The 60,948-nt window shown below is 48.7% G+C and overlaps 2 protein-coding genes across 5 annotated transcripts; both read left to right on the top strand.

Annotated features, from left to right (window-relative positions):
- Positions 1-1,236: 1,236 nt before the first annotated feature.
- On the top strand, positions 1,237-15,433 carry KLF15 (KLF transcription factor 15). 2 transcript variants are annotated; one of them, XM_025447750.3, is made up of 3 exons: positions 1,237-1,382; positions 5,658-6,758; positions 14,226-15,433. In XM_025447750.3, the coding sequence occupies exons 2-3, from the start codon at positions 5,683-5,685 to the stop codon at positions 14,392-14,394; spliced, it is 1,245 nt and encodes a 414-aa protein (XP_025303535.1). In that variant the 5' UTR covers positions 1,237-1,382; positions 5,658-5,682; the 3' UTR covers positions 14,395-15,433. The 2 variants fall into 2 exon arrangements, with proteins under 2 accessions (XP_025303535.1, XP_025303541.1); XM_025447756.3 differs by lacking the exon at positions 1,237-1,382 and adding an exon at positions 4,313-4,600.
- Positions 15,434-27,077: 11,644 nt separating this feature from the next.
- On the top strand, positions 27,078-28,404 carry LOC112660226 (TATA box-binding protein-associated factor RNA polymerase I subunit D-like). 3 transcript variants are annotated; one of them, XR_007404224.1, is made up of 3 exons: positions 27,078-28,034; positions 28,120-28,200; positions 28,255-28,404. XR_007404224.1 is itself a non-coding variant. In XM_025447729.3 (2 exons), exon 1 carries the CDS (start codon positions 27,174-27,176, stop codon positions 27,990-27,992), a length of 819 nt encoding a protein of 272 aa, XP_025303514.1. In that variant the 5' UTR covers positions 27,078-27,173; the 3' UTR covers positions 27,993-28,034; positions 28,201-28,404. The 3 variants fall into 3 exon arrangements, 2 of the variants coding, with proteins under 2 accessions (XP_025303514.1, XP_025303498.1); XM_025447729.3 differs by lacking the exon at positions 28,120-28,200 and having other exon boundaries at positions 28,201-28,404; XM_025447713.3 differs by having other exon boundaries at positions 28,120-28,404.
- Positions 28,405-60,948: the final 32,544 nt, after the last annotated feature.

The following is a 60,948-nucleotide window of genomic DNA, read 5'->3' as shown; positions in this document are numbered from 1 at the left end:
TCCCAGGACCCCGGGATTGCGCCCTGAGCCCAAGATAGGTGCTCTGGTGGCTCTGAGCCACTCAGGTGCCCCTGTTGTTTTTAGTTTCTAAGACGCCACACAGAAGTGAAGTCACACAGTATTAATTGTTCTGTGCTCCTCAGTTTCTCATCCTCTATGTGCTGAAGCTGCTGCAGACACATTTCATCCTCAACACCAGCCTCGGTTTGGCTCCCGGTGGCGGCAGGCACTGCATCCCTGGGCCCGACGGGGTGCACAGGGAGGACCCCACGACCCAGGGGAGCCCCGGCAGGGACTCAGGAGCCCAGACCCACAGCACCCTGGGCAGCCCAGCCCAGCCCAGCCCAGCGCAGCCCAGCGCAGGTCTGGCCGTGAGTTCCAACCCTGGCGGTGTCCTGGGGGGAGCGGGGAAAAGGCTCTGCACCGCAGGCCGGGAAGGGAAAGGCCGCGGACTCCCTAGAAGGAGCTCTGCCCGCGTGTCCCTCGCTTGCCTGGAAGCTGCCCTCCCTGGGGCGGGCGGGCAGGCGGGCAGGCTCTGCGTCGCCGCCTCCTCCGGGCTGGCCCGGGGAGGCCCGTGGCCCCTCGCGGTCGGCCTCCTCCCGCGACCGGGCGCAGCGGGGTACTTGTTGGGCCGTCGGAGCCTCTCGCCCCGCCTCGGCGGGGGTCCGGGCGGGCTGCGGGCCTGGAGGAGCGTGGGGCGCCGCGGTGTGTTTCAGGGGTGGCCCGGACCCGGGCGCGGGTGGCGCGGGTGGCGCGGGTGGCGCGGGTGGCGCGGGGCAGCGGCCGGGGCGCCGGGATGGCTCGGCCGCAGCACGGCTGTGCCGCGCCGAGACGCTCCAACCACACGTCCCCGAGGCAGGTCTCCGGCTCGCCCCGGGTCTCGGGCGGGACAGCGGCGGGGACCCCGCTCGGGGTAGGCGGCGGGTGGAGGGCCGCCCCGCGCCCGCCCGGACCCCGCCTCGGGACACTGTCCGCGGGGCCCGAGGCCCGTCTCCGGTTCTCGCCTGGGGACCGAGCTCCCAAAGCGCCTGGGCCGACCGGGCGGGCGCCAGCTAGGGCGGGAGGGGCTCGGGGGCGGGGGCTCGGGGGCGGGGGCTCGGGGGCGGGGGCTCGGGGGCGGGGGCTCCGGGGCGGGGCGGGGACGCGCGGCGCGGGCCAATGGGGCGCGCGCCCGGGGCCGAGCCTCCTGCGAGCCTTCCCGGCGCCCGCGGCGTCACGTGAGCCGCGGGGAGCGAGGCCGAGCGAGCGGCAGGCGGTCGGGCTCCGCCGCAGGGACCCGCGGGCAGCGGGCGAGCGCACCGAGCCGGACCCGCGCCCGGCCCGCCGCCCCGGAGCCCCAGGACCGCGGGGGCCTGGCCGCTGCCCGGCGTGCGCCAGTCCAGGTGGGAGAGGCTCGGGGAGGCCGGACGGCCGCGTGGACGCCGCTCGGGGCGCCGGGGGTGGTCGGGACCCGGGGGCCGGGGGGCCGGGGGCGCGGACTGGCCTCTGGCCGTGCGGCGGGAGCCCGCGCCCCGTCCAGCTCCGCGCCAGCGCCCGGGGAAGGGTCGGAGGAGCCGAGCGAGCCCGCGGGGCGGGGGCCGGACGAGCCCCGGGGACGGTGGCTGCGGGCCGCGGGCACTGCCCCCGCGCGTGCGGGCCGCGCTCCCATATGGCGGGCCCCTGGCCGGGCCTGGCGGGAGGAGCGGGCGGCCGGCGGGGCTGGGGGCCGGGGCGCGGCCGGGCCGGGCCGGGGGTGGCGGGGCCGTGGTGCGGGGGTCACGCCGGCCACCGAGCCGTGGCCTGGGGGGGGCGCGGGCCCGGGCACGGTGCCCCGCGGGCAGCGCTCCGGGGCCGCCTCCTTTCCCACGCAGCTTCCCGCACACGCGGGCGCCCACGGCGGCTCCACGCGCGAGTGTGCCAGGGACACCCCGGCACAGCCACGCCGCCGCGCACCACGCCCCGCACCCGCGCGGGCGCACGACAGGAACTCCCAGCGCTGCGCGCACACCCGCGCCGGCCACTCTCGTACTCCTACCGCCTGCGTGGAGTCCCCTGGTTCTGTCCGCGGAACATGAGCACCAGGGAGACCAAGGGGTGGCGGGGTCGGGGGCAGAGGACGGGCCACTCCCCCCCGCGGCGTCGCTCTGCCGGGGCCCCTGTTTCCTCCCCACTGTGGTATCCCCAAAGGACCCCCCCTCCCGTGACTTAGAGGGGATGTTCTCTCACCCCGTCCCTGGGCAGCTGACAAAAAAAAAAAAAAAAAAAAAAAAGCTTTAGTCCCTCAAATCACCTTTCTCCCAAGGACCAGGTGGCTCCTGGGAGCCCCTGCCGTCCTACAGGTGGGAGGACGCCTGGGCTCTGCGACTTTGGGGCCTGCGGATGGCGCAGGGAGCCGAGACTCTTATTTTGAAGGGCGGCCCCCACCCGCCACCCCCGTGATTTGCACGCTGACCCAATGGCAAGCCCTTGGCCGGCGCTGGGCTTGTTATCAATTACATGTTGTTCCTGCAGCCGCTGTGTCCCCGGGAGGATAAACAGCAGGCCTGGCCCGGCCGGGGGAGGGGGCGGAGTCCGGCTGTAGGCCCGGGCCGGTGCCCGGAACGGCGTGTCCCCTCCCCCTGCACGCAGCCAGCGCTTGCGGCCGCGCCATGTGCTGCTGTGTGTTAGCGCCCCAGCCGGCTCCCTGCAGCCCTGGCCGCCCGTTCTTCTGTCGCTGGCGCCTGCGGTGGCCCCAGAGCCCTTTCTCTGCTCTCAGTGCCTGAGTGTGCGGCCGCAGCGGCTCAGCCCCGCAGGAAAACTCTTGTGCCTGACCCTGGCCCTGCCACTGCTGGAGGAATCTCCACACCCCTCCCTCTTGCCTGTCAGCCCCGAGCATCTCTCACTCACTCAACCAGCAAATTGTGCGGGCTCTTGTTTTAGATTGTGGGATAGTGGTGGATGGGTTAGTCAGAACAGCTTATATTTTGGTGGGGAGGTAGACAGAAAATACGGTACACAAACACATAACCAAGATAGTTTGGGGGGGGGGCAGCTGCTGGATGATTTCACAGAGGGTGGTCTGGGGAGGCCCCCCAGGCAGTGACTTCAGAGCTGGGGTCCAATTAAGGCACCCCCACCTGGTGCTCGGGGAGGCGGGGGAGAAGAGGGACCCACAGGGACCCACAGCAAGGGCACAGCCAGCGTGGATTAGAGCAGGTGGAGGTGAGGCCTGGGAGAGATGGGCAAGGCCCAGGTGCTGGGCTGCTGGGAGAAGACGGGGTCACATTTCCTGGGGAAGTTATTGGAGCTCTTCTCCTACCCGACCATACTGTGCTTAATTTCTTTTCCCTGGTGCTTCTTTTCATACCATTTCATCTGTGAATGTCTCAGTCATCAACTCTGATACCATCATCACACTCTAAAATATTCACAGTAACTCCTTGCTGTCATGTAATAAATAGTCAGTTGATGGTCACATTTCAGGGGAGAGTTTTAAGTGGGCAGGAGCATGACCTGATCCGCCCCTCACCTCCGGTTATGGCCTATTCTAGGTCTAGGAAGGCTGGAGCCCTCCTGATTCCTTAGGACCACAGCAGAGGGGCAGAAGGATCGTGTGTTCACCTATTTGAAGGTTAATCCTAGTGGCTGGTACTGACCGGGGCCTGTGTGTGCCAGCCCCTGTAACAAGTGTTCAACCTGTGTCCACTCACTGAACTGTTTCAGCAGCCTGGGAACTAGGTCCCACTGGCAGCATCCCCACCCAGCAGACCCACACACAGACCCAGAGAGGTTGTGCCACCCGCCTGAGCTTGCCCAGCCAAGTTGCAGAGGCAGGAGCAAAGCTTCCTGCTCAGAGGGTGAGGGAAAGGGGTGGTAGTGGGGCTTAGGGCCCAGAGAGCGCTTGTTGCCCTTCACATCATCTGGCACTTGCATTCCTTCTCAGCACCTGATTTGGTGAATAACATGTATTTTAAAACTGCCAGTTTTGAATCCTCAGATGAGTATTTAAAATCGAAGAGTTGAATATCCTCTTGGCAAAGCGGCCCTGGGGTGCAGACTTGCCGAAGGCATGTACCTTGCTTTAGTTTCCTGGAGCTCTGTGAAGCTTCCTGGATTAGTGGGGAACTGAGGTCACTGGGGCCTGGAACAGGTGGGGAAACCGAAATTTGGGGAGCACACAGCTGACGATGATCCTGGCTGGCCTTGAGAAGTCTGTTGCTGGCCAGGCTTGTTGACTTGCTGACCGGTGAGTAGTACCGTGTGCCAGGTCCAGGAGTAGGCCTTGAGACAGAGCACAGGGCTGGGTGCAGAGTGGTGACAGGCAGCAGAGAATCTCTGGTTTCAGATGTAGCCCTTCCCTCTTCCTTGAACCTCACTGGTCACTGGGCGGGGACAAAGGTCCATGGAGGTGGCCCCATTACAGCGGTTATGCTGTTGACTCTCCTTGGACACCGGACCTAGCATGGCCTTCAGAGGACGCAGATGTCCCCTCTCTTCTCTGTTGGTATTCTCTGAGCCCCTCCTGGGCACCAGCTGCCACGCCGGAAGCTGGGAACACAGTGGAGACCCAGCAGCCCAGCCTGCCCTCATGCAGTTCATGGTCTAGGGGGGAGACGGGAGTTATCTGGGCCTTCCTGAGGTGGTGAGTGCTCCGTGGGGTACAGGCCAAGGGCATCCTATCTCATCTCCTGCGAAGTCAAATGGGGTAGTGGCTGTGGGAGTGCCCTGGGACCGGGACCACTTTTGTATCATGAGTTATCACCATGGGGCAGGGTCTTGTCCACCCAGTGGTAGAGCCTCAGTAAAATGTCCTGGTGCAGTTGAGGGCATTTTGTTCTGTGCCTGCCATTCCCATTTCACCGAGGAGGCAGCTGAGGCTGGAGGGGTGTGAGAACGAGAGGGTGGATGAGCTGCCCTCCTTCAGGTGGGGGAGCAGAGCCTGTGAAGATGGAGACCCACAGATGGGTCTTTAATCTTTTTTTTTTTTTTTTTTTTGCCACAAATTAGACTTGCCTAATCAAAATATAGACTGCCAAGTTAAGGTTCAGTATCAGATAAAATAATTTCTTAATATGAGCATGGCCTGTTTAACGTTTGGGATATACTTATGTTAAAAGTTGCTTGTTTTTTCAAACCTGAAATTAACATTTAATTGGGTGGCCTGTGGTTTTATTTGCTCAACCTGGCAACCCTATGCAAGCCTCAACAACACAGGGGTCAGAGGGCAAGTGGCCACTCTTCTACCCCCCTTCCAGTGACTCAACAAGAATGGAGCTGAGGTCAGGTGTCCTCGGAAATGCAGCCACTCCAATGCATTGGCTGGACGGGGCTCCCCAACCTTGACGGTTTGAGGGTCCGGAGAGCCTCCTTGCGTCCTTTGTCACTCACATGTACTCACAGTCGTTCACAGACAGGTACATGTGTGTTCTTTCCCAAATTGTTCTGGAAAACCTGTTTGAAACCAAAAGTAACCCGGATTGTGCAATGGGCTTGGAGAGCACTCTTTTGCAAACAGGTGGTGCAATTTTGGAAAACACTCTTGCAGACAAAGTTCTCCCACGGGATGGGATGGAGACAGGATCCAGGCATTTGGTAATGAGAGACTATGGGCAGGCAGCAGAGTGGGGGGGCACAGGCCCTCGAGGTGGCAGGTGAGCATGCCGTCCTCCTGACCAGGCCTCCTTTGTTCCTCTCTCTAGCCGCCAACGGCACGGCCAGGCCAGCATGGTGGACCACTTGCTTCCAGTGGACGAGACCTTCTCGTCACCGAAATGCCCAGTTGGTTACCTGGGTGACAGGTTAGCCAGTGGACGGGCATACCACATGCTGCCCTCACCCCTCTCGGAGGATGACAGCGACGCCTCCAGCCTCTGCTCCTGCGCCAGCCCGGACTCACAAGCCGTCTGCTCCTGCTACAGCAGTGGCCCGGGTGCTGAGGGCCAGGACAGCATCTTGGACTTCCTGCTGTCCCAGGCCACCCTGGGCAGTGGTGGTGGCAGTGGCATCGGGGCTGGCAGTGGTCCCATGGCCTGGGGGGCCTGGCGCAGGACACCAGCACCTGTCAAGGGGGAGCATTTCTGCTTCCCCGAATTTCCTGTGGGTGACCCTGATGATGTCCCAAGGCCCTTCCAGCCCACCCTGGAGGAGATTGAAGAGTTTCTGGAGGAGAACATGGAGCTGGGGGCCAAGGAGGCCCCAGAGAGCAACAGTAAGAACGCGGAGGCCTGCAGCCAGCTCTCAGGCGGGCCACACAGGAGCCACCTCCACCCCGGGTCCGGTGGCAGAGAGCGCTGCACTCCCCTCCTGGGCGGTGCTGGTGCAGATGGCAGCCAGAGCCCGGCTGGGGGGCCCGCGTCAGATGGCCCCATCCCCGTGCTGCTACAGATCCAGCCTGTGCAGGTGAAGCAGGAATCAGGCATGGAGCCGGCCTCCCCTGGGCAGGCCCCAGAAGGTGTCAGGGTTGCCCAGCTTCTGGTCAACATCCAGGGTCAGACCTTTGCACTTGTGCCCCAGGTGGTGCCATCCTCCAACGTGAACCTGCCTTCCAAGTTCGTGCGGATCGCCCCTGTGCCCATCGCTGCCAAGCCCATTGGGTCGGGACCCCTGGGGCCCGGCTCCACTGGCCTCCTCATGGGCCAGAAGTTCCCCAAGAACCCCGCAGCAGAACTCATCAAAATGCACAAATGTACTTTCCCCGGCTGCAGCAAGATGTACACCAAGAGCAGCCACCTCAAGGCGCACTTGCGCCGGCACACAGGCGAGAAGCCCTTTGCCTGCACCTGGCCGGGCTGCGGCTGGAGGTCAGTATGATAGGTGACAGGCTGGGCAGCGAGCACACTGGCTCGCCTCTGATCCCCTGGGTGTGCGGTCAAGGCCCAGTTCACCATTAGATAGAGCTGATTAGGAAGGAGGTGGGGGGGGGGGGCAGGCAGGGAGCGGGGCCAGAGCGGGCACGGCTGCTCATAGGGCTCCTGGTCCCTGCTGAGCACCAAAGCCTGAAACCAACTGGTCTCCGGTTTCATAATGGCCAGGTAAGGCTCGCTGGGGCTCCGGCTGAGGGTGAGGAGCCAGGCCTGGGCAGAAGGGCTCTTTTGGTACCTATAGGGTCAGCTAAGAGGAAGGGCTGTGCCTCCCACGGGGCCGTGCCACGTGGGCATCGCTCCCTCTAGGCCTCCCAGTGCCCGTAAGGGTAAGTACTGCCCTCACTGCCACCTTACAGCTGAGCAGGTAACCTGCCCAGGGCCACACCACTTAGTAAACGGGATTCCAGCCCCGAGAGTCTTATCAGAGAAGTCACATCCAGAAAACGCTTTTCCAACCAACTTTACTTGTAGACGTTCTTGGACACATGGTATGTGCCTGGTCCTTACTCCCCTGGAGGTACTTAAAGCTATATTTGGGAAACTGCGAAGGACAACCGAGAGGGAGGATCAGGTGGGGGGGGTGCTGCAGGAAAGGTGGAATCATCCTTCCAGACTCTACCCTGTGTGGGACAGCAGGGGACACCAGCTCTCCAAGGGCGGCGGTCTGGCCCGGGCTGCCCAGCCAGTGGGTGATGGAGCTGGATGGGTTCCTGGGTATGGCCCGCCCTCTTCAGGTGGGCTTGTGCACCTTTCCCCGAAGAGCAGGTGGCCAGGAGCTCCCATGCCCAGGGCTACCAAAGCTGGGCTCTCCCCAGTTTTTAGGACACCTACCCTGGGGGAATGCAGCCTATCCGGGAGGGTGGCATGTGCTTCCGTATGTTCCCAGGCTTTGCCGCGGCTGCTGCTTTGTGAGTATGTGCGTGCGTGAGACAGGGCCACAGGGTGTGCTCAGCTGTGTGCTGACCTCACCGTGGGAGTGCAGCTGCGTGTCCTGCTTTCTCCATGCCTGTCGTGGTGTGTTACGTGACTGCGTGTCTGTGGCCCTCGTCCGTGCGTGGGCATTTGCGTGGGTGTGACCTACGCAGAGCAGTGGCAGCTTCTGTTTCCCTGACCAGACTCCTCTGGGAGCGCGGAAGGGTTGGCCGCTCCTGGGAGATGCCGGCCCTGGAGTCCCGGCTGGCCGAGGCTGTGGCCGGATCTGGGACCGAGTCTCTGAAGTGACGAAGCGGCCTTCATCCACAGAGTGCCGAATGGGCCAGGGAAGGGACTTTGGCCAGATAGCATCCTGGGGAAGGGTCCCCCCAGCCACTGCCCCAAAGGCGCCCATCTCACAGGCCCACGTGGGTTCCCCCACAGCCTGTGCTCCAGCTCTATGGCGTTGGCTCCAGGGTGTCAGTGGCTGCCGTCGCATGCCTCTCTGAACCTCCTGCCACAGTCTGGGGTGGGCCCTGGGGTGCCAAGGGCCCCTGTGGGGTGGCCTGTAAGGCCCGACGCAGTAGGAGGTATGCAGTGTTGGTGGTCAGAGCTTTGGGTGGGGGGAGAAGCCGAGACACGGGCTGTAGAGGCAGGTGCTCAACTGAAGAAGGCCGGGGCATTGTGACAGTTGGCCTGGGGGTAGCCGGCAGCCAAAGCTGGGAGCTTCCGCCTAGGCCTCCGGCTTGCTGTGTGCCCTTGGGGAGGTCCCTCCAGACCAGGCCTCCGCTTCCTCATCTTTGAAGGGGAGGGCCTGCTCCCTACCAGGGTCAGGGGCGCAGGGATGCCCAGCAGCACCCCCTTCTTGTGGGTGGTACTGTTATCATACAAGGGCAGGTCTGAGAAGGGTGCCAGCCTCATAGGGGCTCCTCTTGGATGCACTTTGCTCTTGGTGGTGGGGTGGTGGGCTGTGGAGGGGTTGGGCATCTGGCCATACAGAGCACTGGTCTCATCTTCCTGGGCCCTGTCCCCAGCCACTCCTGACTCTTGGTGGTGGCCCTTCCAGTCGGAATGGGGCTGGGTAGGGCCAGGGGACAAGCAGTGTGGTCCTTGGCGAAGGCTGCCCACTTTTCCCATTCCAAGGGAAGACAGGACCTGCCTTCTGTGGAGTCCTCAGCCCAGAGGACAGCTTCGGGAGGCAGGTCTCAGCCCCAACACAGTAGCTTCTGGAGCTGGTGAGTTCCCATGGGAGGAGGTGTGCAAGCAAGAGCTGGATTCAGCTTTTCCACTGCGTGGGCCTTTGCACTAGTCTTCTTGTCCAGGATCCTCTGGGCAGGGGAAGGCATGGGGTGTGCCTGCATAGTGCCGTCCCTGTGGAGCTGACCCGGAGCCCTCCCTGCCTCCAGCCACTCCTAGGTCTTCAGAGGGCCTCCCCAGCTTCTCCCAAGTTTCCCCTGAAATGGGGTCTGGCTTTTGTTGGGTTACAGGTGATGGAGGCATAGGGAGCTGAGGGTGCCTGCCTTTTGGGACAGCTGTTTCTCTGAGAATGCAAGAGTCCCTGGTTGGCCTTCAGGAATCCTGAGGCCCTGGAAATGTACACAAGATTACGTGTCCCTCCTACATGGGGGGAGCCCTTGCAGTAGCTGAGTAGGAAGACAGACCAGTTTTGGGGCAGCTTGGTCTGGACAGGACGGCAGGAGTATGTGCCATGTTTTCTGACCACTTCCTATGTGTTGGGCAGTGCTCTAAGGTGCTCAGAGTGGGAATATCTTCCACAAATGCCCACACTTGCTTGTATACTTCCTGCCATGAGGAACTCATTACCTTATGAGGCTCTTCTGGCCCTTTTGTGTGCTTTGGTCACTTAGATTCCTATCCAAACTTCTCATTCTGGCACAATCTGCTTGCCAACCTCCCTTCCACAATGCACACTACCCCGGGCCACCATCCTCTCTGCGCCCTGTGTGTCCTCTGTCTCTAGCACTTTCCTGTAATGGCAGTGGTCGTTGGTCTTGGCGATGCTCCCTGCTTTGTTCTGCCCGTGTCACGTATCACGTAGATAAGCTCGTTGAGTCCTCACAATAGCCCTGTAACATGGAGGCGCCAGTCTGCATTTCCAGAGAGCCCATGGGGATGGAGCTAGTGAGCATGGCTCTGGCGGTGCCCTCAGCCCTACTTGACCACCACTCCACCCGCTTTGGGTGGACATGCCTTTCCCACCAGGAACTTGATGCCTGCAGCTGCGTGGCTGGCCTTTCTCTCCTCCTCTCTCCCTGTACACCTGGTACACTGGCTCAGTGTCCTTTCTCCCCCACGAGGCCACCAGCTCTCTCAGGTGTTATGCTTCTGGGCTAGGAGAAGAGAGCCATCACCAACAACAGCAGTAACAGTAGCTCCTAACACGAGCTCTGAACATTCCAAAGTAACTCATTTAATGCTCCGAGCAAGTCCACAAGGTAGGCATCAGTCATTGTCCCCTTTATAGAGGAGGAATTTGAAGTACAGGACAGTTCTCCTTGGTCATACAGCTAGTGAGTAGCAGAGTCGGGAGTTCAACCCAGGCTGTTTGCCGCCTGATCTCCTTCACCCAGACTCAGGTCTCTCTCTTGCACCCCCACCCCCTCAGGCAGACCTGCAGTGGGAGGTGGCCTGCTCAAGCGGTGGGAGGGAGGATCTCCACCTGCAGCTGATCTTTAGGGAGCACTTCTGCATATTTGCCTGTCTTCTCCTATGGGGAGCTTACCACACCCACGGCTGCCTCTCTTCCCAGTGGCCCTGGTACACAGTTTGCTTTTTATCCTGTTGGGCTGGTTCTGGCCTTGGCACTGTGTCCTGTACCCCTTTGTAAAATGAATGGTGCTCCCCCCAACCCAGGTCGTCATTTGCCATGTAACCAGCCCCCACTTCCTTCTGCTTTTGGTCCTGAACCCAGTATTTCTTGTCCCCTCCCCGCCGGGACGTGGTTCTGGCACCCTTAATGGGGCCCAAACCAGACTTTCCCTATCCCGATCTAACTGTCTGGGAAGTGGCTGTTTGCCTGCCTTCCTAGAAGTTTCCTTGCTATGCTCAGACACAGGCCCCCTTTGTTCACAGCAGCAGAACGTCCTGTTCCGGAATGGCCAAGCGTCCCATCCAGAAAGAATACCCTCCTTCCACAGCTAATATAAATATTAATAACTCCTAGCAGCCCTATGTGGCAGGTACTATGGTCATCCTCAGTGGACGTGGGAGGCCCAGAAAGGGGTACTTGCAGAATTGAGGACCCAGAGCCAGGATGTGGCAGCGACAGGATTCAGACCCAGTGGCCCACAACTGGCCTGCTCCTATTCAACGACGCATTCTCTAACCTCTTCCCTCCATTTGGTAGAGCTCCCAGTGTCGTTGGGCAGGTTGTGCACTGTACAACTCCAGGGAGCACCATTCCCATTGTAGTCCTCAAGACCTGACGATTTACAGTAATGGCTTTCTGGCTGATGGAAGGGGCACTTTGCACAAAGATGCCGTGTGTGCCCATTGTGGTGCTGATGTTCTTGGCTGCTTCTTTCTCTGGCACCTCAGCAGCACGAGTCATGGTACTGACCCATGTGCTCCTGGGCATCAGCAGGGACCAGGCACCATGCTGAGCTCCTTGCAGGTAATCAGAGCTCACAGTCCTTGAATGATTGCCACGTGCTCAGTCCTCTGAGGCAGATCCGTCATTTCTGCATCTCCAGGTGGGGAAACTAAGCCTCAGAGAGCTTGGTGACTTGACCAGGTCATCTGATCGGTAGGTGGCAGAGCTCACTGCCTGCAGGGTCTGCATCTCAGCCACCTGCACCCCTCCCACTGTGTGGCCCCCAGGCTCCTCCAGTGGCTGCTCTCCAGAAGAATGTGTGTGAGGGTGTGAGGTAGGGATCTTCTGAGGGCTCACTTCCCGGGGATGGACCCCAGGTCATAGGACCCTGAGGCAGCAGGGAAGAGGCTTATAGGTGGACAGCTGGTTCTCAGGCCTGGCTCTCCCTCGGTGTCCCCATGATGAGAGGCCACTCCTTGTGTCAACTCCTTGGCCTCCAGGACAAATCCCAGAAGGTGGGCCAGAATCCCAAGGTCTTCACTGGATGAGTGAGGAAACAGACCCAGGCTGCTCCTGGAGCTCACTCAGGACCACACAAGGCTCTCAGTGGGGTGGGGGCCTAGAAGGATCCAGCCATTCCACTGACTGTGTGACCCTGGCAAGCCCCTTGTCCTTTTTGCATGCTTTTGCTGTGTTACTGCCAGTTCTCTGGGACTGATCTTGCTGCCTCCCTGACCAGAAAGGTGCCTGGTGTTTGAAAAGGCTCAGTTATTGCTGGTGGCATTGTTTCTGTGGCTTTCTGCTTGCTCCTGCCCTGGGTAGACACACCTGTTCAGAAGCTGTGTGTTCAAGTCCTACTGGGGGCAGGTGGCCCTGGCCTGGGAGCACGGTCCAGGCTCTGACCTCCAGGGTACATCAAGGTCACTTGCTCACTGGCTCAGGGCTCCAGTGCCTACACTACCCAGGCAAGCAATGTGGAGGAGGCCAGCACTCTGCAGTCACCAGGATGGGCAGGCACAGCAGGGTGCTATGCCAGGACCTTTGCCCTGGCCTTGTTTGCTCTGTCACGTTGGGGATGCTGGATCAGGCCCTTATCATTCTGAGCCTCAATTTCCTCATCTGGCAAATGGGCCAGTCAGGCTTCCATCATTCCAAACATATGCTGAGAGCATTGCTCTGTGCCAGCCCCAACTGGGGCTCTGGGATAGGAAGTGGAATTGCCAGCCTCCCAGTGCAGAAGCCTGGCAGTTCTCTTGGGACAAGGCCCTGGGCCCCAGAGGCAACTTAGCCAGTCTGAGCTGCCTGTCCTCTGTACTTCTGGGTCAGGCTCCCTGTTTGATGCTTAGGCCTTCCTACTTCTCAACTAAGCCTTCCCCAGGGCATGTTCTGTTGGGTCCTTCTAGTCCTTGGCAGGCTGTGGCATTAAGGCTTCCAATCACAGGGGCAGGCCAGAGGTAGGCTACCCATCAGCTGGTTTGGGGACAGCTGTTCCAGCTAACCTACCTCTGGCTGTGTGGCCACAGGTTCAGGGAGGGGCTGCTGGGCCTGGTACCCGTGCATGTGTGCATGTGTGTGCACATGTGTTCTATGTGTGTGCATGTGCACCCACACATGTGATTGCTACATGGACGTGTGTGCATCACATCCGTGTTTGTGACATGCACATGTATGGCATGTGTATATTGGTGTGTACATGTGCATTGTGTGGTGTGCACGTGAGCGTGTCTGTGTGCATACAATGGGACTTGAGAGGACTTCCCTGTAACAACCCTCCATCCTCCCCTACGTGCTTGCTGTGTTCACTCTTTCATGTAAACGCACTTACTGGACACCTGCCATGCACCAGGCTGCTTGCGGGATGGGCCATGGGGAATGAGACATGCACGTCTTTCTTCATGGAGCTGATGGTCTAATGGCACAGGCTGACAGTCATCACAAAGTTGAAAACTAATTTAAAATTACACAGAGGTGGGGCCAGGAAAGTGAGGTGCATATTGTGCCAGGGGAGCCTAGGTGGGATGTAGTCCTGGAGGGCTTTCTTGAGGAACTGACATTTGAGCTGAGCTCTAAGAGATGAGTGGGAGGGAGCAAGAAGAGGGGGAGGGGAAACATTTCAGATGGAGGGAACCGAATGTGCAAATGTCCTGTGGCAAGGGGGTCCCAGGATGGACCAATGTAGGTAGAGCAGAGGAAGACAGTGTGTATGTGTGGGGAGTGGGATCTCACTGCCAGGATGAGGCTCCTGGGTGGGGAGAGCTTCAAATCCCTGAAGTCAGTGGTAGCAGTCTGAGCATGTGGCTGGCTGGGACCCTTACCTCTCCCATCAGCAGCTGCTCATTCTCAGTGGCCTCTGGGCTGTGGGAGCCCTTGCTCCCAGGCAGGCTGAGGCCCAGAGACGGAGGTGCCAGGGGAACCATCCAAAGTCTCAGAAGTGCCTTGCAGGGGTGTGGTTTGGTTCTGCGACAGCTCTGGCGGTGGGGCCTCAGGAAGGCGGTGCCCAGGAGTGGGGGGAGCTGCCGGGTGGAGACCCTACCCCTGTCGGCTGGAGAGCGGAGGGAGGAGACCGGAGGGCGGAGCCGGGAGCTCCCTGAGTGCGCCCCGGCCTCAGTTCCCCTCTGGGGGGCTTCCTCCCGCAGACCCTCGCGGAACCCCGCATTTCTGCCCGGTGGGCAGCCTGAGGCTTAGCCGCAGGCGGGGCGGGGTGATCCCGCGGCCCCCGCGGGGAAAATGGTGCGGTGGACTAGACCCCGGGCTCCGTGGCCTTGACAGCGGGTCCCAGCACTCGTCCAGGAGCCGACGTCCTGGAGGCGGACGGGCTGGGGGCGGTGACCTTGCCCCGGGACTCCGGAGAAGCGCGGGCTCCTGCACCTGCCGGCCGCGCGGGCCCGGGGCGCCGGCGGCGGGGCGGCCTGGCTCACGGGAGCGCGCGTGTCCCGCAGGTTCTCCCGCTCCGACGAGCTGTCGCGGCACCGGCGCTCGCACTCGGGCGTGAAGCCCTACCAGTGCCCCGTGTGTGAGAAGAAGTTCGCGCGGAGCGACCACCTGTCCAAGCACATCAAGGTGCACCGCTTTCCCCGGAGCAGCCGCTCGGTGCGCGCGGTGAACTGAGCGCCCGCCGCCCCGCGCCCTCCCCGTTCTTTTGTAGCAATAATTTATTTGCGTCTTAAGAAGGACGTGACGATGCTGCCAACCCACCTTCTGAAGCCCGGGAGGTGCAGGAAGAGGGCGGCGTCCCCGGGAGGCGGGAGCCCGGAGCCCCGGGCCGCCGCCCCTCGGGGAAGACCTGGAGCCCTGGGCCCCCGGGGCTGCGCCCCCAGCAGCGGCCCCGCCCCGCCCCGCCCGGCCCCGCCCGGCCCCGCCCGGCCCCGCCGCCTCCCGCCTCCCGCCGCCGCCTCCGTGCCTTCCGCGGGCTGGCAGCCTGGACCTCCCCCCACGGCTCCCTGCCTGGGCCACGGCTGGCACCTTTCGCTCAGAGGAAGAAATGTGCGGTTTTGAAGTGTCCGGTCCCAGAGGGAGCCGTGCGGGGAAGGAGGAAGTAGGCCAGAAGTCCAGGGCGCCCCGGGCGCGGGGGTGCTTTGCTCCAGGATCTGCCCCTCAGCCTGACCAGCAGAGGGGTACGAACAGGGCAGTCAGGGTGCAGATCCGGGCCCCGGCAGATGGGGCATTAGGCAGGGCGTCTGGCCACGCATGTGCTTGGGCTAAAGGGCAGGGCGGAGGATGCGGGCCAGCCCCGGAGCATCTGTACGCAGCATGGCTCATCCCCTCATCCTGTTCCAGACAAATCCAGGCACCAGCCTCCAGGGTCACCTTGGAGAAGAGGGGAGCAGACTGCATTGTGTGTAGGAGAACTAGATAGAGCCTCCGAATCCTGATTTAGAAATGCATTCCTTATTTTGTCTAGAAATTAATATCAAATGAACTAGCTTGTTTTGACAGGTTTATTTCACATCCTATGAATGTATGTAAATAAGCTGTACATAGGTACATCTACATAAAATGTCTTTTAATAACATGTCAACATTTGTGTAAATTTGAAATTAAAAAATCTATAAAGCTGGTGTACATATGTTACAATTATGTATATTTTCTTTGGTCCTTCATAAAAATATATTTACTTTGCCAATAAAAAGAAAAACGAACTCAATAACTTTATGGCTTTCATGGGCTGTTTTCCACTGCTTTGCCAGGAAATGGGGGTGATTCTGAAGGCTGAGTCTCTGTGTCTCTGTTCGCACCATTTAGAGGACCTTAATTTGTACCCAGAGAAACATGAAGACCCCTTCGGGGTTCAGCCCCTGGTACAGCAGTGCAGGCTTCCCAAAATAGCCTCACCTCTGTTCTGGCTGTGGGGTTTCTGCTCACAGTAGTTTCCTGGAGGGCTCCATCTCTCCACAAACCCAAATCCAGCCCCAATCCCCGTGTCAACTGCTAGGCCAGGCCCTCAGTGATCACCTCTACTCTGATTTACTGTTGGAGATGCTCACTCAGTGCTCTCTGTGTAGTCCTCCTAGCCTCTACTGTGCACCCACTGTATGCATGGTGTGCCGAGGAGACTCCTTTTAGGAAATGGCATGTTCTTTCCACCTGTCTGGGACATTGTGAATGGATTCAGTGTTGACTAGTAGAGAAGAGGCTTGGAGAGGCCAGTATATGCAATGAGACCGCCACCTCCACCCATTCGAGGTACTCTGAGTTCTGGGGAGACAAGTCCTCTCGAACTCCCCTCAATTTTTGGGATCTCCACCATGTGCTCACACAGTTGAGATCTGAATGCATCCACCTGCCCTGGGTAGGTTGGAAGGTGGAGACAGTGGGAGCCAGAGAACAAAGAGAGTCTGTAAGCTAGGAGGGGGTTCCAATGGGTGGCTGATGTTGGGCAGGGCAGGCTGGGCTCAGTGGCTGCCCCAGTTGCCCCGTCCACATGGATAGAGAGGTGAGGACCTTCTAGAGTGGTTCTTTCCCCAGGAGCCCAGTGCAAATGCAGCAAGTGTTTCTTAGTGACACCTTTGGAGATGGTGGAAGGTGGTGATGCACCCATGGATTTCCAGCAGAGATGTCTAAGCAAGATGTGTGCATGCATGCTTGCATGTGTGTGAAATCATGTACCTCAGAAGGTGGAAGCCATTGTTCCTGCTGACAGGAACCATCCGCTACTGTCGTCTTTCCTGTCTGGTGGATGCTGGCAGACATGAAGCTTTCAGGTGCACCCACCATACAGCATGGTGATTGGAGGATGGACACCCCATCCTGACCAGCTCTGTTCTTGGCGAAAGGACTCGGCCTTGTGACCCTTGCCCTTTGCCCCTGACCAGACGTACCCTCTGTAGTCAAACACGTTCCAGGAAAGTGAGGCATTGATTCCCAGGTGCCTTAACGTAGCCTTTCTTTATCCACAAACAAGCAATGCAGCCTGGATAAGAGAAAGAGTGGAGGTCACGATAGTCATACTGGAGGAAGAATACATCAGTGAGCACATGTCCCTATGATGCAGTCACTGACCCAGGATGCTACTCCCCTCATCTCAGTGTGAGCAGTCCCCTAGCCAAGGCGAGGCTGGCCACATGTGCAGGGTGGTCGAAGCCATCATCCTCAGGTTGGGCTCCCGACTCCCCACCTAATTTGTGTGTTGGCCTCTGCCTTGGGTGGGCAGCATGGTCCAGGTCTCTGCTTCCCGGAAGGGTTGGCTGAGAGAGTGCTGGCAGGGACAGCAAGGCAGAAGGAGTGTGGCATGAGTAAAGAGATGTGGGCATGAAGACAACTGCCTCTCACTCCACTTTGGGCAAGTTTATTAAACCTTTCTGATTTCAATTTCTTCACCCTGCAGAATGGACATGATAGTCCTCACATCATAGCATGGTTGGTGAACAGTAAGTGGGAGAGTGTGACTTTGAACAACAGCAAAGACCCGTTCTAGGGTGTGAGTGTCCTCTCAACCAGATGAAGAGGCTGGCGAGGCAGGGCCTCCATTCTCTGCTGTGGCCTGGGCCTGCACAAGTGCCACTGTGGTGAGACCCATGAGAATTTTGAGAGCTCTGCTGAGGCATCTGACTTGTTTCTTGCCTCTGAGAGACCCCCCCCTGCCACCACCGTTGTTACCCTTTGTGATTTCTGTGATGGGAAAAGTAGTGTTTCTCTTGGCCTGCGAGCCAAGAAAGCAGATGGAGACATCGGTCATTGTGCCCCTAACTGTTCGTATTAGGAGTCTGGTTGGTTGCAGAGCAGAAACCCCAGCCTTAACAACCCTGGGCACCCTGCCCTGCACAATACTCCTTCCCCAAGGCACACAGAGGGTGGAGGAAGTACCATTTATTGAGCACAGTACCAGGCAAAGTATGGGTTAGGGTGCTATAACAAAGAGACCCCCAAACAGTGTGGCTGCCACAAGATAGAAATTTATTTTTCCCTGTTAGAACAATCTGGAAGTAAGCAGCCTCAGCTGATAGGTGGCTCTGGCATGGGATAGCCAGGCTTCTTCCCTCCTGTCACCCGCCACACTCTGGTCTTGGTGCAAGATGACTGGCCAGGGTATCAGACGAGCCCCCAGAAAGCAGCTGAGAGGCAGTGTGTTCCATTCCCTTCACAAGTCAGTCTCCTCATGTCTGTTTGGCCAGAACCTAGTCACATGGCCTCATCCACCACAAGGGAAGCTGGAAAATGTGGTCTTGATCTGAGAGATTGTGTGCACAGCTAAAATGCAGGGGTTCCACTACAGGAGAGTGAAGCGGAGCATAGGAGCTGCCTTTCCACTGTGCGTGCATGCGCCACCCTAGCGCCGGGCGTACAAGGGACCCTGTTGTCCTCCTGAAACCTGGCAGAGTGGCATCTGTGCAGCGTGCGAGAGTCATGGGGGGCCCGGTGGGTCTGCTGACCTGTGGCTTTTTCCACATTCTCAGAGTGGGTGTCACTGACAGGCATGAGACCAACAGCTGGGCTTCCAGGGACAGCAGGGGTCTCAGAGGGAAACCATGGGAAGGAGGAGCTAAGATGCTTTTGCTGACAAGCCAAGGCTGCAAATGGCAGAGTCCTGACTCATGGATAAAAGTAAACAAAACGAAACCTCATCAGGTCATCATTGTCTACTGCTGGATAGAGCCCGGAGTCTTTACACGGGCCATGGGGGCTGAGGAACAGAGGCAGAAAGGCTTCTAGGGAATCGTAGTTTTTCTTGTGCCCCGCATGTTCAGAGTATCCCAGGCCCTGGGCAGTGGGTACAGGGGAGATGCTGGGAGGAATGGGTATGTTAGCCTGGACAGCAGTTGGTGTGGCTAGGTCTTTGAATGTCACATAAGGGGACCAAGAGTGAGGACAAAGTCTACCTTCTGTGTGACAAACACCAAGTCTAAATGGAAAAAGACCACAGGTGACTGGGTGACGGGCACTGAGGGGGGCACTTGACAGGATGAGCAGTGGGTGTTATACTACATGTTGGAAAATCAAACTCCGATAAAAAATGTATACATAAAAAAAGAAAAGAAAAGAAGACCACAGGTGGAAGGGGGCAGCATTTGGAAGGGTCAAGGAGAGCACGTACCTCAGCCATCCAAGGCAGGAAAGGCATCGCTGGAGGTTTCCTATTACTGTCCATCTGCTGGGAGGTCACAGAGCATGCTCAGGTTGGAACGGAAGAGCAACAGGACGGTGCAGAAAGAGGGGAACCTGGGTGGCTCAGCGGTTGACCGTCTGCCTTTGGCTCAGGTCCTGATCCTGGGGTCCTGGGATCAAGTCCCATATTGGGCCCCCAGCAGGGAGCCTGTTTCTCCCTCTGCCTATGTCTCTGCCTCTCTCTCTGTGTGTCTCTCATGAATAAATAAATAAAATCTTAAAGAAAGGATGAGGGAAATCGCAATGAAACAAAGATGGCAACAGAGTTAAAGCTTGCTTTGGTACAGCAAGCAGGACAAGCGAAGTCCAGATACTATTCAGAACTAGTGGAGAAGGAAGGGTGGAAATGAGATACATAGGTATGGAGGGCAGAAAACACAGCACCAATAGCTGGATACCAGGAAGTCTGGATCAGACTCCAGAAAAATAACATATGTACTAATATATAGCACATGTACTCTACTAATATATAATATACTATTATATAACATATAACACACTAATATGTAAGATGCATAATATACTAACAATACACTGATATATAATGTATATAATATAATAATATATAACACATAATACACTAATATATGATATATAGTAATATGTAATATATGAACATATATACTAATATATGACATATACACTGATATAATATAGTATATAATTCTGACCATATACACATATAAGTGGAGGACTGGGAAATCATCTCACTCTTGGAGGACAGGAGAACGTAGTGGTGGCTCCTAGAGGCATTTAGTTGGAATGAGGCCGTGTAAGCTCAGAGGGCCCCTCTGAACTTCAGAATCCTTATCTGTGAAGTGAGTGTGATAACTCTGACCCGTGGGTTCTGTGAAGATGGAGTTAATTATGTTTAAAACAACAGACCCATTGCATGGTGGACAAGAGGGGACAATGAGTGATAAGGTGGAAAGGAGAAAAATGCAACAACTGAAGAGGAGCCTCCCAGTGGAGGAGAGCATCTGAGATAAGGATGCAGGAGCTCAGAGCAGCCATATCTCATAAGGTCCTGCTGCACGCTGCAGCCCTGTCGGTCCTGCGTGGGAAGGGCCCCCCCGGGAGCCTTGAAGAACGAGCCTATTTTAAGAGATCTGGACCCTGAGACCAAGAAACTCTCCAACTACCATTGGTTCTTCCCTGTCTCAGCTCACCTGTGGGGGGACTCTCAGAGCCTTCCAGGCACGAGGACAGGCCAGCATGTGCCTCTGATAGAGACCCAGGGATGCTCCCCAGGGCTGTTCATTGCCCGCTTGTTCCCAACGTTAGTTCTGGGAACTGGGCTCAACTCTGTGCTGCTGGCACAGGTGAGGAATGGGATCACCATAGCTCTCATCAAAAGATGACATCAGAGACATAACCAACTGGGAGATGAGCAGAAGGAAGAGCTAGCATAAGAGCAGGGAGGTCATAGCGGGACATATCTAAGAATGAAAATACATTTATGTAGAGCCGAGTCTAGATACTTGCAAATGGGTTTTAAAGTCAAAAGACAGATGTCAAATACTGTAACAGACAAAGAAGGACAGTTTGCAAGGAAGAAGTAATAATGTAATACCAGTCAGTAATCTGGCTCTAAAGGCCCAGGCTGTACAAACAGACTCGAAGCTGTGTGAATGCTTGAGGAACGCCAGTCATGAGATGCCTCTGTCCCCAAGAAGTCTTGGCCTCTTAGAAGAGCAATTCAAATCAGTCACATTTCTTGATATCCTATTTTATATCACCCTGTTCCCTGAAAAGTCTTTGTCTGGTGCACACATCGAATACGTGAAGCCAGGTGCAATTTCTATTGGGTAAATTGGTAACTAATTGAATGATTGTCCCCAGAGGGCTCAACTCAGCTCGAAAGAAGAATGAGGGCCACCTCTCTGGTCCCACAGCAAAGTGGATGGCACAAAGGTCCCACAAAGCCCCCGGACAACAAGGTAGACACTCCTGCTGGCTTGGGGCTGCTGCAGGACAAGTGAATGCCCCCTCAGAGGATGTTCCAGACCCGTGTTGCTCCATACAGAGTGAGATGCATTCTGGGACACCTGTGCCTTCCTCTCACTCTAGCTGACTTGTTTTGCAAGTAGTGTTGATGCCCCCCAGTGACTCTTTCTACCACAGCACCAGTTTGTCACACTTGACCCCTCCAAGGGTTCTAAGAGTCCAGCCCTTCTGGCCAGTGCCATCTGTGTGACCTTCCCTGGAGGTCTGTGGGGCACCTTAGCCCCGATGGTTTCCCTTGGAAAATACCTATTTGATGCTTCTGTTGAAATAGTGTAAAATAAATTATATACTAAGTAGTATTATAATAATATAATTTATAATATATAAGCAATATAGTTATAACATATTTTAATATATAACATATAATATACTGTATATAGCATATACAATATGCTGTATATAACATATACTGATATAACTATAATATGATACTATAGTAACAATTACATAATAACTATATGCATGCAGATAGAGTTTAGAGAACACAACTGTATTATATAGTGTTATTTATAATTTAGATGATAGAACTATATGGTATAAAATACAACCAGAGACTAAACTGTACTTACCTGCCACCTTCTCTGTGAGGCACCCAGGGTTTGCTTCTTGAATCTGTCCCTTTGCCACCTTTCTCTTCCTCCCAGGACATTAAATTCCCCACCTCTTTAAATGAACAGAAGAATTTAGAGCCAGACTCTGGGTTCCTATAACTCTCCTTGCCTCCATTTCTTCACCTGTGTGGAATGAGAAGGGTCCCCCTCTCATACACAGGTCATTGTGCAGACAAAATGAATTAAAACGTTAGATGTACTTAGAGGAGCATCTGGCAGGGAGCAGAAGCTGTTATTGCTGGTGTTATGTTTATTACTACTCATTGTTACTCGAGTACTCCCTCAGTGTCCCCATCTGCTTCACGCTGAGAAACATAATAAGACATTTCTGTTAAATGAACACAGTATTCTTCCAACAGACATTTGTCAGATCAGACGTTCTCCAGCACCGACGTCTTGGTATCTAGTGCACAGATGGGTCTAGCAGAGGACAAGCTCATTCCCTCCGCAAAAGGATCATGGGGCTCTTTGTAATCGGTGTCTTCTCAGAGTTCATTCACAGACCATTGAATACTTAACACTAGGAAGAACTATAAGCCAATGTGTTCAAGCCACTGCTGTTTAAGTATCAAGCAACAAACAAGATAAACCCAATCAGAAATTGTAGTGGCTTTAAAAGGTCATGTACATCTCACAGGTTTTATTTGCGTTTTCCTTAACAGGAAGCTATACATTCAATGCCAGACACCTGGGAATACTACCTGGGCCCGGATTCTTTTATGCCTTCACTCTTTCCACCCCCACAGAGAGGCAGGCCTTGCAACCATGAGAAGGATCCCCTAATATATGCCCTGGTCTTGTGAGGCCTGAGACTTGAGGGTAGTGGCCTGTTCCCAGGGGTGCTTATACTCTTGGATAACTGAGCAGTTAAGTCTCACTTAAAAATGACAGGTGGATATTCTGGGCACCCTCTGGTGGAGGCTGATGACTCTCAAGTTTGTGTTCATGAAGTTGAGGGTGAGGGAGGATCTTAAGGGCCTCTTTTTCTCTCCCTCCACCCCCTGTTGCCATGTTGACACTGGCCTCCAGTGGGTAGGGGCATGCTATCTCCTGAAATCCATTCATATCAGTTCACATCTGCCTTCCACCTCTCCTGCTCTTCCTACAAGAGGATGCTAGACAAATTTACTGTGTCTAGGGAAAAGTTCTCAGGCTGCTAGAGACACTGGGTCTATAGGGTCTATAGCAGTGTATATATACTGCTGTGTATAGCAGTGTATATATACTGCTAATAGTATATATATATATATAATATAATATATATATATATAATATAGTATATATTATGTAGGGGTCCCATAATAACACCTGTATTCACAAAGAACAGCACACTCCCGGCACACACACAAACATAAAGATGACCTTGATATTATTTGTGAAGACCTTGCCCATGACAACAACAACAAAGAAAGACAATAGAAGAAACAGGGTGATCTGTACATAATGAAATTATCCAGATAGTCAGAGAGCAATCAACTGAAGATCCACCAGGATTCGTGAATGCTCACTTAGTGACCAGATGCAAGATAAACATGTGGAATTAGATTACTTACATGTCATTATGTCAGGTATCAATTGCTGCATAATGGCCAATCTCAAAAGTTGGTGCTCTAAAACAGCAGTGTTTTAACATTATAGCTGATGTATCTGTGGGCTGGCCAGGGGTCCACTGATCTAGGCTAGCCTCACTCATGTGTCTATGGTTCGGCGAGGAGTTCTGCTCTAACTCGAGCTAGGCTGGGGCAGTTTAGCTGGGTCCAGCGGGCCAGGTGGGGCATGTTTTCATAGTGGAAGCAGAGCTGGGATCCCACATGATAACCGCTAATAGTGGTGGCCCCTAAACCTGGTGAAGGCAAGAGAGCAAGCTCCAATGTACAAGCCCATTTCAAATTTCTGCTCGTGTCCTCTCCATTACATCCCATTGACTAATGTAGGTCATGTGGCCTAGTGTCAGTGGGTGGCAAGGTTGACTGCCCCAAGTGAGAGCAGTGTGAAGTCATACAGCAAAGGGCATGGATAAATAGAGCGATCATCACTGGTGCCAACCATACGCTCAAAACCAACTAAAGCTATAATAAGGAGTAGTATTCATCACTTTAACACAGCAGGAAAAATCACAAACAACGTGGCAGTAAACTGATCAAAAATGTCTAAGAATATATAATAAAACTTTAATGGAAAACATAAAAAGACTAAATAAGTGACTGAATAGAATTGCCTACCATTTTTCCTTTATCAGAGACTCAGAATTGTAAAGATGCCCATTTTTTTGTCATGTTAATCCATCCTTCAACGCAATTCCAGTACAAATCCTAAGAGGACTGCTTTTAATGGAACTTTACTTGGTTTTAATGTTTATCTAGAAATGTAAATGTACAATAGTACAATACAATTTTGCATCATGGTGGTGCTGGTGGTGGTGCTGGGGTGAGTAGCCTGCCTTAGGAAGTATGGAAACATCCTATAGAAGTAAGAGTTTTAATAGGTGGCATTAGAATTGACAAAGGCAAATAAGTCACAAAGCAGGATAAATATTCTAGAAAAAGACATGAATATATACAGGATTCAATGTAAGATACATTTAATACATGGTAGTGGAACTAGTTATTCATAAGGCATGAGGAAAGGTAAAACTTTACTTCACATGATATGCGCAAAATTCATTCCAGATTAAAGAGCCAGTTATTAAAGTACAAGAAATAATAAAACAGAAGCCAAAATGGAAATGATAGTTTTGACAGCAACATTTAAGATCTTGATTTAAGAATAGACGATTATGGGGGATCCCTGGGTGGCTCAGCGGTTTGGTGCCTGCCTTCCGCCCGTGGCATGATCCTGGAGTTCCGGGATCGAGTCCCGCGTTGGGCTCCCTGTATGGAGCCTGCTTCTTCCTCTGCTTGCGTCTCTGCCTCTCTCTCTCTGTGTCTCTCGTGAAGAAATGGATAAAATCTGTTTTGTTTTTTTTAAAGAATAGACAACTATGGATAAGGTTAGAAGGACAAGAATTAGATGTAGAGAGAAATGTGTGAGCTAAATGATCCAAATATATCTGAAATGCCTATAAATTAGTGAGTAAAAGTAAGAATTCCAACAGAAAAGTGTGCAATAGAAAAAAATGCCAAGTGCCAAATAGATATAGAAGATGTTTGACTTTGGAAATACACAGGGAAAGATAAAAATAGCAATCTATCCTATTTATGCTGACTAGATTGAACAAATGTAGAAGACTAACAATATATCCAGAGTGGGGAAATTCTCACTGTTGACTGCAGCACAGTGGTTTTTTGGAAGACAATTTGGAAGAATTTATCAAAATGTAAAATATGCTTATCCTTTTACCCAGCAAACACAACCCCAATTAAAAATCTGCGTATGGAGGGCATTATGATCATAGTGATCACAGTGAACACTGCCATATGGTATACTTGAAAGTTGTGAAAAAAGTAAATCCTAAGAGTTCTCATCACAAGGAATAAAACATTTGTGTCTTTCTGTATGTATATAAGGTGGTAAATGTGAACTAAACTTACATTGTGGTAAGCGTGTCGCAATAAATCAAGCCATTGTGCTGTACATCTAAAACTTACACAGTGCTAGGTATCACTTATATCCCAACACTGGAGTGGAAAAGAACACTTAAGGAAGATATTTTAAAAATCCACATACAAAGATATATGTACAAGTTTGTTCTTTTTAACGTTATTTAGGACTGCAGATGGTGGGGAACAATCTAAAAACTTACTAGTGGAGAATTGGGTAAAGTATGGTGCCCAGAAACTAGCTCTTTTAATTGGTTGGCAGCGAGATGGTCACAATTAGTTATAAGTTACATGTATAAAAATTATGCATAAAGTTTTAATTTTTAGAATCACCCTGTGCAGAATGGCTGGAAGGCTTGGTAAGGGTGGTAGGACCTAATTAAGGTATAAACACCCATGACATGACTGCAACTGACAGAGGAACAGCAAGAATATGGAGAGACACACTTGGGGGAGGACGCAGGCCCTAAGAACCACGGAGTGAGTCCAATCCATGAAGGAGCATCTCCTCTATCAGCAAAATATACCTGGAATATGACCACTCCTCCCACCCACTGGGGCCCAAGCCACCCATGTCCTCTTGCACAGACTGTTGCAGTAGGTCCCGGTGACTTTCCTACTGTGGCCTCATACCCACAGCACAGCAGCCAGAAGGATCCAGATAAAATCTATCTGATCGTGTCCCTCTTCTGCTCAGAACCTTCCAGGGGTTCCCCTGTTTCACTCAGAGGAAAAGGAAGACCTCGTAAAGCCCTACAAGGGCTGTCTGCCTTGCGCCACATGGACCTCACCACCTACACTCTTCTTCATCCACTCCACCTACTCTGCTGTTCTGGGAAAATAGCTCTCGCCTTGTGGGCTTTGCATTGACTGTTCCTCTGCCTGAGGCGCTCTTCCCTCAGCTGTCGCACAGTTTCTTCCTCCTCTCCTTAAGTCTGTGCTGAGATGTTATTGCATTGGGAAAGGACTCCAGTTTGTGTCTACCTTCATGTCTTAGTCTTGATAAACCATAAACCTGGTTGTGCAATGTGTTCAAAGGGCAACTTAGGGCATTCAGGAACCCTCTGTAACTATCTTTGCAACTCTTGTAAATCTAAAATATTTCAGAATAAAACCAAACAATAGTTACGCCCACCAGCACTCCTTATCCCTCTGTGCTCTTGATCTTTCTCCACAGCACTTACCACCTTCCACATCATGATTTACTTCTGTGTTCACTCCCTGCTACACTGCTCCATTACTACAGGGTTTGCCATAAACTCATATCCTGGAACAAATATCATATTTGTTCTGTATTTGGGCACTACATATTTAATGGTAAGTTATCTACCATTAATACATGTTTGGTTAGTTCCCAAATGTTTGCCGTCAAAAATACAGCTGTAAAATAGAACATCTTGCACACATAGTTTCATACACAGATTTTTAAAAAAGATTTTATTTATTTATTCATTAAAGACACACACAGAGAGAGAGGCAGAGACACAGGCAGAGAGAGAAGCAGCCTCCCTCTGGGGAGCCTGATGTGGGACTCAATTCCAGGACCCCAGGATCATGACCTGAGCCAAAGGTAGATGCTCAACTACTGAGCCACGCAGGTGCTCCCATACACAGATTTTTAATGCTGGGCCAAAGGGTAGGCACATTTTAAATTTTGGTTAACTTTTGCCAAATCATCATTCAAAAAACAATTACACTAGAAACACGATTTACCTATTTATCTGTTCCTCACTAGAACATACGCTCCTTGGGAATCAGGGGTTTGCCTGTTTTGTTTGTGCTATAAACCCAGCTTCCAGAACAAGTATTTGTTGAGAAAACAAAGTGGGTAGTAGAAAGAGCTATTGCTAAAATTGTTGAGATAAGATACAGAGGTTTAAATATATTATTTAAAGTTATAAAGATGGTGGGGTAGGCACCGTCTTTGGTTCCCCAAAGATGTCCATGTCCTAATCTGCAGAACTGGGAGTACATTCCCTCACAGCGAAAGGGACTCTGCATGTGTGATTACTTTAAAGATCTCCACCTGGTCCTTCCGCGTGGTTGTTGAGAACTCTGAAGCAAACAAGTGGTGAATACAATTTGGAGAGGACTTGGGAGAATAAGTAACGAATTTTCTCAACCTATAATGGCATCTAATTCAGCTGTAGAAATTGACAATGAAAGTGATAATTCTTCTGGTAGCAGCTTATTTAAGACCCAGTGTGTCCCTTACTCACCAAAACAGGGGCAAAGAAACCCTATTAGAAAGTTTGTTCGTTCATCTGGAGGTGTTGAAGCAAGGGATTCATCTAGTGACTCCTCTTTTGAACCAAGACCACTGACTTTAAAAGCTATTTTTGAAAGATTCAAAAAAAAGAAACGTAAAAAGAGGAAATATAAGCCAAAAGAAAGACCAAGGGGAAGACCAGAAGGAAGAAAAACCACTAGACGCTCCCAAATAAATAAGAAACAAGTTAAAGACAAAGGATCTGGGTTCCCATTTTTAGAATCTGAGAATGTAAAAAAGCCATTACCATGGAGAAAGATTTTAAGCTTTGAGCAAGCGGTGGCAAGAGGATTTTTCAACTACCTTGAAAAATTGAAGTATGAATACTATCTCAAGGAATCCTTGAAACAAATGAATGTTGGTGAAGATTTAGAAAGGGAAGATTTTGACAGTCGTAGATACAAATACTTGGATGATGATGGATCTCTCTCTCCTATTGAAGAGTCAGAAACAGTGGAAGAGGCTGCAACAACTCTTGAACATGATGATGGATGTGATATCAAATTGGTGGACAATAATGAATTCATAGTAAGTTCTGAAATACCAAAGAAAATGAATCTGTATTTAGGACAAGAGGAATATACTGAAGAAGCTGCTTCGTCTAAAAAGAGAGCATCAAAATCCAAAAACATGGGACAGAGGATAGAATGGTCTGAAAAGGAAGAGATAGGAATATGAATATTAAGGCTTTTCACTTGAAAACAGTGTCTGGACTTAAAGGTATTGGCGTATCCCAACAATCTGTACAGTTCTAGGGTGTGATAGTTTAGGGGTGAATACGATTTGAACTCATTCATGTTTAGAGGATGTTTGAGAACCAGGAAGATCATTTATCTATTTAGACCCTAAATGGGGCTCTAAAGAAATTGGACCTCAAAGATTACAGTGGGGAGTTTTTGAAGTATGTCCATATTCAAGTGGAGATCCGAGAAGACCTCTGGACAGTGACAGCTGTGGATTGAACAAAAGTTTGTTTTAAAAGTGCTATTTTGAAGATAATCACTCTGGCTTTGGTGGAACTATGGTGATTGGCGGCAGAAGGAATCACATGTCAAATATCTTAAATAAAAATTTTATTAACTTTGTCAAATATCTTAAATAAAAATTTATTAATTTTAAATAAAAAAAAAAAAAAAATAAAGATCTCCACCTGAAGAGGTGACCCTGGATTATCTGGTGTGCCTGATGTGCCCACAAGGGTCCATATAAGAGGGTCAGAAGGAGGTGGGACAGTGGAGGCAGAGGCCAGGAGGAGAGATTGGAAGATGCTGCTGGCTTTGAAGATGGAGGAAGGACTGTGGGTGCCTCTGGAAGCTGGAAAAGCAAAGAAACCTATTCTCCCCTGAAGCCTCCAGAAGGAATGCTGTCCTACTGACATCTTCATTCTAGGACTTGTGACCTCTGGAACTGTGTGAGAACGAATTGGTGGTGTTTTCAGGCACTGAGTTCATTGTAATTTGTTACAGCAGCAGCAGGAAATTAACCCCAGGTACCAGTAGAAGAAGCAGAATAAAAATGTGAGTCTCAAACATGAACTGTTGAGGAGATGGGAAGGAGAGAGGGGGAAGGTAAGGTTGCTGATACCACGTCTTTCCTAAGGGAACCAACAGAGTCCAGGGTCAGCAACTCCAGATGTGGGTTATTTCATATTTCTACTACACTTGGATGCAGTCTCTAGAAGGATGAAAACCAGACAGTTAGAAGAGGCTACCCTTGTACCTGCACCCCAATGTTCATAGCAGCTGTGTCCACAGTGGCCAAACTATGGAAAGAGCCCAGAAGTTCATCAACAGATGAAGGGATAAAGAAGATGTGGTACATACATACAATGGAATATTATTCAGCCATCAAAGAAAATGAAATCTTACCATTGGCAACATCTAGTGGATGGAACTAGAGGGTATTATACTAAGCAGAGTAAGAGTCAGAGAAAGAAAAATATATTATTTCATTCAGATGTGGAATTTAAGAAACAAAACAGATGAACATAGGGAAAGGGAAGGAAAAATAAAATGAGATGAAAACTGAGAGGGAAGTAAACCATAAGAGATTCTGAACTTTAGGAAACAAACAGGGTTGCTGGAGGGGAGGTTGGTGGGGGGATGGGGTAACTGGGTCATGGGCATTAAGGAGGGCACATGATGGAATGAACACTGAGTGTTATATGCAGTGGATGAATCTCTAAATTCTACTTCTGAAACTAATTTTAAAAATAAATGTAAAAAAAGAGGCTACCCCTGGAAGGGGATCGGGGGAAGGTGGCTAGGTTGTTACTTGCCCACTTTGCTCTTTGGTGCTCGTGGATTGATTATTGTGAGTGTATCTGACCACCATAAGAACGCACTTTTAAAACCTACTCTTGCATTGGTCTTCTGGAGAAGTGCATGATGTGATCCCAGCAGCGTGACCATAGGAACCCAGTGGCTACAGTAAGGTGCAGGCTGACTGGGACAGCCTACAGAGAGGATGTTGCACATGGGCCTCTGACAGCTCACAGAAGCATTGGCCAGAAGGAAGGGAATCCAACCAGGAAGGCAGAAAGCTTAGGCCAGGTGCACTTATGCCTACAGTGAGGCAGGGACTTGGCCCATGACACCCCTTCCCCCCCACATACACTGTGGACTATCAGCTGTATACAGGTCCAAGGGCACCTCTGTTCTCTAGGCCTGTGCCGGAATGTTCCAGTACAAGGCTGCATACCTGTGCATACATGTGTGCAAGTGTGTGCAATACTTGTGTACATAGGGGTGTGTGTGTGTGTGTGTGTGCAGGCATGCGCAGCCAGGGAAGTTCAGGCCGGTGTGTACAGGCGTCCATGCTCATCTGTGTGTGTGCACTCAGGATTGCACTGAATGTGCATAGGTGCAAATACATGTGAGCGTGCCTAGGCTCTCGTGCGGGCGCACGTGCAGTCACCAATGTGTCTCTGTGCGTGGAGAGCGCATGCAGGGCTGCCCGTTTCAGCTTATGCCTATATTTTCTTTGGTTCTCATGATTCAAAAACTCAGAGCTAGCATTTAAGAAATAAGACTTCACATAAAAAGCTACATGTTCAGCTTCTTTTGAAAACTGATGAGGCTGTACTGGGCTGTGTTCCTGAAGGGCATCTGCCAACTAGAGCCCATAGGCTCCGCCCTGCCCTGCCCCCTGGAGGGGTCATGTAACCTCTAGTTTGTCAGAGTCCTCACCGCTGCCTCCTGTCTCCCACATTACCTGCCTACCCATCTATATTACCTTTTTGGCTTCAATACAAGTTTGAGATTCTTTGATAAAGTCCCAACAATTGAATAGCAAGTTTCAGCCTGAGCAGCATCCCCATTCCTGCCCTCATTCACTTTCAGCCACTATGTCCATGCGGTCATTCTGTCCCTCCCCATGCTTCTCCTGATGCTGTCTTCCTAGTCTGCTATGTCCTCCTCACCCTGTGTCCCAACTAGTTTTACTCTTTCTTCAGCTGCACTTCAGATGTTCCCCTCCTCTGAGAAGTCTCAGATCTCCCCTGGCCATCAGTCACCCCTTCTCTTCTCCCTGACTTGCTGTGCTTCACTGCTGATTGTGCTGCTGGCAGGTGTACAGGAAAAGGTCATCTTATGAGCCGGGACTAGAAACCCTCCAAGGGAGAGAAATATCTTTGTTTGGGAAAACTGTTGATAAGCCCATGGTATAAAAGGAGAGGTATAATCACGATTAGGAGCCAAATCATTAAAAAAAAAAAAAAAGAACTAAACTCAACTAAAAATGAACAGCCTTGTTGAAAAACATGGGTCAAAAACCTGAAGAGACGTCTCATGGAAGAAGATACACACATGACAGGTAGGCATATGAGAAGATGTTCTCCATCATCTGTTATCAGGGACATGCAACCTAAAACCACAGTGAGACACCACTATGCACCTATTAAAATGGCCAAAATCCAGAACACACAAACCAAGTGCTAGAGAGGATGTGGAGCAAAAGGAACTATCATGCATAGCTGGTGGGATTGCAGTACCATGCAGCTACTTCAGAAGACACTTTGGCAGTTTCTTATAAAGTTAAACATATTGTTACCATGAGATCCAGCAATCACGGTTCTTGGTAATTACCCAAATGAACTGAGAACTTTTTAAAAATGTTTTTATTTATTCATGATAGTCACACACAGAGAGAGGCAGAGACACAGGCAGAGGGAGAAGCAGGATCCATGCACTGGAAGCCCGATGTGGGATTCGATCCTGGGTCTCCAGGATCGCGCCCTGGGCCAAAGGCAGGCGCTAAACCGCTACGCCACCCAGGGATCCCAAGAACTTTTTTTTAAATTTAATTTTTATTGGTGTTCAATTTACCAACATACAGAATAACACCCAGTGCTCATCCCGTCAAGTGCCCCCCTCAGTGCCCGTCACTCATTAATCCCCACCCCTGCCCTCCTCCCCTTCCACCACCACTAGCTCGTTTCCCAGAGTTAGGAGTCTTTATGTTCTCTCTCCCTTTCTGATATTTCCCACACATTTCTTCTTCCTTCCTTTCTATTCCCTTTCACTATTATTTATATTCCCCAAATGAATGAGAACATATAATGTTTGTCCTTCTCCGATTGACTTATTTCACTCAGCATAATACCCTCCAGTTCCATCCACGTTGAAGCAAATGGTGGGTATTTGTCATTTCTAATGTCTGAGGAATATTCCATTGTATACATAGACCACATCTTCTTTATCCATTCATCTTTCGATGGACACCGAGGCTCCTTCCACAGTTTGGCTATTGTGGACATTGCTGCTAGAAACATCGGGGTGCAGGTGTCCCGGCGTTTCATTGCATCTGCATCTTTGGGGTAAATCCCCAACAGTGCAATTGCTGGGTCATAGGGCAGGTCTATTTTTAACTCTTTGAGGAACCTCCACACAGTTTCCAGAGTGGCTGCACCGGATCACATTCCCACCAACAGTGCAAGAGGGTTCCCTTTTCTCCGCATCCTCTCCAACATTTGTGGTTTCCTGCCTTGCTAATGTTCCCCATTCTCACTGGTGTGAGGTGGTATCTCATTGTGGTTTTGACTTGTATTTCCCTGATGGCAAGTGATGCAGAGCATTTTCTCATGTGCGTGTTGGCCATGTCTATGTCTTCCTCTGTGAGATTTCTGTTCATGTCTGTGCCCATTTCATGATTGGATTGTTTGTTTCTTTGGTGTTGAGTTTAATAAGTTCTTCATAGATCTTGGAAACTAGCCCTTTATCTGATACGTCATTTGCAAATATCCTCTCCCATTCTGTAGGTTGTCTTTTAGTTTTGTTGACTGTATCCTTTGCTGTGCAAAAGTTTCTTAACTTGATGAAGTCCCAACAGTTCATTTTTGCTTTTGTTTCTTTTGCCTTCGTGGATGAATCTTGCAAGAAGTTACTGTGGCCGAGTTCAAAAAGGGTGTTGCCTGTGTTCTCCTCTAGGATTTTGATGGAATCTTGTCTCACATTTAGATCTTTCATCCATTTTGAGTTTATCTTTGTGTATGGTGAAAGAGAGTGGTCTAGTTTCATTCTTCTGCGTGTGGATGTCCAATTTTCCCAGCACCATTTATTGAAGAGACTGTCTTTCTTCCAATGGATAGTCTGTCCTCCTTTGTTGAATATTAGTTGACCATAAAGTTCAGGGTCCACTTCTGGGTTCTCTATTCTGTTCCATTGATCTATGTGTCTGTTTTTGTGCCAGTACCACACTGTCTTGATGACCACAGCTTTGTAGTACAACCTGAAATCTGGCATTGTGATGCCCCCAGATATGGTTTTCTTTTTAAAAATTCCCCTGGCTATTCGGGGTCTTTTCTGATTCCACACAAATCTTAAAAAAATTTGTTCTCACTCTCTGAAGAAAGTCCATGGTATTTTGATAGGGATTGCATTAAACGTGTACATTGCCCTGGGTAACATTGACATTTTCACAATATTAATTCTGCCAATCCATGAGCATGGAATATTTTTCCATCTCTTTGTGTCTTTCTCAATTTCTTTCAGAAGTGTTCTGTAGTTTTCAGGGTATAGATCCTTCACCTCTTTGGTTAGGTTTATTCCTAGGTATCTTATGCTTTTGGGTGCAATTGTAAATAGGATTGACTCCTTAATTTCTCTTTCTTCAGTCTCATTGTTAGTGTATAGAAATGCCACTGACTTCTGGGCATTGATTTGTATCCTGCCACGCTACCAAATTGTTGTATGAGTTCTAGCAATCTTGGGGTGGAGGCTTTTGGGTTTTCTATGTAGAGTATCATGTCATCGGCGAAGAGGGAGAGTTTGACTTCTTCTTTGCCAATTTGAATGCCTTTAATGTCTTTTTGTTGTCTGATTGCTGAGGCTAGGACTTCCAGTACTACGTTGAATAGCAGTGGTGAGAGTGGACATCCCTGTCTTGTTCCTGATCTTAGGGGAAAGGCTCCCAGTGCTTCCCCATTGAGAATGATATTTGCTGTGGGCTTTTTGTAGATGGCTTTTAAGATGTTGTGGAATGTTCCCTCTATCCCGACACTCTGAAGAGTTTTGATCATGAATGGATGCTGTATTTTGTCAAATGCTTTCTCTGCATCTAATGAGAGGATCATATGGTTCTTGGTTTTTCTCTTGTTGATATGATGAATCACATTGATTGTTTTACGAGTGTTGAGCCAGCCTTGTGTCCCGGGGATCAATCCTACTTGGTCATGGTGAGTAATTTTCTTAATGTATTGTTGGGTCTTATTGGCTAGTATCTTGTTGAGAATTTTTGCATCCATGTTCATCAAGGATATTGGTCTGTAATTCTCCTTTTTGGTGGGGTCTTTGTCTGGTTTTGGAATTAAGGTGATGCTGGCCTCATAGAATGAATTTGGAAGTACTCCATCTCTTTCTATCTTTCTAAACAGCTTTAGGAGAATAGGTATGGTTTCTTCTTTAAACGTTTGATAGAATTCCCCTGGGAAGCCATCTGGCCCTGGACTCTTGTGTCTTGGGAGGTTTTGGATGACTGCTTCAATTTCCTCCCTGGTTATTGGCCTGTTCAGGTTTTCTATTTCTTCCTGTTCCGGTTTTGGTAGTTTGTGGCTTTCCAGGAATGCGTCCATTTCTTCTAGATTGCTTAATTTATTGGCGTATAGCTGTTCATAATATGTTTTTAAAATCATTGTATTTCCTTGGTGTTGGTAGTGATCTCTCCTTTCTCATTCATGATTTTATTAATTTGAGTCTTCTCTCTCTTCTTTTTAATAAGGCTGGCTAATGGTTTATCTATCTTCTTAATTCTTTCAAAGAACCAACTCCTGGTTCTGTTGGTCTGTTCCACAGTTCTTCTGGTCTTGATTTCGTTGAGTTCTGCTCGAATCTTTATTAACTCTCTTCTTCTGCTGGGTGTAGGATCTATTTGCTGTTTTTTCTCTAGCTCCTTTATGTGTAAGGTTAGCTTTTATATTTGAGTTCTTTCCAGTTTTTGAATGGATGTTTGTATTGCGATGTATTTCCCCCTTAGGACTGCTTTTGCTGCATCCCAAAGATTTTGAACAGTTGTATCTTCATTCTCACTAGTTTCCATGAATCTTTTTAATTCTTCATTAATTTCCTGGTTGACTCATTACTCTTTTAGCAGGATGGTCCTTAACCTCCACGTGTTTGAGGTCCTTCCAAACTTCTTGTTGTGATTTAGTTCTAATTTCAAGGCATTATGGTCTGCGAATATGCAGGGGACGATCCCAATCTTTTGGTATTGGTTCAGACCCGATTTATGACCCAGTATGTGGTCTATTCTGGAGAAAGTTCCATGTGCACTTGAGAAGAATGTGTATTCAGTTGAGTTTGGATGTAAGGTTCTGTAGATATCTGTGAAATCCATCTGGTCCAGTGTATCATTTAAAGCTCTCGTTTCTTTGGAGATGTTGTGCTTAGAAGACCTATCGAGTATAGAAAGCGCTAGATTGAAGTCACCAAGTATAAGTGTATTATTATCTAAGTATTTCTTCACTTTGGTTATTAATTGATTTATATATTTGGCAGCTCCCACATTTGGGGCATATATATTGATGATTGTTAAGTCCTCCTGTTGGCTAGATCCTTTAAGTATGATATAGTGTCCCTCTTCGTCTCTCAGTACAGTCTTCGGGGTAAATTTTAGTTTATCTGATATAAGGATGGCTACCCCTGCTTTCTTTTGAGGACCATTTGAATGGTAAATTGTTCTCCAACCTTTTATTTTCAGGTTGTAGGTGTCCTTCTGTCTAAAATGAGTCTCTTGTAGACAGCAAATAGATGGGTCCTGCTTTTTTATCCAGTCTGAAACCCTGCACCTTTTGATGGGGTCATTAAGCCCGTTCACGTTCAGAGTTACTATTGACAGATATGAGTTTAATATCATCATGATATCTATTCAGTCCTTGTTTTTATGGATTGTTCCACTGAACTTCTTCTTAAAGGGGAATTTTAAGAGTCCCCCTTAAAATTTCTTGCAGAGCTGGTTTGGAGGTCACATATTCTTTCAGTTCCTGCCTGTCTTGGAAGCTCTTTATCTCTCCTTCCATTTTGAATGAGAGCCTTACTGGATAAAGTGTTCTTGGTTGCATGTTCTTCTCATTTAGGACCCTGAATATATCCTGCCAGCCCTTTCTGACCTGCCAGGTCTCTGTGGAGATGTCTGCTGTTACCCTAATTCTCCTCCCCATAAAAGTCAAGGATTTCTTGTCTCTTGCTACGTTAAGGATCTTCTCTTTATCTTTGGAATTTGCAAGCTTCACTATCAAATGTCAAGGTGTTGAAAGGTTTTTATTGATTTTTTTTGGGGGGGGGGTCTCTCTATTTCCTGGATCTGAATGCCTGTTTCCCTTCCCACATTAGGAAAGTTTTCAGTTATGATTTGTTCAAATACATTTTCTGGCCCTCTGTCCCTTTCGGCACCCTGGGAACCCCAATTACACGTAGGTTTTTCTTCCTCAGGCTGTCGTTTATTTCCCTTAATCTGTCTTCATGGTCTTTTAATTGTTTGTCTCTTTTTTCCTCAGTTTCCCTCTTTGCCAGCAACTTGTCTTCTATGTCACTCACTCGTTCTTCCACTTCGTTAACCCTTGTCGTTAGGACTTCTAGTTTGGATTGCATCTCATTCAATTGATTTTTAATTTCTGCCTGATTAGATCTAAATTCTGCAGTCATGAAGTCTCTTGAGTCCTTTATGCTTTTTTCCTAGAGCCACCAGTAGCTTTGTAATTGTGCTTCTGAATTGGCTTTCTGACATTGAATTGTAATCCGAATTTTGTAACTCTGTGGGAGAGAGGACTGTTTCTGATTCTTTCTTTTGAGGTGAGGTTTTCCTTCTAGTCATTTTGCTCAGTGCAGAGTGGCCCAAAACAAGTTGTATTGGGAAAAGGAGAAAAAGAGAGGAGAGAAAGAAGGAAAGAAAAGAGAGGAGAAAAAAGAAAAAAGGAAGAAAAAAAAGAAAAAAAAAGAGAAGAAAAAGAGAAAGAAAAAGAATTAAAGGAAAAAAAAAAGGGTGGGGGAAGCAAACAGAAATCAAAAAGCAAAACAACAGCAACAAAACAACAACAACAAAAAACCACGGGGAGTAGACCTGATTCTGTCTACTTTAAGTCTCTTGACTTCCCCTGGAACTTGTCCCTCTAGCTGGTCTTCTGGGGGAGGGGCCTGTTGTGCTGATTTTCAGGTGTTAGCACTTGGGGGAGCTGCTCGGCCCCTGCCTGGTGCAGGGCTCAGGGGGGGTTGCTTACCCTGTGAGGCCCCAGGAGGAACAACCTCAGTGGCAGGGCCAGCTCTGGAGCCCTGGAGTCAGCTCCCGCAGGAACCAGCCCTGTGCTCCGGGGCCTGCGCTGGTGGATTCGGGCTCCCGCCCCGCAGCCCCCTCTGCGGAGCCGCCCCCGAGCCCCCCCAGCTGCTCCCGCCCCGCAGCCCCCTCTGCGGAGCCGCCCCCGAGCCCCACCAGCTGCTCCCGCCCCGCAGCCCCCTCCGCGGAGCCGCCCCCGAGCCCCCCGAGCTGCTCCGGGTCCCCCCGTGCGCGCTGCAGCCCTTAGGGAGCTCGGGGCGCTCCCCCGGGGCGCAGGTGTCTGTTAGTGTCCCCGGAGCCCGAGGGCATCCGCCCTCCTGGGTCCTGCTCCACCTCCCTGCAGCCCCTTTCTGCCCGGGAAGGTTGGTGCAGCTCCTGCTTCTCCGGGACGGGGCTCTCCTGTCCTGGGGACACTCGCCCCGGCCTCAGCCCAGCTCCTCGCGGGGCCCCTCCCCCTTGGAGGCCTTTTGTTTCTTTATTTCTTTTTCCCCGTCTTCCTACCTGATAGAAGCGCGAACTCTTCTCACTGTAGCATTCCAGCTGTTCTCTCTTTAAATCTCAGGCCGAATTCGTAGATTTTCAGGATGATGTGAAGGTTATCTAGGTAATTTGGTGGGGACAGGTGACTTGGGGACCCTACTCTTCCGCCATCTTGCCCCTCCTCCCTTATGAATTGAGAACTTAGGTCCACACAGAAACCTGAACGTGGATGTCTATGGTAGCTCAATTCATCATTGCCAAAACTTGGAAGCAACTGAGATATTTTTCAGCAGGTGAGTGAATACACTGTAGTACAGTCATACAATGGTATGTTATTCAGCACTAAAAAGAAATGAACTATCAACCCATGAGAAGGCAGAGGAACCTCAAGTGCATATTAGTAAGTGAAAGAAGCCAGTCTGAAAGGCTTCAAATTGTATGATCCCAACCATCTGACATTCTGGGAAAAGCAAAACTATGGAGATGGCAAAAAGACTCATGGTTGCTGGGGTCTGGGGGGAGGGATGATTAGAGCACAGAGGATTTTTAGGGCAGTGAAAATACTCTGTGTGATATTATATGATGGGTACGTGTCATTATTCATTTGTGCCACCCCACAGAATGTACAGTGCCAAGAGAGACCCCTTGTATAGACTATGGAACTTGGGTGATAATGGTTTGTCAGTGAAGGTTCATCGACTGTAGCAAACGCACCACTCTGGTGCAGACTGCTGATAATAGGGGAGGCTGAGCTCGTGTGGGAGGATGGGGGATATAGGAGAAATCTGTACTTCACACTAAAGAGTTTGCTATGAACCTAAAATTGGTATAAAAAATAAGGTTTGTCATGAGAGACACCTAACTCTGGGAAATGAACAAGGGATAGTGGAAGGGGAGGTGGGTGGAGGGTTGGGGGTGACTGGGTAATGGGCACTGAGGGGGGCACTTGGGATGAGCACTAGGTGTTATGCTATATGTTGGCAAATTGAACTCCAATATAAAACCAGCTCAGAATGTGAAGTCCTAATTAGCCAAAATTACTTTTGGAAGTTTTCTTAAATCATCCATAGGGCACAGTATGTTATGTATCCTGGCCTCCTTGGATGCTGACATCCGTCTCTCTGTACACCCATCACAGATGTACTTGCCCTCTGGTTGGGAGGAATCAGTGATTGGCCTGCATTTAGAGGCAATTATTTTGTATAATAAATACATGTCTTTCAATTCTAGGATCACCATAAATGGCTGAAACTCACACTATGATAAATGAAGTCAGGATTGGATACCAGTACCAGTACCTTCTAGTACATGGACATGGATTATCCCACATGATCGAAAAAATTTTAAGATTTTATTTATTTATTTGGCAGAGAAGGTGAGAGAGAGAGAGCATGAGCAGTGGGAGTGGCAGGAGAGGGAGAAGCAGGCTCCATTGGGAAGCCTGAATTCAGGCTCCATCCCAGGGGCTCCATCCCAGGACCCCAGGATCATGACCTGAGCCAAAGGCAGATAGATGCTCAACCACTGAGCCACCCAAGCATCCCCCACAGCATGGTCTAAATTAATGTGTATTTTCTCTCCCTCACTTTCGGTAACTGCTGTAGCTAAGTTCCTATAAGTTAAATGCATGTGTGAGGTGAGTCCTCAGAATGAGGTTGTAGTCAAGTCACTTGGCATGATAAAATAGAGGAATTTGGGGCTGGGGAAGGACCAGATGGAAGGATAGAGAGAGGAGGGCGAAGGCAGAAAGAAAGAAGAGTGGCAGATTTGGCGAAATGAGCTGTTTTTTTCACACATCCAAGTTGGTGCTGTGTAGAACAAAGCTAGCCAGCTAGCCCTGAATCAGGGGCTCAGAGAACAGGATGATCATAAAGATGTTTTTCCCTGGGGCATTTGCAGACATCTTTGGGAGGGATTTGAATGCCTACAAGACATAGAATCAGGGATGTGGAGCCAATGTTAATTAGATCTCAGAGCACAGGGCAGCCCCAGATGACATCTGGTCTACTCACCGTGATATTCATGGCTTATGGTACGTATTGATTTTGGTGTTTGACTCAATGGTGACCACACAGTGAAGGTGGTCAGGAGAATGGATGGAACCTAGAGGACCTCCTAGTACTTCCACATCCTATGGTGAAATTTAGTGGAAGACCCTAGGGACTTGGGTTACCCAGGGGTGAGGTCAAGAACCTTCCTCCAAGCTGGCTGAGAGTGCAGGGACTGCGGCAGGGAAGGGAAGGTGGGAATCACAGGCAGCAGCTATGGCTTCATGGTCAGTTGCTGGAATGAGGATAAGGTTGTATTTGCATGTCTTTCCTTGGTTAGGTCACATAAATATTTATATAGATTTATTCTTCTTTACTTTTGTCTTTTAAAAAAGATTTTGTTTATTTACTCATGAGAGACACACACACAGAGGCAGAGACACAGACCGGGGGAGAAGCAGGCTCGATCCCAGGACCCTGGGATCACGATCTGAGCCAAAGGCAGACACTCAACCACTGAGCCACTCAGGGGCCCTAACTTTTCTTTCCTCTTACTTTCTCCAATTGATGTGATTGGGATGATTCATGAGCTTTTGAGATGCTAACTCGTAAGCTTTACAATTTCATTATAAGTTCTGTATGTTGAGATGGGACCATAACGAGCAGAGGAGACATGGTCATCACTCAGGAGTTTGGGTTTGGAACTGAGGTCACCAATCAAGTGTGTTGGTCAGTCAAAGGGGTGGACTGTGCTGGGCAACCTGTCTTGGCTGCCCAGCATTGTCCTTCCTTACACAGGTGGAGGACTCAGATTCTGTATGATACTTGCTTACCTTGATCCTGGGCAGGTTACAGGCCTATGACTAATGCTTGGCCAGGCAGATGCTTCTGCCTTGAGTCTTGGATTTGGAGCCAGTGACAAAAAGAAGAGAGGGCATCTCATGATTCACCATGGTGGCTTTAATGACTTGGCATGTGATGCCTGGGGCAGAGCTCACAGCAGTGCCAGGTTGGTGTCCAGCGCGCAGCAGTGCCAGCCAAGACCAACGAGTGCCTCCCTGTGGTATGATCTTGAAGGCAGTTCTGCCCATGGTTCTTGCCCATTGATCTGACCTTCATTCTCTGATAGATGTGGTGAGCTACTCTGGGGTTTTCTATCAAGTCCCTTTTCTACTTATTTAAGTTAAAGTCAGTTTATCGTTTCCAAAAAGGAATCCTGAGCAATGTAGTCTATTTGCCAGTGTGTCCTTCAGGTAGCTTGTTGGTCCCTCTGGGCTCCCCCCAGGTCCTACTCCTTCCTCGGCAGTGAGAGCCAGCATGTGAGAGGCTTGGTCTGTATGGGGGTGGGCCAGCTAGCCATGAAGGGGACTGTTCAGTTTTGACTGTTCGCCTCCACCACCACCCCCAGGAGCATTTCTACATGCCCCCTCTTCTATCCCCCCTCTGCCCACGGACCTATTTTTAGACAGCCTTGGCTCTCTGAAGCTCCCAATACCTTTCACCCCTCCATCTGGTCTCCCTGACCTGAATCCCCCTTCAGCTCTGAGCCCAGAGAAACCTCCTACACATTTGGGTGACAACAGGTAATTTCACTGGCTGGGAAGAAATCCAAAGGGAGGAGATAGAGATGTAGGAGAAAGAAACTAATCTACGTGCCAATATTTCCATGAAGGAGGGTGAAGGACACCAGGAGGATTTATTTGCCAACAGTGGGACCTGCCTTAGTCCCAGAGAACAGAGCAAGAAGGAGGGCACAGGCTATTGTTCACAAGCAGTGGCAGTAGGGAACTGTGTCCTTCACCTGCTGTGACCTGATTCCCCTTTCTACCTCAGAATAAAGCCTCAGCTCTTGGGCATTGTATGATAGGGCCCTTCCCAATGACACCCTTGCCACTCAACAGCCTGTGATCTGGTCCAGCCCGGCTGGCTCGCTCCTCTTTCCTCATGCCCACATGCACATGGCCATTCCCACATTCGTGATTTTATTCTGTTTTATCTATTCAGAATGCCTTACACGTATTCTTTAGCCCGGGTTTCCTCCAAAGCTGGCCAGAAGACAAGGATCTGGGTAGAAGTCATTTAGTCAGTAATAGATCTGGAGAACATTGGTAGGGGTGGGAAGTGTAGGGTGGGTTAACTCTAGCTCCCCTCCTTTGATGGTGGGAGTCACTGAGGAGGCGTTCAACCAGTGGCACCTCTGCTGGTCCTGCCCGCCTGACAACGTGTGCTGCGTGGCCTCTGACCGCCCCCGGGCCGGGAGGTGCAGGGAGCCGCTGGCAGGCCGGGGCCGGTCTGCAGGTGGCCTCCGGGTCACACAAGACCTCCTGTTCCCCTCTCAAGGCCTAATTTGAGGACAAGAGTATACTGTGCTGGAATCTGATTTTTCCTGTAAAGAGGAAGATAACAAATATTTTAGACTTTGTGAGCCACAGCCACACATGGTCTTTGCTGAAATTCTTTTTCTTTAAAAAGAATTGTTTAATCTAACAATCTAAAAGGATTGTTTAATACTTTAAAAATACAAAAATCATTTTTAGCCTGCACAAACACAGGTATCAGCCAGATTTGGCCCTCAAGGACAGTTTGCCAATCCCTGTTCTAGAATTTCAAAATCTCTCTCTCTCTTCTGTAGAGTGAGGGGTATCGTGGGTGTGGGGGGCATAGAGGACATGGGAGGATGCTCAAGCTGAGTTGTGTTGGACCCATAGGTGAAATAAATGGCTTTGGGCCCTGTTAGTGTCACTTTGGGAAATGTACACTTCAGCTCTCAGGTGGCTAGTAGCAGGAGCCTGGGGCTCAGAGGTGCAGGGAGGCAGGAGCACCTATTGAATGAGAGGAAGTAAGGGACAAGTCTGGAGGCGTTGAGCTCTAAGAATGCCACACTGGCTGAAATGAAGGTCATGCTGTATGATATTCCACTCCCTCCACCCAGGCAGGAAAGCTCTGTGAAGGACCCTGGGCTGGACGTAACTGAGCTGGGGTGTTCAGGGGAAGACATCTGTGTGATTTTTGTGATTAATGATAGTGGCGGTTCCTTTCACCCTTGGTATGTGGCCTTGGTGAGTGACTGCAGAGTCTCCCATCATGGAATCCTTTCCCCACTCCCTGAATACGGCTGCCATGGGACTGACTTGTGATTTCTGAGCCTGAGCCCACTGCCCTTGGACCTGGCTGACCTTTCCAGAGGTTCATGAAGGTCGAGAAAATAAAGGTTGGAGCCCTGAGGGAGAGAGGCACCAGGGTATAGAGGGTTCTTTCGCTCTACAGGGGAGCCGATGAACGAGTTGTGGTTCCAGAGGAAGGCTGAGAAGCGCGCATTGTCCAGATGCATGACTTAGGGCAGGAGAGGGCTTCCCTGTGCCAGCTCAAGGCCAAGGCTCTTTCCTGACCTCTGAATTGTGCTAAGGAGACAGGATAGAGGCCTCAGGAGGGATGTCCAGATTCTACAAGGTGGAGGACACACGTGGGAACATTGGACTGGCTGAGCCCAGGACCCTGATGTAAACATCATCAGCCCCTTCCTAGGGTCTAATGTGAATCTGCTTACCTATCTACTAGGGGAAGACTGGGAGCTTGACTTGGGAAGAGAGTGGAAGAGGAAGAAACACACCAGGAATTCTCTTCCCCCAAAGGTTCTTTGGACTGAGCTCAAACTTCTGGAGTCTGAGGGAAAGGCCCACTTCTGGTTGGGAGGGTGAGACTCTGGAGTAGCTGTGACGATTAGAAGGGATGGACATGCATAGCAGAAGGATTGCAGATGTGGGCGGCAAGCTGCAGGGGGACCCTGTGACATGGGGTGGCATGGAGACTGGGGGAGACCATCCTCTGCCTCAGCCTCAGACCCAGCACTCCCCTGGTGCCCTGATGTGGATGCACTGGCAAAAACAGGCCTCCTGCAGTGGGCAAAGGTGGCAGTGGGCAGGGAGATCCCGAGGAGGTGCATCAGAGCAGCCCTCACCCCCCGAGGGGCTGCTGGGTGTGTGGAAGCCCCCAGCCTCTGCCTTTTCCTCAATTCCTATGTGGCAGTCCTAATACCCCACACCTCAGATGTAACTGTATTTAGAGACAAGGTCTTTAGAGAGGTTATTTATTTATTTATTTATTTATTTATTTATTTATTTATTTTTGGTAATTGATTTAAAATGAAGTCATTGGGTGAGGGGTGATCCAATATAACTAGTGTTCTTACAGAAGAGTAAATTAGAGCATAGACATTCACAGAGGGGTGACTATGTGAGGGCACGGGAATAGATGGCCATCTACATGCCAAGGACAGGGGCCCCAGGAGAAACCAACCCCACCAACACCTTTATCTTTGAATTCCAGCCTCGAGAACTGTGAGAGAGTAACTACCTGTGGTCTAAGCCACCCCATCTATGGGACTTTGTAGGGCACCTGAGCTACTACACCTCCCTTGAGGACGCCTGGAGCTCAGCAGGAGCTCTCAGGAAGGGCTGTAGTACTGGCACTGCATGCACGGGGCCTCCCAAGCTAGCCTATGTTGTGTTACACTTGTTCAGGAGCCAGTGTGAACAGGGTACAGCCTGCAGGTCAGGCATGGGGCAACAGAGTTATCTGGAACACGAGTCCCCAGGACTCATGTGTGCATATTTTATATTTTGGGTTATAATATAATACATTACATGTTCTTCTGCTCCAGTTGTTCTAGCTTTGGCCAGTGGGTGCTCCTTCAGTGGGCCCTTGAAGCCCTCAGTGTTGTGGTTTTGTTTTTTGAGCACATCCTTCCTTTCCTCACTGCAAGATGATCCAGGGTCAACCTGTGTATTCCCTGCCCCAAACCTGGAATCAGCCATCACCCCAGGGAGCCCTGTTCCTTCTTCTGGAGAGTGATATCAGATACCAACATCTCGGTATGGGTTGTCCTTGGGGAGTACCATTTCTTCTAGGCCCATCCAGCAGAGCAAAGAGATTATCTGTGTGTGCACATATCCATGTCCATAAATATTTCCACATGTGGCCATCAGTAACTGAATTAAGCTAATTCAGTTCATATTCATGTCTCCAACTCCAGCTGGGCTCATATTCATGTCTCCAACTCCAGTTCATTAGGCATGGATCATCCCAGCCTTTTGCCCTGGTTTGCCTGTAATGTCCCACTCCAACAGTGAGAAACCTGGCTCTGCCATCTGCCGTCCAGTTCCTTCATCAATTGTACAATTCCAGGATACATGTAGGGAGGCTTTAGAATCACTAACCCATAGGAAACAACTTTGCCAGGTGGACTGGGTGCTTATGGGCTCTCTTGACACTGTTCTTAGAGACTCTACTCATTTCCAGACTTACTTGAGCCAGCACCATTTCCCCTAGGCCCTTTAGGGAGGGTCTTTCATACATATTCTTTTTTACAAGTTATTGCTTACTTCATGAATTTCTGGTGTCACTATTTACTCATGCATAGTCTGTTAGGTGAGTCAATGGCAATATCTACCCTGTTACCTTGGCTTCTCTGATTTCTGCCCCCACACATCTAAGCATCTTCTCCACTCCAAAGTCAGAGCCCAAGGTTGCCAAGAGACCACAGATCCAGAGGAGCTCACACAGGTCTTTGGACTCCAACAGGGTGTGGAGTAAGTAAGGTTCAACCAGTCAACATCTGGGTTACACACTTACTTTCATAGAGTAAATATTTTGGGGGCGGGCAGAGAGCTGCCATGATGTGTTTTTTTTCCCTTAATGTGACTTCAAAGTAACATTCTCCAGGACTTCTACCTGTAAATCCAAGAGGCTTCCAAGAAGGTAAGGATTCCAGAACTGTGGCTATCCCTGAGTAGGGAAGGCAGAGAGAACACCTCTGAGGCTTTGATGCCCAAAATAATCAGCATTCCAGGCCTCTTGACTTCCAAAATACAAACCTGAGAAGAAAGCTTCTAGAGATGAATCCCTCAGATGCCATGGGCTTGACAGGTTTTTTTTTTTGTTGTTTTTTTTTTTAAATCTACGATAGTCACACAGAGAGAGAGAGAGAGAGGCAGAGACACAGGCAGAGGCAGAAGCAGGCTCCATGCACCGGAAGCCCGATGTGAGATTCAATCCCGGGTCTCCAGGATCGTGCCCTGGGCCAAAGGCAGGCGCCAAACCGCTGCGCCACCCAGGGATCCCGGGCTTGACAGTTTAATGAAGAAGGACAAATAGAGCTGCATCTTACGTGGTGGTTAGCATCCAAGTTGGTGATTGTAAAAATTAAAGTATATAGAGTTAGATTTTCTGTTAAAATCTCTTTAGCCACTCATGAAATAAAATACATAAAATATGCCTTGATTTTGCCACATACTTCTGGTCAATAAATCCCATGTACACTAAAGTTTGAGAATCCCAAAGATAGTTTATGAAAGACATTCTCCTTATTTTCTCCTCTCTTCTCTCCTCCTCACAAAAATATGTCTATGTTCAGATGTCTGGGCTTTCAAAACTTTTTGCTTTTAGAATATCTGTAATCTCTATTATGTGGGGCAGACAATGTTGGGTTACTCAACCCAATAGCTACGCCCAAACACTTTTCCCCCTGCTTGCCCCCCAAAACAGAGGCTAGAAAAGCAGACAGTAGGGAACCTGGGTGGCTCAGTTGGTTAAATGTCTGCCTTTGGCTCAGGTCATGACCTTGGGTCCTGGGATTGTGTCCTGCACTGGGCTTCCTGCTCCATGGGGAGTCTGCTTCTTCCTCTGTCTGTCTCTCTCTGTCATGAATAAATAAATAAAATCTTAAAAAAAAGAAAGAAAATAAAAGCAGACAGTAACTTTCCTGTCTCCCAAGCAATAGGAGTGGCCACGTAGTCAAGTCTTGAGTAATGAAGTGTGGAAGGAACTTTTGGGGAGGCTTTTTTTCTTTCTTGATAAAAGAGACAGATGCTAGATGAGAATGGTGAATGGTGGGAGCTGTTCTTTCCCTTTCTTTTTGCTTATACACAAATATGATGCTGGATCTCTGGCAGCCATCTTGCAACCTTGAGGCTCCAAGTATGAGAAGAAAAAGCCAATATGCTAAAGAAGGCAGAGTGTAATTATGGGAAGTGCTGGGTTCTTGATAGCACCTCTGTATCATCGACTAACTCTGAGATTCATCTGTCTCTATAAACTCTTGGCTTTGCTATTTTTTAGAATTAGGTTCAGAGGTGAATGACAGGAAGCTGAAATCAATCATGTTAAATATAATTCAATTTTATTTTTATTAAAATAAAAAAAATATGTATTTATCAAAGTAAGAATACATTGCTCCACAAATTTCAGGGACCAGGTTCAACCTGTGGCTTCCATCTGGTGGCCTAAGCTGGCCGTTCCACCTCCAGCCATCACACCTGGCTCCAGGCAGCAGAGAAAAGGAGAGGAGATGAGCAAGTCTCTCTGCAACAACACTTCTGGAAGCTGCAAGTGCTACTTTCATTTACAGTAAATTTGTAAGAACTTTACCACATGACCACGCCCAGGGCCCGGGGGACTGAGAAATGTAAATTCTACGTGAGGGGACCATGTGCCCGACTAACATTTGAGAATTCTATATGGAGGAGAGGGGGAGAACAGGATATTGGGGAAAGACTAGCAGAGGTTACTACATGGGTAAACAGTTTAGGCAGAATCATGTTTTCAGTTACTTGCAGTCAACAGTATTCCAAGCTCACGCTCAATGAGTGGAAAGGCAGCAACTCCAGAAGCATTTCTCAGACTTCCATTTCCAACCAAGATGGAATAACAGGGACCTAATTTATCCTCCTGCATGAAACAATTGCAAACCTAGACTAGAGATAAGAAACAATGATAGTTAAGTTGTGAAGGACAATGATCTCTGAAAGATGAGAAAACAAACGTTTTCAAGCTCAGCTTACTGCCTTGAGAACGTTCTCCTGCACAGGTGCTAGGAGGGGAACTCAAATGGAAGAGGATTTGCGCACAGAAGAGGTCTCCAGGGTACTCAGCAGTAGACTGGTCAGTGCGTGCATCTGAGGAAACAACTAAGGCTGAGGGAAGACCATTATGTTACACGATTTTTTTCTCCATTGGTGCCCACTGTTCTTGGTCACGCCGCTCTGAAGAATGGAGAGGTGGATCCCACAGAGTGGTGGGCAGCAAAGCAGGGTTTACTGAACCATAGCAAAGGGATAGTACAAGGCTCCCAAGGAGGGAGGGGACCTGGGAGGGTTGCCACCTGAGTTTCTAAGTCTAGGGGTTTGTATGGGCTTGTTAGCCAGCTATTTTAATCTTTTAACCACACCTGTCATCCAATCAGGTTTTTGTCATATGAGAAACAGTTGAGGGCTGCTTCCAAGGGGGTGTAAAATCCTTTTAAGAGTGGTTTTCCTCTTAGGGCGGGAGTCCCTTGTCCCTGCCTGCCTGCTTTTCAATTATCCTTCATCAATTAGAAAAAATTAGAGGAACAGTGCCTGGGTATTCATAAAGGTCTGGGATTCGTAGCTGCTCTCACTAGCCAGACCAGAAAACCTACTAGTTCATGGAGTGTTAGATGCCATGCTCAGAATGGTCTTGCTTCACTAGGTTGAATGCTGTTCTGGTTCCACTTAACAAATCTGAAAGGCAATACCTGATATGATCACACTGTTTCCAGTAACTTGACTAAGTACCAGAACAAAGTTCAAGAATATTTATAGGATACAAAGACATCAGTGAACCTAACAGAACATAATATAAATAAATACATATTTATTTATATATATATATATAAATATAACCTCATTTCTGAAAAATCATTTACACCCTCACTGAGATGGGTGTTTGGCTGGATAGTCAAGAGGTATGTGTATGCTATAAAATGACCACTGTATCTGTCCTTGCCAGAGAATATCTCTTACAGCCTACCCGAACTGAAAACATACTAGGAAAGGAATTCTAGGGAATATAGTTTAGCCTAGCCAAGTTGGCATATCGAAAGCCAAGCAAGTGGTTTTTATCTCAGGAATGTGAGGTTAGTTTAACACTTGAGAAACATCAATCAGTGCAATGCACTACATTAATAAATTAAAAAAAAAAACTACCGTCTTAATAGAAACAGAAAAACCATTTGGAAAAAAACTCCAACATCCATTCTTTTTTTTTTTTTCCCAACATCCATTGAAAAAAAGTCTTAGAAAACCAGGAAAGAGGGAAGTTCCTCAACCTGACAAAGTATGTATGTGAAAAAGCCTAGAGCTAACATTCACGTAATGGTAAAAGACTGAATGCTTTCTCCTTAAGAACAGCAATGCGCCAGCATGCCCACTCTCATTACATCCATTCCACATTATACTACAGATTCTTTCTAGCTCAATGAAGGGAGAATAAGAAACAAAATGTATTGATACTGGAAAATAAGTGAACCATGTTTACTCGCAGATGACATGATTGCCTATGTGGAAAATCTGATGGAATCTACTAGTAAATAAATGAGTTTAGCAAAATTGCAGGATATAAGATCTTATGCAGAAATCAATTTCTCTATCCTAGAAACAGTCATAATTGAAATTTAAAAAATCAACATCATTTATAGTAGAACAAAAATCCACAACCTAGGGATAGATCTATGAAACCTGTAGGCTGAACACCACAGAACATTTCTGGAAAAAATCAAAGGGGACCTAAATAAATAGAGAGATGTTCTTTGTTGATTGATTGGAAGATGAAACATTGCCGTGATATCAATTGTCCCCAAACTGATTTCTAGATCTGATGCAACCTCAATCAAATTCCCAGTGGGTTTTTTGTAGAACTTGACATCGTGGTCCTAACGTTCATGGAGAAATGCAGAAGAACATTTTCCTCAAAACAACTCTGAGGAAAAAAAAAAAACAACAACAGCAACTCTGAGAACCATAGCCACCTCATTTCAAGCATTTTCATGTATTCATTTGCCATCTTTTATCTTCTTTGGTGAAATGTCTGTTCAAATATTTGTTCATTTTTTTTTTTAGAGATGTTTGGTTTCTTACTAATGAGTTTTGTGCAGTGGAGCAATGTTGAGGACAACTATCCAAGCCTGCCGTGTGACTGGTGGGAAATATTGAAAGCTCTGGGAATGCCCTGGGGCACCTAGGAGGTCACCAGCCAAGGGGACAGGCCCATCCCTACTGTGAGATGGTGAAGTGTGAGGGCAGAGGCCAGTCCTGCTGAGGGACTGGCCAGAGCTTTGCTGTGGTCAGGTCCAGCTATTAGAGAACTGCAAGCAAGCGAAGGGCAGAGTCCAGGAAAGGGACGGGCCTGGGTGCCAAATGGACTCATTTTTTTCTGTCTACCACAGCTTATTGCTCCTGAAAGTGGGGCCATCCTGCTCTAATCTCTCCCTAGTTGGAGGAGAGAGCATCCCACCTCACTGTGGCTAGGTCCTTGGGTCCCCAGAGGTCTTCTGTCTGATACACGTCAAGATGTCTAGCTCTTCATCAGGCCCTTGGTGCCTCCCGGCAGGACAGCTGGCTTCTGAGACCCCGTGCTACACCAGTGGGTCATCAGAACCAGGGGCCCCCCAAATCATGCCCCCTCTATTTGTCTGATCAAGTATCACAACAAAGTTCTACACACTGGGCTGTTTAGGCAACCCAGATTTATTGTCTCACAGTTCTAGAGGCTGGAAGCCCATGACCAAGGTGTTGGCAGGGCTGGTTCCTTCTGGGGTCCCTGTCCTTGGCTTGCGGATGGCCATCTTCTCCTTGTGCCCTCAATGGTTGTCGCTTTGTGTGTGTCTGTGTCCTCTTCTTCTAAGGACACCATACAGGGCATCCCTGTGGCCCTATTTTAACGTAATCATCCCTAGAGAGACCATATCTCCAAACACAGTCACATTCTGAGGTGGTGGGGGTTAGTGCTTCAACATGTGACTTCTGAGGGATACAATTCAGTCTGTAATCCACTCCAAACGCAGTCCCTACAACCCTTTTGGGCACTGACTGGTATTGGCTCATCCCGCTTGATCCTCTCAACAATGTCCCAGGAAATGAAAGTGGGAGTTCTCACCCACCTTGCATATCAGGAAATGGTGTGGAATGTTTGCTGGGTCCGCAGAGATCACAGGTATCGGCTGCACAGAGGTAGCTCTCCCAGCACTGCTCCTTGACCGGACTCTGGGTGCGAGTGCACACCTGCCACCTCACCAACCCATGGATGGTCCCACAGTAATGAGGCAAGACTTGCCCAGCCAGAAATCATAATATAAAGCCACCCTACATCTTTAGTAGATGAGCAAATGGATTGCAAACCCTTGAAAGGATTATAATGTCTGGGAAATTTATCATGTGATGGAAAGTAATCTTTTAAAATGGTGAGGTGAGAATAAATTAATTAGAAAGTGCTGTTAGGTCATCAGACTTATTGTTTGCAAGAGAATTAAAGTTGGATACCTTACATCAAAGTGAATTCCAGGTTCATTATTTAAATGTAAAAAGAAATAAGGCTATTAAAATACTGTACTAGGAGAAAAGGTTAGGCAATGTTTAACAAAGATAAAACAGGGCAGGCCTTTGTAAGCATAACACTATAGTCAGAAACTATAAAAGAAAACATCACTACATTTGACTAATCAAATTTTAGAAATGAAGTTCAGGATTAAACACCACAAAGAAAGCAAATAAAAACAAACACCAGAATTAAATGTTTGTATCACAAAGATAAATGCCTTAAGAATGTGAAGAGTTTTTACAAGCAGTAAAAGATGAACATAAAGGGCAGTAATAGTAGCCAGCTTTCACTATTTGAAGATGCTAGCCTCCCCAATGGATTAGTTTGTGCCTACAGAGTGAGCTTTTGATGTAGGTACTGTGTTTTCTATATGTGGAGATAAGGAATGGGGTGTGGAGCCAGCCCCCCTAGGTCACCCTGAGGACTGGTGGAACCAGGGTATCAGCCATCTGTCGGCAAGGCCTTCATGCAAAGGCAAGAGTGACTGTCTCTCTTGGGGCACCTGAGGGGCTCAGTTGGTTGAGTGTCTGACTGTTGATTTCTGCTCAAGCCATGATCTCAGGGTCCTGGGATGGAGCCCTGCATTGGGCTCCATGCTTAGTGGGCAGTCTGCTTTCCCTCTACCCCTCTCCCTGCTTGCATGCATACTCTATCTAAAATGAATAAATAAATCTTTAAAAAAGGGCAGCTGCCTCAATTGCTGAGAAATATAAGACTTTGATATTCAATGAAAATCAAGTGCAAATTTATACAAGTTTAACACACATTAAAACAACACTGCAATTTTTAAAGTCCCATCAAGCCGACAAACATGAGACATGAATGCCACTTGGGGATGCTGTGCAAACTGGCATCCTCAGTTATCATGGGTCAAGGCATGAAGTGGACCCCCTTTCTGGATGGAGGGAGAGGGTCGGGGGGAAGGAGGCAGGCACTGACTTGGTGTGGGCACTGGAGACACAGAGGTGGACAAGTCCAAGGTTAATCAGCACACAGGGATGGGTTGAGTAGACAGGCTTTGAGTCCATGGGCCCTGACTGGGCACCTACTGTGGTCACTCAATGGGTGCCTGACCCTGGGTATTGCAGCCCTACAACCTTTAAAGGGGTGAATACTAAGAGTAGTGGCCCTTCAAGTCGGATGCAAGTAAGGGCTAACTGGGGTATCCAAACGCCTAACCTATTATTATTATGTTTTATTGCTTGATTTTTAAAAAACAATGATCTGAGATGTGTAATCAAAACATACAGGTATGTATGTGTGTGCATTGCATGTGTGGGCATGTTTATGTGTGGATATGCATGCATGTGTACACGTGCGTGCGCACGTGTGTGCATACATCATGCATGTGTGCGTGTGTATCACATGCACATTGTACTGCATGTGTGTGCATATCCATGTGTGTGCATATGTATACCCATGTGTGTTGTGTGTGTGTGTGTGTGTGCATAGGTCGCTGACAAAATTCTTGGCTGTAAGAGAAAAAGGCTCTGAGAGGATGAAAGAAGGAAGCAGGTCCTGCCCCGTGGAGAGGCCCCGCTGAAGCACAGGCAAGGTCGATGCAGGGGCTGCTGATAACTCAGCAACAGAGACCTGGCACAGCCAGGAAGGGGGATGAGGGTGGGAGAAAGCAGCGAAAGGTCAGACCATGAGCAGAGAGAAGCGCTCAGTTAAAAAGTGACTCGGGCTACCCTTTGTCCTTGCAAGCTCTGCTCTTCCTCCAGTTTCTGGCTCTGTTGCCAGAAGTCTGGCTTAATTATTGATGTCTACAGTGCATTAACTTCTTCCTTACAGAAAAAATCCCATTAATAAATGTAGATGAACCAAGAGGAAATGAAGATACCACTAGAATACCTCAGCAATACTTGCTGCAGGCAGGACCTGTTGGTGGATATTAAAATTAGTGGGTGAAAGCTGACACAGACTCAGGGTTTTGCCCCTAAAATATTTAGTGAGTATGAAGAGGACAGTAGTAAGCTTACAGTGGAGAATCTGGACCAGCACCAATAGTCACACGAGCAAGGTTAACATCACAGTTGGAAGACACAGTGACATGAAACACTCTCCAAGAGGATACACCTGAAGGACATCTCGCTTCTGTGCTCTTGACACCGAATTGCTGAAAATACATTACGTCAGTCCCATCATGGCAGAGTGGGACAGACTCACACACAGGGACATTCCAGAGTCAAGGACCAGCCTTCTTCAAATGCATCAGGAAAGGCAAGGAAGGTTGAGGAACTGATACAGACTGCAGGAGACTAAGGAGTTGTGACAACCAAATGCAACCTGGGATCCAGACAGGATCCCGGAACAGGAGAGGGACCCCATGGGGGTGGTGGTCAAATCCAGATAAAGTCCACAGCCCACTCCCTAGGACTTAGGTAAACATGTTGTGACTGTGGGACATGGTCATATGAGGGGAGGCTGGGTGAAGGGTATATGGGAACTATCCACACTGGTTTTGAGACTCTTCTATAAATCTAGCATTATTTCAAAGTGCAACAGCCAGTGGATGTGGGTGTGAGTTACCAAATGTGCTCAGTGGTCTTTGCTTGGGTCCCCCTCTGGGGCCCATACAGACTGTGCCGGGCCTTTGTGTTGCAGAGATCAGCATGGAGGTCAGTGCACCATGTGGTCATGAGGTACACTCTCTGTGTGATCTTCTGGGGGGCATGGAAGGGTCTTCATGGGCCCCGTAGGTCACCACAGCTCTGAATCAAGGGTGACATTTAAAGTCTGACAGCCAATGGTGCTGATTTAATATCTGGCCTCTCCCGGGATGTCCAGGCTCTGTAGTGGCCAGGTGTGGGGCTCACACAAGGAATGGTAATGCCTTACCCATACCGACACACCTAGGCTGAGGAGGCATCTGGAGTGTGAGCAGCTGCCCTAGTCTGCCCGGGCTGCTTAGTCTGCTGGGGGTCTCAGCAGACATTGATTCCTCACAGTGCTGGAGGCTGAAAGTCTGACATGCAGGTGCTAAGAGATGTGGCTCCTGGTGAGGCCGCTTATCATGCTTGCAGATGGCCATCTTCTCAATGTGTCCTCATAGGGAGGACGGAGAGCACCCTAGTCCCTTCTTATAAAGACAACAATCCCATCATGAGGCCCCACACTCATGACCTCGTCTAACCCTGGTTACCTCCCAAAGACCCCGTCCCTAAATACCCTCTCACTGGGTCTTAAGGTTTCAACATGTGAACTTTGGGGGGTCAGTTCATCACAGTCCAAAACAGATCTCTGATTCTCTCCCCTACCCCCATGCCTGTTCCTCTCCTGCTCTTCCCATTTCAGAAAGTGGCCCCAGCTGAAAAGCTGGTTTTGGATCCCTGTTTGCTTTACTTTCCCCTGTTGGCTCTGCCTCCAGCATCTATCCTCAGTGCATCACTTTTCAACCTCTCCCCACTTTTCTACATCTGTCCCCCCACGCTGCCCACTCTCCACCCAGCACTGGATTGAACCTATTACCCTATGCAGCAGATTAGCCTATTCCTCACTTACAGCCCTCCAGCATCTGTGTGTCCCACTCCTCCTCCCCAGGGTCCACAGGGTCCTGCCAAACTCAACCCCTGTACTCCTCCCCACCATCTGCAAACCTGTCCCTGGGTATCTTCATACCCCTCGGCTGAGCCCTGGGCCCTCTGCACTAGCTGTACCTGCTTTGTCTCCCTGGTTTGTCTCTTCATCACTTAGGGATGAACTGCAGTAGCATCTGTCAGATGTGCCCTCCCCCATTGCCAGGTCAAAGGCACCACTGTCTACTCTTGCTCCCTATGTTTACTGAGCTTGCTTTTCCAGAACTTGGGCTCCATGTGCTCATCTCCTGAGTCTAGAATGGGCTTTACACACAACAGGTGCTCAATACACACCTACTAAATTAACTAGGCAATTAGCTGCTTCTTTTCCTTAATTATAGCCCTTCTGTGGAGAGGAGCAGGAGTCTGTCAGGGCAGGCAATCCCCAGAGGTTTTCTGGAGTGATATTTAGTAGGAATGCACTGACCTTGTCTTTGATCTACAGGGGAGAACCTCATGCACCTTACATGGGGTGACTTAGGAGCCCATAACCCCTCAGCAGCTGCAGAACTCTTCCCACCTACTAAGGAATGGCTCAGTATGGGAGCAGAGACCCCAGCCCAGCATTCCCAGGAGCTGGGCATGGTGAACCATTAATTAACTTTGGACCTGGCTTGGCCATGGTCCTAGGAAATCTAAGGAAGGGGGAGCTGACTAAACAGCTGGTGCAAAAGAGCCAGTGGGCAGAGGGCAGGGGCCTTCCCAGGGACAGGACTGGATGCTTCTCCTAGTTTATACTTTCCTGGTCATTTCCACAGTGTGGAGGGAGTCAATTAGGGAAGACTTAGTTTTCTCCCCCAGAAAGCTGAGGGAAGGGGGTTTGCTGAGTGCCTAGTGGGAGACTCACAGACCGAAAAAAACATCAAGCCTCAGAAGGAGTAAGGAGGGGGCAACTTCAGACACTCAGCTGGCCAACTGGCTTCAGGCTTTGAAATTTCATTTCTTGGTACTGCCAAGAGTCAGAGCTCTAGGCCCCTGTTCATTCCTAACTCTCCTGCAGAGAGCAGCTGATGTTCTGCCAGACTAGGGGACTGCATCCCAGAAGTTCTAGGTGCAAACATTGCCCTGGGAAACAGCTGCAACCCATGAGACAGGAGATGGACATAGGGCTCCATGGAGCATCTGGAGTCAAGAGATACAGCTTGCAGAGACAGTCTCTGGCGCAGGCTTCCTTCCCTCCTGTAGGTATTATTTCTACTATAGTTGAGTAACATGCAGGATCCTGCATGTGCAGTTCACTTGTTACCAGCCTGTGTCTTGACAATATTTGACGATCTAAAATAATACTTCTTATCTTAAATTCCTATTTCAGGTCGGTTTGATGCTGGAAAAGTTCCTTCTGTTCTAGCCTTGGTTGTTCATTCTGTGTGGGCGCCTCTCCTTCCCCCTCACCTTTAATGTCTCTGTCTACTTTGTTCTGGATGTTTCTCAAACATCTCTTCCTTTTAACTGACACTCTCTTTGGCAGTGTCAGTTCAATGTTTGCAGCTTCCAAGGATGATTTACACAAATCTTTTGCATGTTTCATATTTTTTGCCCTCATTTTAAGAAACTATGGCCTGGTCTTGTTTCAACACACATTTATTTTGTCAACAGTAAGCAATCTTGCAAAATCACTTTGTGTTCCTAATAGAAGAGCCACTGAAGTGCCTGAAGATATTGCTCCTTTCCTGTGGGAAAGCTTGGCCAGGGCCCAGAAGAAATACCTCTCTCTGGTTACCTAGAACCCTTGAAACTTAGCTGTGGACAAGAGTTTTTGGGTTGTGGAAAGAATGTTACAAACACAGCACTCTCTCATCCTCTCTGAAGTCAATGGCTTCTGACAAGATGAAATTGGAGAAGGATAGAAGGAAAGTTCTCTTCTTGGTTAAAAAAAAAAAATTGTACTAGTACAGGATGGAGAATTGTGTGAACAGGGTGTTTAGACAAGGCCAATTTTATATAATAATGTTGAAGCAGTTCCCTCAAATGGCTACATTAAAATGTAAAACTATCTTTAAATTTAAGTGTTACATGAAAGAGACATAGAGCCCTTCCAGCAGCTCCAGTGCCCCTTCCAGGACCTACCTGGGGAGGTGGGCAGGAAGGGCTGTTTTGAACGAATTTAGTGATTCCTTCTCCAAAGTGGAAAGTACTGTGGCTTTCGAGACACAAAGATACAGTTTAGGTGGGTGTTTCCAAAACATTCCAGGTCGAATGAAGAAGCATTTCCTAAGCCTGGCAACAGGCAACATTAAGCAGGAGAAGTTTGATAGATTCAACAGCATAAAATGGCAAATGATAAACTATAAAAAGAAATTTTGAAAGTCAGTAAAACATAAGCAAAAAACAAACAAACAAACAAAAAACCCAAAGAGCTGCACCCTACTAGATAAATGGGAACAGTACATACAGATTAGAAATTACATTAGCTTCAGGTGTACCACATAATTATTTGATATTTGCATATTATGATATTGTCAGATAACTAGAAATAGTTTTAAATGAAGAAGAAGACTCTGCTGGGCCAAGAAGTGGCAAACATACCTTCTTGAGTTCTAGAATGAAGGTGGGTGAGTTGGGGGTGAGGGTTCCAATCATGCAGGCCTTTGGGGCCAGGTTTGTCCTTCTGCATCAAAATGTGTTTTTCCTTGGCTTAGCCATCTCCCCCCTGGGAGTCTAGTGTGAGGATGTGATGTATGGAAGCTCATAGCATCAGAACTAAAAAGAGTGAAATAGAAAATTTAAGTCACAGAGGGAAGGAGAAAGTAACTTATACATCCAGAGAAATAAGGTATTAACATGCTATTGACCTGTATTTATTAATGTATACTTATGTTAGGTCAAAGAAAAAAAAACAGGCTGTAAACCACAGGTAGCGTGAGGCCACAATGAAACAAATATGTGAGAACTAATGTCTTGTTTTAAATTCATTCTCTTGGTTGAATTCCTCTTTTCCTTTTTCTTCTATGAATTACCTGTTTGATCCTTACCCACTTCCTAACTACATTTTCCCTATTGATTTGTAGGAGATGTTTATGTAATATAGGTATTAGCCATTTGCTTGTTGCATCTTTTGTAAATAGTTTTGCCTGGAATTAGTTTTCAATTTGTTTAAGGCATGATTCATTTAGTTGTTACATACTCAAATATGCCAGTCATTTACTTTCTGTTGCTGGGTTTCATTTCTTGCTTACTAAAGCTTTCTTCACAAAACAAATTTTAAAGTGTTGTTTCCTACTTGGTTCTAAACATTTTGTAAACTTTTTATGTGTAGCTCTTTAAATACATCTGAAATTTATGTTTGCCAATGGTGTGAAAAAGAATCTAAAATTATTGGTTTCAAAAAGGATAGTAAGCTTCCCCAAAGCATGTCTTGACCCTTCATTCTCAGCTCTGGTTTGAAATGCCACCTCTATCACATAAGAAATTTCCACATGAACATAAATCTGTTCCTGGACTCAGCAGAAGTTCTGGGGCGGGGTGGGGGGTGGCTTTTCAAAAACACCTTAAGTATTCATTCATAAGTACTTTCTCTTTTAGATGAACTTTCATGTTAGTTTCTCAAGTTTTAATACCCTGCTGAGATTTTGGCTGAAATTGGATGGAATTCATAGATTTTTGTAGGGGGCGGGGGCAGAGGGGGAAGAAATCCCCTGAAACCTTATTTTAATTTTGGGGAAAAGAGTTTTAAGTGATTTGTTTCTAGGTGGTATCAAGATCTCCTCATGCCAAGCTGTCAGGCCTGTTGGCCTTGGGGTCAAGCAGAGGGAGTGTTAGCAGCATGAAGGGGCTACTGGCAGTCCAGCATTGACCATGTGTCCAGAATTATGAGTCAGACACTCTGCCTGTTGGCCTTGGGGTCAAGCAGAGGGAGTGTTAGCAGCATGAAGGGGCTACTGGCAGTCCAGCATTGGCCATGTGTCCAGAATTATGAGTCAAACCACACCCAGAATCGTGACTCCAACTCTCCCCACCAGAAAGAAGGATATCAGTGATGAGTGGCAGTACGAGGGAAGGGCAGAGAGTGAGGCAGGGGAGGCTGGGTGGTGCTGGGGCTGCAGGCTGCTCAGAGGAAGAGCCACCACTTGGGGCCTTTGGATCCTGGGCATCACTTCATCCCACCCAGGTTCACTGGTTGCCTTCCCCAGGTGAGGAGTGTGTACTCTTTGCTGGATCTGAGGAACAGGTGAATGCACTGAGATGCTAAGCAGTCAGCCTTGGCACCTGCCCACTGCCAGTACTTGACTTGAGTGGCTCTTCCTTGTCGCAGAGACATTTATTCACATCCACTATATGCATATATATAAAGTCAAACCCACCAACTTGATGGAGTTTGAATTTTTTTGAAGATCATTTGCTCCATGCCCCCTTTCTGCCATTTTCCATGTCTCTAATAGGTTGATTTCTTAATATTTTAGTTTAATCAATTCAGTTTTAGTCCTTCAAATATCCCTTTTAGCCTCATTTTAAGCTGTTGTACCTGTGACAGCATGGAGTTGATATGCTAGATGTATTTCAATGTACATTGAAATAAGACATAACTATTGAAATATGATGTATTTATCCATCTGCCACCTCAAATTACTTTTGCCCACCACTGGTGGTCTCTCTTGGCCAGACACTATTAAAGAGATAACATGGTGCTGGGAACCATAGGCCTTGGCTTTTGCCTTGACCTCTTGAATGATCTAGAGAAAGGAATTTCAGTGTTGAGGCCTCATTCTCCTCCTGTAGAATTAAGAAGCTGACTCAATGCTGAGCTTGTTAGGGCAGTAACCTATTCCATTGTGGCCAGGAACTTATGTGTTCCTTTTGAGCAAATTTCCATGCAAAGATCCTCCTGGTGATGGAGTCCTAAGTGTGGAATCCAGGTTCTGGAGTAAGTTGGAGTTTGCTTTGGCCCTGGACCAATGACGGTCCTTATTTCTGTAGTACCAGGTAGCCCACACAAAAAGGCTGTACCAGGCTGGATGGAGGGTGAGGGGAAGAAAGCACACATAGTAGTTCAGTGGCAAGAACAGATATGTCCCACAAGAATGGGAATCCCTGACAGGTGATGGGAGGTAGTGGGTGTCCCAAGAACGATGAGTCTCTTCCAGGCATTACCTCCTGGACCTCTGGGTAGCCTAGGAACTCCAGCACCCCTGCCTGTAGCCTGTGCTCAAAGGGACTCTGTCTTCCTAGGCTTTTCATGGACAGCAAGCCTCAAGATAAAGAAGTGAGTGGTCTGGGTGCTCATTCAGCAACCTTACTTCAAAGTGAGAAGGAAAAAGAGGGCCTTGGCAAGGAAAGGGGACTGGCCAGCCTCACATAGCCAGAACGAGGCTCAGACCCTCCCAGTCCTCAGACTTCAGACTTAGAATCCAAGATTCAGGCCACAGTCCTCTGCCACTAGTTCAGGACAACTCCAGGACTCCCAGAGTCACAGTGGTTACTGCCAAGGCCATACAGGGAGGACAAAAGCTATTGGAAACATGTCATAGGTATCATGTAAAGTAGGCCAAAAATAAGTTCTTTTTAATGTGGGAAAATATGGTATAAAATGTTAAACTAATGTACTTAAAGATCGTAAAACAATGAATAATTTTCTAAGAAAATATCAAGTAGCAAAAGTAACTTAAGATGTGACCAAAATAGCATGGAGAAGAAATCACACTTGGATGCAAGTCTCACATAAAATATTAACAAAGCTTGTAGCATAATATGAAAAGGATCCACCATGACAAAAAAAATTATCCAAGGAATGTAGGCATGGATCATCATTATAAACTTCATTAATGCAATTCACTAGACAATTAAGCAAAAATGAGAAATTATAACCTAAAAAATGCCCAAGAAGTATTTCATGTAATTTAATACCATATTTTGTATAAAAAGCTTTGCTGATTAGTAATAAACATGTGAGCATACATCCAACATTTTGGACAGATTTTTCAAGGGGCTTATTGGCTGCCTGGAAGAAATCAATGGGCCCGTTAGACATCCATGGACTCTGACTTAAGGTCTCTGAGTTACAGGGAGGTGAGCCAAAGTAACACACATGAGTTATACATATAATTCTGGATTCAAATCCAGATTGGAAAGAAAGGAGTAAAACAATCTCTATCTGCAGATTACATGATGCTGTACACAAACATTCCTAAGGAATTCACTAAAAACTATTAGAGCTAATTCACAGTTCAGCAAGGTTGCAAAATGCAAAAGAAATAAATAATTTATATTATTTTTAATTATTAAAATAATAAAAATTAAAATAATTTGCAATTAATTTTTATAAATCAATTGTATTTCTATATACTTGCAATGAATAATCTAAAATGAAATATGAAATTATGAAAATTCCATTTACAATAACATCAAAAAGGAATAGAATATTCAGGCACAAACTTGACAAAAGAAGTATAAAACTTACACTCTGAAAACTGTAAAGGTCATTGAAAGAAATTAAAAACC

Source organism: Canis lupus, chromosome 20 (genome assembly GCF_003254725.2).
Source record: "Canis lupus dingo isolate Sandy chromosome 20, ASM325472v2, whole genome shotgun sequence".
NCBI classification, from domain to species: Eukaryota; Metazoa; Chordata; class Mammalia; order Carnivora; family Canidae; genus Canis; species Canis lupus.
The sequence above is the reverse complement of the archived record's forward strand: the minus strand, read 5'-3'. Positions and strand labels throughout refer to the sequence as shown.

Coding starts and splice junctions, on each gene's coding strand:
- KLF15 (XM_025447750.3), top strand. CDS start 5,683: ATGGTGGACCACTTGCTTCCAGTGGACGAGACCTTCTCGTCACCGAAA. Junction 6,759..14,225: donor TGGCCGGGCTGCGGCTGGAG/GTCAGTATGATA, acceptor CGTGTCCCGCAG/GTTCTCCCGCTCCGACGAGC.
- LOC112660226 (XM_025447729.3), top strand. CDS start 27,174: ATGGCATCTAATTCAGCTGTAGAAATTGACAATGAAAGTGATAATTCT.